This window comes from Triticum dicoccoides, chromosome 1A (assembly GCF_002162155.2).
Source record: "Triticum dicoccoides isolate Atlit2015 ecotype Zavitan chromosome 1A, WEW_v2.0, whole genome shotgun sequence".
Taxonomy (NCBI): domain Eukaryota; kingdom Viridiplantae; phylum Streptophyta; class Magnoliopsida; order Poales; family Poaceae; genus Triticum; species Triticum dicoccoides.
In genome coordinates, this window is record NC_041380.1 from 383782683 (window position 1) to 383833895 (window position 51213).

The 51213-nt window shown below is 45.8% G+C and overlaps 3 protein-coding genes across 5 annotated transcripts; 2 read left to right on the plus strand and 1 right to left on the minus strand.

Moving 5' to 3' along the window:
• Positions 1-23259: 23259 nt before the first annotated feature.
• LOC119292854 lies at positions 23260-24624 on the plus strand. The gene has a single exon (XM_037571561.1). It carries the CDS (start codon positions 23271-23273, stop codon positions 24465-24467), a length of 1197 nt encoding a protein of 398 aa, XP_037427458.1. The 5' UTR covers positions 23260-23270; the 3' UTR covers positions 24468-24624.
• A 1823-nt stretch (positions 24625-26447) lies between these two features.
• LOC119292957 (pectin acetylesterase 9) lies at positions 26448-29612 on the minus strand. Of its 3 annotated transcripts, XM_037571614.1 has the most exons (12): positions 29385-29612; positions 29037-29249; positions 28466-28545; positions 28257-28343; positions 27960-28084; positions 27813-27873; positions 27652-27708; positions 27476-27553; positions 27295-27400; positions 27051-27196; positions 26853-26963; positions 26448-26747 (listed from the first exon to the last, which is right to left on the minus strand). In XM_037571614.1, the coding sequence occupies exons 1-12, from the start codon at positions 29521-29523 to the stop codon at positions 26736-26738; spliced, it is 1215 nt and encodes a 404-aa protein (XP_037427511.1). In that variant the 5' UTR covers positions 29524-29612; the 3' UTR covers positions 26448-26735. The 3 variants fall into 3 exon arrangements, 2 of the variants coding, with proteins under 2 accessions (XP_037427511.1, XP_037427554.1); XM_037571657.1 differs by lacking the exons at positions 26448-26747; positions 26853-26963 and having other exon boundaries at positions 27056-27196; positions 27295-27362; XR_005142959.1 differs by lacking the exons at positions 26448-26747; positions 26853-26963; positions 27051-27196; positions 27295-27400; positions 27476-27553 and having other exon boundaries at positions 27962-28084.
• A 1729-nt stretch (positions 29613-31341) lies between these two features.
• Positions 31342-35461, plus strand: LOC119274943. Its single transcript, XM_037555706.1, has 3 exons — positions 31342-31449; positions 32066-33913; positions 34856-35461. Exons 2-3 carry the CDS (start codon positions 32075-32077, stop codon positions 35177-35179), a joined length of 2163 nt encoding a protein of 720 aa, XP_037411603.1. The 5' UTR covers positions 31342-31449; positions 32066-32074; the 3' UTR covers positions 35180-35461.
• Positions 35462-51213: the final 15752 nt, after the last annotated feature.

The window sequence follows — 51213 nt, forward strand, 5'->3', positions numbered from 1 at the left end:
GGATGGCGCAATCGGCTCCGAATTGAGGGTCGGAGCGGTTGCCGGTGCGATCTCCTGCACACTGTCCGATGGTAGAGCTAAATCATGCTCATCGTGACCGTGCGGCGTACTCGGCAGGGGCTCGAATCCGTCGAAGATCAAGTCTCCGCGGATGTCGAGCGTGTAATTTAAGCTTCCAAACCTGACCTGGTTGCTAGGGGCGTAACTCTCAATCTGCTCCAGATGGCCAAGCGAGTTGGCCCGCAGTGTGAAGCCGCCGAATACAAAGATCTGTCCGGGGAGAAAAGTCTCACCCTGGACTACATCGCTATCGATGATCGAAGGAGCCTGTCAGGACCCCGATTCCAAGTCACATCAATCTAGCCGGTAACACCTCATATCACTTTGCGGCCTCACGCACGGTATTCCCACGGGTGTCGCCTTACCATGGCCCGGGACCGTTTGCACCTTTTGGCTCACGTATATGATAGTGTCGCTAGCATCCATATGACAGAGAACCCATGCCGACATGGCTAGTCATGAATCCAAAGCGGCACTAACCTATGGGGACAGGCATACATGAATCACATCGAGCATGTTGGTCAGCAGCGTGTGGATCCGGGCTGTAGCACTGGGCTAATAGGACTCCGGGAACCCGGGCTGTAGCAGGCTAGGTAGGACTCCGGATGTCACCGCGTGACATTTCCCCGAAGGGACAGACACAAAAACGAAGTGAAACACATGCCGTCCAGTCAAGTGTCCTGAGAAGTAGTGCTGGGCTAACAGGACTCTGGTGAACCGGGCTGTAGCGGACTACTATGGCTCATGGAAGCACTAGACTACATTTCCCCATAAGAGAGGCTGCCAAGGATAAACAACTAGATTGTCGGATCCCACACATACCAAGCATTTCAATCATACACACAATATGCTCGATATGTGTAAATACAACATGGCATCACAACATAACTCTACAACTCAAGTATTTATTCATTAGGCTCCGAGGAGCGAGATATTACAAACATGGGTCTCATGACCCAACAATCATAGCATACAAATCAAAGCACATGCGGAAGCTTAACATGTCTGAGTACAGACATCTATAAATGAAAAGGCTAAGAAGCCTGACTATCTACTAGATCCTGCCGAGGGCACAAGATCGTAGCCGAGGTATCAAGCTAAACGTCGAAGTCCACATGGAACTACTAGCGAGACTGACGTCTCTCTGTAGAACATAAAATAGGCAAACGTGAGTACAAATGTACCCAGCAATACTTACATTAGAACTATCTACATATGCATCGGTATTAATAAAGGGGGTGGTGGAGTTTAACTGCAGCAAGCCAGCTTTGACTCAGTGGCTAACCTGAACTACGACCGCAAGCAACTCTTTTGAGGTGGCGCACACGAGTCCACATATTCACCATTCAATACACCACTATGGATTCGCTCTCGTTTCCCTATGAGAAGGCCATCCATAGCACTCACGCTTATCTTGCGCATTTTAGAGTATCCACTTTCACTTGTCTATGAATTGTATAGGCAACCAAGCAGTCCTTTACCATGGACACGGCTATTCGAATAGATGATGTTAACCCTATAGGGGTGTACTTCTTCACACACGCTCTCACCACTTACCGCTGTTTACACGACATGTACTCGGCAACCTTCAAGCAGAAGCCCAATGAGGTTGTCGGCCACGGCCTACCTAAACACTCAAGTCTCTAGTCCAGGTTTATCGCCTATCCAGGTTCCATCCGCAGGGAGTCCGGCCGAGGTTTCCACATACGGCCCCGAACAATGTGTACAGGGTTCTGAGACACCAAACGGGCGCCCGGCATGCCCGGCCACGGTGTATCTACCACATCATAGCCCACCCCTGGGGTCAGCGCTACACACGGCCGCCAACACATATCCTACAAACACCAGAAACTAGTTGCAACTCCTGGACAGAGGACTAGGGTGGTTAAGAAGCCGAGAGGGTCAATTAAGGATCCCAATGCATGGTAGTAACTGGTTCTTAAATCACACATACAGATCTCGATGCTTAAGGACGGTTCCAATGAAACAACCCACCATGTACTCCTACATGGCCTCTCATCGATACCTTTACCAAATCGTGTTCAACACACTTAGCTCACACACAGTAGGACATGTTCACAACTTTCCAATTCATCCCCGATGAATCAGACCTGACACAACTCTAAGCAATAGCAGGCATGACAAACAAGCATGAATGAGTAGGCACATCAGGGCTCAAACAACTCCTACTCATGCTAGTGGGTTTCATCTATTTACTATGGCAATGACAGGTCATGCAGAGGATAAGGGGTTCAACTACCGCAGCAAGTAACAGATGAATCATTGTTGTCCTAATGCAGTAAAAGAGAGCAGGAGCAAGAGAGTGGGATTGTATCAGAATGAACAAGGGGGGTTTTGCTTGCCTGGCACTTCTGAAGATAATATAGCTCTTCATCGGTGTCATCGAACTCATCGTCGAAACACGTCTATCAAGAGGGGACAATCACCGGCAAACAAGGAAGAACACAATCAATGCAATGCAACAATTATGATGCATGATAATGACATGGCAATATGCTATTGATTGAGCTAATGCAACTAGCATCCATATTAAATGAAATTGGTTTGAACCAAGGGTTCAAATTCAAACTCCATATGTGCTTATTTAATTGTCAATTATGCAAATTGCCATGTACATCAACCTTAGGTTTTTCAAACATGCATGCAAATGCCATAGACAGATTCCTTGAATTTTTCTGATAATTTTTCATCTATAATTTGTTTCATTTGGAGTTACGGTTGAATTACTATGAATTTTGGAAGTTTAGGGGATTTTCTGAAAATAAATAAATCATTTAGATCTATTTAAAATACAGAAAAGCAGTTACTACGTTAGCCTTGCATCATGCTGACGTCATCTGGTCAACAAACACGGTCCAGGTCAAACCTGACCAATGGGACCCACTGGTCAGTGACAGAGGCACTAATCCCATGTTAACTCGTGCTTTGACTCGACGCGGGGCCCACTATCAGTGTCACAGTTAGCCAACTAACTAAATTAGTGTTAGTTTAACTCCTAATCTAGGTTTGACCAGGGGGCGGGGCCCACATGGTCAAATGGGTCAAACCCACCGACGACATGACGCCGACGAGGCCCGAGACGGCGGCGCGGCTCGGAAACGCAGCACAGGCGACAAAATGAGCGGCAGTTTGGCTTGGCGTGAAGCCGGCGCTCGTCCGCATCCAACGGACCGGGCGGGAGGCCGTAGGGTGGCCGGAAGCAGCGCAGGCATTGAGGTTAGCGGCGGCCGGAGCTACGGGATCGACGGGTTCGGCACTATGGTGATCTATAGGAGGAGTTGGTGAGTTCTACAACTTCCTGGGAAGGCTCTAAGCACATTGGTGTGCTCGTACGTGAGCTGCAATCACTATGGCCACGACTGCGCCATTGCCGGAGGCTAGGAGCTCACGGCTTCGGTGGCTAGCACGCATATAGCACGCAAATGAACATGGGAGAAGGGAGGAAAGATGGCGGGGCTCACGGCGAGTCTTCTGGTGCAGCCGTTGAGCTCGGGGAGGCACGGACGGCGACGTAATGACGATGGCGATCCGACGGCCGTGCGCGGGGAAGATGGGTCAGTGGCGAGGCAACAGAGCATCCGGCGATGCATGGCTCGGCGAGGGGGTCGAGGACGAAGTGGCGGAGCTTCTGGGCGTGGAGAGAGGTTGAGGAGGAGGTGGTGGCTACAGTGAACGGCGTCGGTGGCGACGAGCTCCGCTCGGGCGGCGCGGAACAGAGAGCAGAGGAGGGGGAAAGAGTCCAGGGAAAGTGAGAGGGGTCAGGGGCGTGCGTGGCGTTGCGGGAGGCATCCAGGGCAACGAGGGGCAGCCAGGCAGGGTGGAGGTGGTGCGCGCGGGGCGAGCACACGCCCTCCTGCCTACTGGCAGGAGGTTGAAGACGGTGTGGCGGCTGGGGTGGGCCAGCTACAGTGCCGGGCCAGGTGGCTATACAGGAGGTAAGCCCAGGTGGGTTTTCTCTCTCTCTCTCTCTCTCCTTTCTAATTCTTTTCTATTTTTCTATTTCTTCTATAGTTTCAGGGCTTTATTAAAATACTTAGGCACACTCAAAAATCATGAAACTTATCATGGCTACTGTTTAGAATAAATCCAACAGTAAACATTTTAGTTTATGATTATTTGAGCATTTAAAATATTTTATAGCATTTAAATGCCCAAATGCAAATACTTTATGATTTAAATCAAAAATCCAGAATGGCCTAGAAACATGTTCATCATTTTTGGCATTGGCTTTCACCTTTAACTAAAATCATGAACTTTTCTAAAGGGCATTTGGGATCATTGAAAATATTTTTTATTGAACCTAGTTGAATTTCATTTGGTGCTAGGGTTTCAACAATCCCCATTTCAAGTTTCTTTCGAATTTAAACATGATGGCATGATGAACAAGCAAAGTCAAGCAAGGGCTGAACTGGGGTTGTGACAGAGCCATCAAGCCTAATGATGACGACACAGAGGAACTCTCAATGAAAGCACCAATATCGGTGGCAAAACTGGCGGATCTCGGGTAGGGGGTCCTGAACTGTGCGTCTAAGGCGGATGGTAACAGGAGACAGGGGACACGATGTTTTACCCAAGTTCGGGCCCTTTTGATGGAGGTAAAACCCTACGTCCTGCTTGATTGTTCTTGATGATATGAGTATTACAGGAGTTGATCTACCACGAGATCAAAGAGGCTAAACCCTAGAAGCTAGCCTATGGTATGATTGTATGTTGTCCTACGGACTAAAACCCTCCAGTTTATATAGACATCGGAGGGGGCTAGGGTTACACAGAGTCAGTTACAAGGAAGGAGATCTACATATCTGTATTGCCAAGCTTGCCTTCCACGCCAAGGAGAGTCCCATCTGGACACGGGACGAAGTCTTCAATCTTGTATTTTCATAGTCCAACAGTCCAGTCAAAGGATATAATCCGGCTGTCCGGATACCCCCTAATCCAGGACTCCCTCAGGTATGTACAATAATAAGTTTTATATACGTACTAGTTTATCAATAGTTGGCCCACCTTACATCCTCACAAAGTGTCTTGGCGGGTCTCCTGTTGCAGCTGGCTCTACTAACCAAGAGCCCGCTTCTCTTCTCTTTCCTCTAACTAATAAGCACATATATATTATTCTATTCCTTATAGCCAGACTACCCATAGTGGGAGTAACATGGGTAGTAACATCACACATATCTAGATAAAATAGATGATGTGGCAAGCAATAAATGAAGAAATGGAGGAAAGTGGATATGTACTACCTATGTTACTCCCACTGTGGGTATAGTCTTACTATAGTATGAGACTACCCACAATGGGAGTAACATAGGTAGTAACATCACACATATCTAGATAAAGTAGATGATGTGGCAAGCAATAAATGAAGAAAGAGAGGAAAGTAGTAACATAGCTAGTTACTAGTAGTATGAGTAACATCACATGCACATATCAAGGCAAGATGTGTCTATAGCCTAATAAATGAAGTATTCCATGTTACCACACACATATATGTTACTCCCCACTATAGAGCTAGTAACATAGACTAGTGTAACACATGGGCATGTTACTAGTCTATGTTACTACCCACTGTGGCTAGTCTGAGTAACATCACACATCTCAGGGCAAGATGAGTCTATAGCCTAATAAATGAAGTGTTGCATGTTACTACACATATGTTACTCCCCACTATAGAGGTAGTAACATAGACTAGTAACATTCTATATTACTACCCATTGTGGCTAGTCTTATATATGTCACTCTATTGTGTACTTACTTGCTCTAATAATGCATAGTATCATAGAGTAGCTAGTATCATATGTAGTACTTTATTTATATTGTCATGCATGACACATAGTAGCATAACATTTATTATGATACGGTTTCATGATATGATACTTAACCCTCTCGTTCTTCATTTAATTAATTCTATGACAACTCATCAGAATTGCCTAGTTGGTATGCATGATACTAGCTATGATACCCCCTTACTATTAGCGTAGCAAAGGTGTAAAGATCATTTGTGCGTCACTTTGTGAGTTTTCATCCGCTTGCTCGAGAAGCGGGGAGAAGTTTCAAACATTTCGGCCGCGAGGTGCGGCCACTGGCGTAGGCCTAGTTGGTATTTTAATTACAGAAAATTCAGATGGAGTTCGGACATCATCAAAATCGATGTGTGCCTGTGGCGTGCTCTCACGACCCCGTGGAAAAAAATTGGTAAAGTTTGGCACAAGTTTTGATGATCGATCCTTCCAAACCGGAGCATCTCACATGAAGGATCATGGTTTTCCAAAACGATACATGTCAATTAAAACTCCTGTGGCCGGTGACTTCATCGTTTGGCCTCATAAAAATTTCCACGGTACGCAATCACCATTATACCATGGGTTTGATTTTCTGGCGCATTTCAGGTATCGTTAGCTATATTTAAGACATTTTTTGATATTAACATGCATTTTGTGCATAAAGATAAAATTACAACCGGAACTGCATGTGCTGTCGAAAGGGATGAGGATCGCCGTTCGATCTGGGAGCATCCAACGGTGCAGACATACGATCTGTGGGGTTTGGGTTCTGGCCAATCAGAAAGCATGACTCAGATCGTGGGCGGGGTGGTGGCGGGGTTTGGTCGGCACACGACTTTCATCAACGAACTGTGTGCTATTCGCAAACCAGATTGCATATTTTTGTTCACACATACTGCAGTGAGATCGATTGAGTGTGCTACCTCTATGATATAATAATAATAATAATAATAATAATAATAATAATAATAATAATAATAATAACAAAAAATAGTTCATATTCATTGCCTGAGCTGACAGCATATCAAGGTCAACATATTAACGGTTCTTACATCAACAGAAAACTGGGCATAACTCACAAATTCAGTACACGCGGCAGTTCTAAATTGAACGAATTAAGTTGCAGGGTAGGCATAAAGACTAGTCTTACAGCTTAATTCCCATGTACATGGGGGAACTGGGATCATTAAGTTGACCCCGAATGAACTTGGGTTTTTGATGATTTTAAACTTCTTCTCTGTTGCACTGGTGCGTGATCCCTTGGCTGGCAACTCATCAAATTCATCGTACTCGTCCTAATCGGCCACATCGTCGACACTCAGTACCCTTCTCTTCCCATGCATCGCTAAATGGTCGTTCTTATGCAAGGGGTCTTCCACAAAGAAAATCTGGGTAGCATCACTGGCAAGAATGAATGGATCCGCGTGATATGCCAACGTTGTCCTGTTAACACAGGTCTTCCTGTACTCATCAATCCTTACTTAACCAAGAGGGATCCATCCACACCTGAATAATGCCACCTTAACTTTCACATAGTCAAGCTCCCAAATCTCTTTGATGGTTCCATAGTATACCCTTTTATCAGCTTCATTTACAGTCATGCATTCTATTCGAACAGAGCTGTTCTGATACGAGGTCTTCTTATCACGTTCCTGACTGTAGAATGTGTATCCATTTATGTCATATGCTTGGTACGTCAGCCATAGGTGATGGCTTTTGTGCCAACCACGTAGCAATGTCATCGCTGGATCCTTGTGCCAAACGATTCTTCTGCCATTCGGCGTAGTTCTTAGTGTGCTCCTTCATCTCCACCTCTGATGAAGGCACCATTGGTAAGAATCTTTGGCGTATCTCTGCCAAGTGTTCTTCGGCATAAGCTATGAGAATTGGGCTGTTAAACAGTGCCGTCAAATGGGCTTTCTCTGCCAATTCTCCGGGTGCAGCCATTTGCGTGCCAGCAAGGACTGGCTTACCTTTCAACCTTCCCTCGTGGCGAGAGAGGGGTAAACCTATAGGTCTTTGTTTCATGTATTCGGTGCAAAACTCAACCACCTCCTCTGCGGTATAACCTTGTAGGATGCTTGCCTCTGGATGGTTTCAGTTCCGACAAAAGCGCTTCGGGATTCCCATGAACCGCTCGAAGGGATACATGTTGCGAAGAAACACAGGACCACAATACTTTATCTCGTCGACAAGGTGCACAGTGAGATGGACCATGATATCAAAGAATGACGGTGGGAAAAACATCTCTAGGTTGGACAATATTCTTGCAATATCATCTTGCATATGATCCAACTCTTCAGGATCTACAACTTTCTGCCATAGTTGGTTGAAGAAATCACAGAGGTCAATGAGTGTGTTTCTTATATCTTTGTCCATCAGATTCCTGATGGCCACCGGGAGGATTTGTGTCAACATTACGTGGCAATCATGGACTTCATGTGTCCCAACTTCATTTTACCTGAGCTCACATCCACGAGACTTCTGATGTTTGCGGAGTAGGAAGAGGGTGTCTTAACTGACAACAAATAGGTGAAGAACCGTGTTGCTTCTTCTGTACCGAAATTGTAACTCTGGCGAACTTCGATGAATTTGTCATCATCTTCTGCTTCACTCTTGCGTTGTGATTGATCAGCAAGCATATCGAGCCATGGACCGTCACCATTCTTTCTTTTACCTTTAATTTTGAGCAGAGTACCAAGGATGCTTTCACATACGTTCTTCTCTATGTGCATGACATCGATGCAGTGACGTACACGTAGAATCTCCCAATAAGGTAATTTCCAGAACACCGATTTCTTCTTAAACACTTGATCCTTGGGTGTTAGTTTCACCGTCAAAGGGTGGTTCTTGCCAAGCACAACATTATTTTTTTAGCCATGTTGTGGACCACCACCCCTTCATAGGGTCTTGGGGCTGCAGCTGCCTCTGACATACCATCAAATTCAGCTTTCATCTTTCGGTATGGGTGATTTTTCCGTAAGAACCTATGATGACACAAATACACTGTATTGTGCGAGTTGGGAAGTCTTCTGCTAGCTGTCCTATCCATGCATGTGACACACCATACTTCTCCCCTTGTTTTCTGCCTCGATGTGTTGCCTAATGCCGGCATATCTTGAATGGTGTGCACCAGCATGGCATGTAGATCGAAAATCTCCTTTCTGTAAGCATCATAACATTTTACAGCAGGCGCATCTATCCACACTGTCAGCAGTTCTTCTACCAGTAGCTGAAAGTAAATGTCGATGTCATTTCCAGGTTGCTTCGGGCCTTGGATAATCATTGACATCATAATGTATTTTTTCTTCATACACAACCAAGGAGCTAGGTTATATATGCACAGAAGCACCGGCCATGTGCTGTGATTGGTGCTCATATCGCCAAAAGGATTCATCTAGTCAGTACACTCCCCGAGCCTTATACTTCTAGGATCCTTGGCAAAATTTTCAAACTTTTTGTGGATTAATTCCCACTGAGCCCCATCTTTCGGGTGCCTCATATACCTATCTGCATTCGCTCATCATGATGCCACCGCAACCTCTTTGCCTCTCTAGGGTTTGCAAACAAGCGCCTCAACCTTGGAATTAAAGGCAAGTACCAAACAACCTTGAATGGGACTCCTGTCTTGATCTCATTGTCCAATTTGTACTTGTCCTTTGCTCTCTTGCGCTTGTATCGTGCATGCTTGCACGTGGGACATGCACGAAAATCTTTGTACTCACCACGGTATAATATACAATCATTCACACAAGCTTGTATCTTCTGTACTTCAAGTTCCAATGGGCAAACAATTTTCTTCACTTCATTCGTGCTTCTGGGGAGCACATTATCATCTGGAAGAATTTCTTTCAAAAGACCTAACATCTCTGTGAAGCCCTTGTTTGATAGACCGTTTGTTGCTTTAAATCTGAGAAGCGCCAGGGTGGCACTCAACCTAGAATATTTCTTTTTGCAACCTGGATACAATTCTTTCTTGGAGTCTTCATCAATGGTTAGCAGATCCTTGTACCAATCATATGCTTGTCTGGGCCCTCGAAATCTGCAATCATAGCAGAAAAATCTGGCATATCAAGATCGTCGTCATCTACGTCGATGTCTTGGTTTTCCAGTGGGCGTTTCGGCTTTCTGGTGTTCCATTGGTAGCTTGGCGCCTTTGCCCCAATGTTAGATTCAACATCCATGTGAGACTGATCGGGGTTTGGCATCTCGCTGCCCTGGGTATCTTCATCCATGACCTCCTCTTCACCGTGTCTGGTCCAACGTGTATATCCATCCATGAGTCCCCTAGAGACTAAGTGCATCTGGACATCTGCAACTTCATGTGACTCTGTATTAGCACAATCAGTACATGGACACATGATGTAATCAGCATCACCAATTCTCCTCTTTATACTTTCAGCCAAATTCATGAACTCTATCACGCCACTGATAAAATCTGCTGTTTTTCGATTCTTCATCCATCGAGATCGTTCCATCTGCAGCACACGGATGGTAATTAAAAACAAAACAACAACATTAATACATGGATTAACGGTTGTCCAAAGATGCATGCATAAATCACAAGGTCTTGTTTTAATAATTATTGAGGGCACTCCATGTTGTTATCCAGACGTGCTATGACAAAAAAATAATGGCCAGTCAATATACATGTAGAGTACTAGTACAACACTGTTGGGGAATGTAGCAGAAATTCAAAATTTTCTACGCATCACCAAGATCAATCTCTGGAGTAATCTAGCAACGAGGGAAGGAGAGTGCATCTACATACCCTTGTAGATCGCTAAGCGGAAGCGTTCAAGTGAACGGGGTTGATGGAGTCGTACTCGTCGTGATCCAAATCACCGATGATCCTAGTGCCGAACGGACGGCACCTCCGTGTTCAACACACGTACAGCCCGGTGACGTCTCCTATGCCTTGATCCAGCAAGGGGAGAAGGAGAGGTTGGGGAAGACTCCATCCAGCAGCAGCACGACGGCGTGGTGGTGGTGGAGGAGCGCGGGACTCCAGCAGGGCTTCGCCAAGCACTATGAGAGACGAGGAGGTAGAGAGGTAGGGCTGCGCCAAGAGGGAGAGGATCTCATGTGTGTTGCAGCCCCCAATACCTCAAGTATATATAGGGGAAGGGGAGGGGCTGCGCCCCCACCTAGGGTTCCCTCCCTAGGGGTGGCGGCAGCCCCCAGATCCCATCTGTGTGGCGGCCACAAGGGGGAGAGGGGGAGGCGCACCTGGGGTGGGCCATAGGGCCCATCTGCCCTAGGGTTTGCCCCCTTCCCCTCTTGGAGGCACCTTGGGCCTTGGTCGGAGGCGCCCCAGCCCACCTACAGGCTGGTCCCTTCCCACTATTGGCCCATGTAGTCCTCCGGGGCTGGTGGCCCCACCTGGTGGACCCCCGGACCCCTCCGGTGGTCCCGGTACACTACCGGTGATGCCCGGAACACTTCCGGTGGCCAAAACCATACTTCCTATATATCAATCTTTACCTCCGGACCATTTCGGAACTCCTCGTGACGTCCGGGATCTCATCCGGGACTCCGAACAACATTCGGTAACCGCGTACATACTTTCCCTGTAACCCTAGCATCATCGAACCTTAAGTGTGTAGACCCTACGGGTTCGGGAACCATGCAGACATGACCGAGATAACTCTCCGATCAATAACAAACAGCGGGATCTGGATACCCATGTTGGCTCCCACATGTTCCACAATGATCTCATCGGATGAACCATGATGTCGAGGATTCGATCAATCCCGTATACAATTCCCTTTGTCTATCGGTATTGTACTTGCCCTAGATTCGATCGTCGGTATCCCGATACCTTGTTCAATCTCGTTACCGGCAAGTCTCTTTACTCGTTCCGTAAAACATCATCCCGTGATCAACTCCTTGATCACATTGTGCACATTATGATGATGTCCTACCGAGTGGGCCCAGAGATACCTCTCCGTCACATGGAGTGACAAATCCCAGTCTCGATTCGTGCCAACCCAACAGACACTTTCGGAGATACCCGTAGTGCACCTTTATAGCCACCCAGTTACGTTGTGACGTTTGGCACACCCAAAGTATTCCTACGGTATCCGGGAGTTGCACAATCTCATGGTCTAAGGAAATGATACTTGACATTAGAAAAGCTTTAGCATGCGAACTACACGATCTTGTGCTATGCTTAGGATTGGGTCTTGTCCATCACATCATTCTTATAATGATGTGACCCCGTTATCAATGACATCCAATGTCCATGGTCAGGAAACCGTAACCATCTATTGATCAACGAGCTAGTCAACTAGAGGCTTACTAGGGACATGGTGTTGTCTATGTATCCACACATGTATCTGAGTTTCCTATCAATACAATTCTAGCATGGATAATAAACGATTATCATGAACAAGGAAATATAATAATAACTAATTTATTATTGCCTCTAGGGCATATTTCCAATAGTCTCTCACTTGCACTAGAGTCAATAATCCAGTTCACATCGATATGTGATTAACACTCAAGGTCACATCCCCATGTGACTAACACCCAAAGAGTTCTGGGTTTGATCATGTTATGCTTGTGAGAGAGGTTATAGTCAACGGGTCTGAACCTTTCAGATCCGTGTGTGCTTTACAAATCTCTATGTCATCTCCTAGATGCAGCTACCACGTTCTATTTGGAGCTATTCCAAATAATTGTTCTACTATACGAATCCAGTTTACTACTCAGAATAATCTGGATTAGTGTCAAAGTTTGCATCGGCGTAACCCTTTACGACAAACTCTTTTACCACCTCCATAATCGAGAAAATTCCTTAGTCCACTAGTTACTAAGGATAACTTTGACCGCTGTCCTATGATCCATTCTTGGATCACTCTTGTACCCCTTGACTGACTCATGGCAAGGCACACTTCAGGTGCGGTACACAGCATAGCATACTGTAGAGCCTACGTCTAAAGCATAGGGGATGACCTTCGTCCTTTCTCTCTATTCTGCCGCGGTCAGGTTTTGAGTCTTACTCAATGTTCACACCTTATAACACAGCCAAGAACTCCTTCTTTGCCGATCCATTTTGAACTCCTTCAAAATCTTGTCACGGTATGTATTCATTTGAAAGTACTATTAAGCGTTTTGATCTATCCTTATAGATCTTAATGCTCAATACTCAAGTAGCCTAATCCAGGTTTTCAATTGAAAAACACTTTTCAAATAACTCTGCATGCTTTCCAGAAATTCTACATCATTTCCGATCAACAATATGTTAACAACATATACTCATCAGAAATTCTATAGTGCTCCCACTCACTTCTTTGGAAATACAAGTTTCTCATAAACTTTGTATAAACCCAAAATCTTTGATAATCATCAAAGCGTATATTCCAACTCCAAGATGCTTACTCCAGCCCTTAGAAGGATTGCTAGAGCTTTGCACACTTGTTAGCATCTTTCAGGATTGTTAAAACCTTCTGGTTGTATCACATACAACCTTTCCTCAAAAAAATCGTGAGGAAACAATGTTTTTGACATCCTATCTGCAAGATTTCATAAATAATGCAGTGACTGCTAATATAATTCCAACGGACTCTTAGCATCGCTACGAGTGAGAAAGTCTCACCGTAGTCAACTCCTTGAACTTGTCGGGAAACATCTTAACGACAAGTCGAGCTTTCTTAATGGTGACATTTACCATCATTGTCCGTCTTCCTTTTAAAATCCATCTGTACTCAACAGCCTTATGACCATCGAGCCGTTCTGCCAAAGTCTACACTTTGTTTTCATACATGGATCCTCTCTTGGATTTTATGGCCTCGAGCCATTTATCGGAATCCGGGCCCACCATCGCTTCTCCATAGCTCGTAGGTTCATTGTTGTCTAGCAACAAGACTTCCAAGACAGGATTACGTACCACTCTGAAGTAGTACGCATCCTTGTCATCCCACGAGGTTTGGTAGTGACTTGATCTGAAGTTTCATGATCACTATCATAAGCTTCCACTTCAATTGGTGTAGGTGCCACAGGAACAACTCCCTGTGCCCTGCCACGCACTAGTTGAAGAGACGGTTCAATAACCTCATCAAGTCTCCACCATCCTCCCACTCAATTCTTTCGAGAGAAACTTTTCCTCGAGAAAGGACCCAATTCTAGAAACAATCCCTTATTGCTTTCGGATCTGAGACAGGAGGTATACCCAACTGTTTTGGGTGTCCTATGAAGATGCATTTATCCGCTTTGGGTTCAAGCTTATCAGCCTGAAACTTTTTCACATAAGCGTCACAGCCCCAAACTTTTAAGAAATGACAGCTTAGGTTTCTCTAAACCATAATACATACGGTGTCATCTCATTGGAATTACGTGGTGCCCTATTTAAAGTGAATGTGGTTGTCTCTAATGCCTAACCCATAAACTATCGTGGTAATTCGATAAGAGACATCATGGTATGCATCATATCCAATAGGGTGCAGTTATGATGTTCGGACACACCATCACACTATGGTGTTCCAGGCTGTATTAGTTGTGAAACAATTTCCACAATGTCTTAATTCTGTGACAAACTCGTAATTCAGATATTCATCTCTATGATCATATCGTAGATCTTTTATCCTCTTGTCACGACGATCTTTCAACTTCACCCTGAAATTACTTGAACCTTTCAATAATTCAGACTCGTGATTCATCAAGTAAATATACTCAACATCTACTCAAATCATCTGTGAAGTAAGAACATAACGATATCCACTACATGCCTCAGCACTCATTGGACTGCACATATCAAAATGTATTACTTCCAACAAGTTGCTTTCTAGTTCCATTTTACTGAAAACGAGGCTTTTAGTCATCTTGCCCGTGTGGTATGGTTTGCATGTCTCAAGTGATTCAAAATCAAGTGAGTCCAAACGGTCCATTTGCATGGAGTTTCTTCATGCATATATACCAATAGACATGGTTCGCATGTCTCAAACTTTTCAAAACGAGTGAGCCCAAAGATCCATCAACATGGAGCTTCTTCATGCGTTTTATACCGATATGACTTATGTGGCAGTGCCACAAGTAGGTGGTACTATCATTACTATCTTATATCTTTTGGCATGAACATGTGTATCACTACGATCAAGATTCAATAAACCATTCATTTTAGGTGCAAGACCATTGAAGGTATTATTCAAATAAACAAAGTAACCATTATTCTCCTTAAATGAATAACCGTATTGCGATAGACATAATCCAATCATGTCTATGCTCAACGCAAACACCAATCTCAATGGTAGAGGGAGCGTGCGATGCTTGATCACACCAAGCTTGGAAAAACTTCCAACACATATTGCCAGCTCACCTTTAGCTAGTCTCTGTTTACTCCGCAGCCTTTTATTTCAAGTTTACTAACATTTAGCAACCGAACAGGTATCTAATACCATGGTGCTACTAGGAGTACTAGTAAAGTACACATTAACACAATGTATATCCAATATACTTCTATCGACCTTGCCAGCCTTCTCATCTACCAAGTATCTAGGGTAATTCTGCTCCAGTGGCTGTTCCCCTTATTACAGAAGCACTTAGTCTCGGGTTTGGGTTCAACCTTGGGTTTCTTCACTAGAGCAGCAGCTGATTTGCCGTTTCATGAAGTATCCCTTTTTGCCCTTGCCCTTCTTGAAACTAGTGGTTTCACCAACCATTAACAATTGATGCTCCTTCTTGATTTCTACTTTTGTGGTGTCAAACATCGCGAATATCTCAAGGATCATCATTTATGTCCCTGATATATTATAGTTCATCATGAAGCTCTAGCAGCTTGGTGGTAATGACTTCGGAGAAACATCACAATCTCATCTGGAAGATCAACTCCCACTCGATTCAAATGATTGTTGTACTCAGACAATCTGAGCACAAGCTCAACAATTGAGCTTTTCTCCCTTAGTTTGCGGGCTAAGAAAATCGTCGGAGGTCTTATACCTCTTGACGTGGGCACGAGCCTGAAATCCCAATTTCAGTCCTTGGAACATCTCATATGTTCTGTGATGTTTCAAAAACGTCTTTGGTGCCTCAATTCTAAACCATTTAGCATTACGCACTGAACTATCATGTAGTCATCAAAACGTGTATGTCAGATGTTCGCAACATCCACAGACGACGTTCGAGGTTCAGCACACTGAGCGGTGCATTAAGGACATAAGCCTTCTACTATCTGCATAATTGCTACTATCAACTTTCAACTATTTTTTCTCTAGGAACATATCTAAACAGTAGAACTGAAGCGCGAGCTACGACATAATTTGTGAAGACCTTTTGACTATGTTCATGATAATTAAGTTCATCTTATGAACTCCCACTCAGATAGACATCCCTCTAGTCATCTAAGTGATTACATGATCCGAGTCAACTAAGCCGTGTCCGATCATCACGTGAGACGTACTAGTCATCATCGGTGAACATCTTCATGTTGATCGTACCTACCATACGACTCATGCTCGACCTTTCAGTCTCTTGTGTTCCGAGGCCATGTCTGTACATGCTAGGCTCGTCAAGTTAACCTAAGTGTTTCGCATGTGTTCTGAGGCCATGTCTGTACATGCTAGGCTCGTCAACACCCGTTGTATTCGAACGTAAGAATCTATCACACCCGATCATCACGTGGTGCTTCAAAATGACGAACTTTCGCAACGGTGCACAGTTAGGGAGAACACTTTCTTGAAATTTTAATGAGGGATCATCTTATTTACTACCGTCGTTCTAAGCAAATAAGATGCAAAAACATGATAAACATCACATGCAACCAAATAGTGACATGATATGGCCAATATCATATTGCTCCTTTTGATCTCCATCTTCGGGGCTCCATGATCATCATCGTCACCGGCATGACACCATGATCTCCATCATCATGATCTCCATCATTGTGTCTCCATGAAGTTGTCTCGACAACTTATTACTTCTACTACTATGGCTACCGGTTAGCAATAAAGTAAAGTAATTACATGGCGTTGTTCAATGACACGCAGGTCATACAATAAATAAAGACAACTCCTATGGCTCCTGCCGGTTGTCATACTCATCGACATGCAAGTCGTGATTCCTATTACAAGAACATGATCAATCTCATACATCACATATCATTCATCACATTCTTCTTGGTCATATCACATCACATAGCATACCCTGCAAAAACAAGTTAGACGTCCTCTAATTGTTGTTTGCATGTTTTACGTGGCTGCTATGGGTTTCTAGCAAGAACGTTTCTTACCTACGCAAAAACCACAACATGATATGCCAATTGCTATTTACCCTTCATAAGGACCCTTTTCATCGAATCCGATCTGACTAAAGTGGGAGAGACAGACACCCACTAGCCACCTTATGCAACTGGTGCATGTCAGTCGGTGGAACCAGTCTCACGTAAGAGTACGTGTAAGGTCGGTCCAGGCCGCTTCATCCCATGATGCCACCGAATCAAGATAAGACTAGTAACGGCAAGTAAATTGACAAAATCAACGCCCACAACTGCTTTGTGTTCTACTCGTGCATAGAAACTACACATAGACCTAGCTCTGATACCACTCTTGGGGAACATAGCAGAAATTCAAAATTTTCTACGCATCACCAAGATCAATCTATGGAGTAATCTAGCAACGAGGGAAGGAGAGTCCATCTACATACCCTTGTAGATCGCTAAGCGGAAGCGTTCAAGTGAACAGGGTTGATGGAGTCGTACTCTTCGTGATCCAAATCACCGATGATCCTAGTGCCGAACGGACGGCACCTTCGTGTTCAACACACGTACAGCCCGGTGACGTCTCCTATGCCTTGATCTAGCAAGGGGAGAAGGAGAGGTTGGGGAAGACTCCATCCAGCAGCAGCACGACGGCGTGGTGGTGGTGGAGGAGCGCGGGACTCCAGCAGGGCTTCGCCAAGCACTACGAGAGACGAGGAGGTAGAGAGGTAGGGCTGCGCCAAGAGGGAGAGGATCTCATGTGTGTTGCAGCCCCCGATACCTCAAGTATATATAGGGGAAGGGGAGGGGTTGCGCCCCCACCTAGGGTTCCCTCCCTAGGGGTGGCGGCAGCCCCCCAGATCCCATCTGTGTGGCGGCCACAAGGGGGAGAGGGGGAGGCGCACCTGGGGTGGGCCTTAGGGCCCACCTGCCCTAGGGTTTGCCCCCTTCCCCTCTTGGAGGCGCCTTGGGCCTTGGTGGGAGGCGCCCCAGCCACCTAGGGGCTGGTCCCTTCCCACTATTGGCCCATATAGGCCTCCGGGGCTGGTGGCCCCACCTGGTGGACCCTCGGACCCCTCCGGTGGTCCCGGTACACTACCGGTGATGCCCGGAACACTTCCGGTGGCCAAAACCATACTTCCTATATATCAATCTTTACCTCCGGACCATTCCGGAACTCCTCGTGACGTCCGGGATCTCATCCGAGACTCCGAACAACATTCGGTAACCGCGTACATACTTTCCCTATAACCCTAGCGTCATCGAACCTTAAGTGCGTAGACCCTACGGGTTCGGGAACCATGCAGACATGACCGAGATAACTCTCCGGTCAATAACCAACAGCGGGATCTGGATACCCATGTTGGCTCCCACATGTTCCACGATGATCTCATCGGATGAACCACGATGTCGAGGATTCGATCAACCCCGTATACAATTCCCTTTGTCTAGCGGTATTGTACTTGCCCTAGATTCGATCGTCGGTATCCCGATACCTTGTTCAATCTCGTTACCGGCAAGTCTCTTTACTCGTTCCGTAACACATCATCCCATGATCAACTCCTTGATCACATTGTGCACATTATGATGATGTCCTACCGAGTGGGCCCAGAGATACCTCTCCGTCACACGGAGTGACAAATCCCAGTCTCGATTCGTGCCAACCCAACAGACACTTTCGGAGATACCCGTAGTGCACCTTTATAGCCACCTAGTTACGTTGTGACGTTTGGCACACCCAAAGTATTCCTACGATATCCGGGAGTTGCACAATCTCATGGTCTAAGGAAATGATACTTGACATTAGAAAAGCTTTAGCATGCGAACTACACGATCTTGTGCTATGCTTAGGATTGGGTCTTGTCCATCACATCATTCTTCTAATGATGTGACCCCGTTATCAATGACATCCAATGTCCATGGTCAGGAAACCGTAACCATCTATTGATCAACGAGCTAGTCAACTAGAGGCTTACTAGGGACATGGTGTTGTCTATGTATCCACACATGTATCTGAGTTTCCTATCAATACAATTCTAGCATGGATAATAAACGATTATCATGAACAAGGAAATATAATAATAACTAATTTATTATTGCCTCTAGGGCATATTTCCAACAAACACTACACTTAGGAATTGAATACCTAAATGTAGCCACTCACGAAAAGAATACCTTAATTACTAGCCGTGCAGCGACCTCCACCCAGCAGACAAACAAGCGCGGTACGGCGGCACGCCGAGACAACAGAGTCGAGGAGCAAACCTTAGTGCGGTTGCCGCCTGAAGTTTGACCTCCACTATCCCGCCATTGACCGAGATGGATGTGCTCGAATCACGCCACCGCTGACCTTGATGGTTGAGCTCCTCCTATCTCCCGCCGTAGAACGAGGATTGACCTCCTATGACGCCGCCACCGCCCACCGACCGAGGATTGACCTCTTCTCTGGTAGCCGTTGCCTAGGCCCCTGCCGCCATCTCTATATGCAGAGCGGCTGTTTTTTTATGGATATCCGTGGAGCGGCTGTTTACACGGTATCTCACCGTAACTAAATGGACAGGGTAGTACATCACATACGGTTATGTAACGGCAGCCGTGTCTAACCTACGTTGTCTTCTCACACGGTTTGGTGCGAAAAACGTGTGTGACGTTGTAATACCTAACACAAACAACATGTACAAACAGTGTGTCATATATATACAACATATATATAGTGCCATTAGTAGTTCCCGACCGTTAGCTTATCTCCACAGTTTCCCCATTTCCCCCCAAATCCCTACATAGCCTCCAAATTCCCTCGCGTGGCGCTGACATTGGGGGAATGCAGGCGAGTGGTGCTGATGGTTTTGGTGCGGCTACTCCTGCTCGTATCACCGCCACGACAGCGGTCACCGCGAGCACTTGCCTAAGGTCATCAGAAGGTAGGTGTACTATGGATCCGAATCGTCATGTCAAGTTCCAATCTAGCCCAATCTTTTCTACCATGTCCAAAGTATGGCTCCTTGCTGAATCTGTCCTGAATGACCCCCCCTAGGAAAGCGATCTACCGCCGGATCTGGAGCTTGACTCCAGACTCCCGCAACACGAGTTCGACTCCGAGTTTTGCGCCACCGAGAAGTACCAAAAGCTGAGTTGTGTGCACGGGTACACTCCCGCTCGACGTGTATGCACGGAGGGATTCGACATTGGCAGGCGGTTTCTCAGTTGCCCCTTAGATGTTAGTGCTAATTAAGTTTATCATTTTACTTCAGTTAATGCCACCGCTCATCCAAATTTGGCAGGGATATGAGGCTTGTGCCTTTGTTAACTGGCTGGATGAAGAATGGCATGGCAGGGATCGGAGTGTTATCACCAAGCTCGCAGAAGATAACGTAAAGCTGGAGAAGAAACTAAATGATCTGGAATGTACAATCAGTACGATGAAGCAACAGATGAAAGCAAGAGACAAGAAGGAACTAGCATGTGTAGTTGTGGTTGTCGCATTAGCCATGTTCTATGCGTTGTTTGCAATGATGATTACGGGTTTTGTTTGACATTATTGCTAAAGCACATCTAGATGTGCTCTAAGTAATGCACATCCAGGTCCTATATATGCCATTGATGTTACGCGAAGATTTGTGTAGATATTTTTCTTTGTCTTTTTTCTTTTCCTTTCTAGTTTGATTATTACTGGCTTTATCAATAAGAAGAGCTCATTGTATTGCTTGCCAAATGTCCTACTCCGTTCGTATCGGTACCGGTGCATAATCCCAAAACTCGTTCCTTGTTTTTGTCCCGAAAAAGGAAACCAGCCAAATAGCCAATAGGAGTCATGCGCAACACCGGGAATTTGGAGCGACTGGATACAAATAATTACGGTTGATTATATCAGCGGTTAGATAATACGTCAAACCCCGCTTCAATTGGGAGTTCCTCTTCTCTACATACCCCGCTTAAGTCTCCACCATCTTCATCGTCCCCGGTAGGCCGCGCTACACACTGGCACACACACTCTACAGCCATGTCGAGCGATAGCGAGGACGACAGTTCGGCCAGCAGTCTGGCGCCCGATGATAGGTCAACATCGGAATCATCCTGCTCGTCTTCCATGAGTCCGGCGTCGAGCCCAGACCTTGATTATATCCGATTCATGGAAGGGACGCCGCCTCCGGAGTCGTCTGACGACAACCAGACGGACGAGGAGTCGTCGGAGGACGACGATGATGATGAGGAGGAATGGTCGAACAAGGAGGAGGACGACGACGACAGCAACGACGATGACGACGGCGGCGGTGACGAAAAGCCAACGGTCAGCGGCAAGAAGCATCCTTTCCAAGACGATGTCGCGGGGCCATCCAACAAGAACAACAAGAAGAAGAAGGACTAAATTAAGCAGACTGTATATATCTCTGTTTATCCTGTCAATCTCATCGCAGACGGTTAGTAATATGTATTCGACAGAGATCTTCTACATTATCGCCAACAGGTTGGTTTGTTGAACTGTGTGCCCTGACGAGCACACAATTCACAAAAAAAAGATCGTATGGGTTGTCTATAATGATCGCACACAATTTCGATTACCGACCTGTTTGTCGGGTATCACACACATCTTTGTTACGCCGAATCGTTTGTGTTCACCTCACTCATCGCAAACGGTTCATCGGAGTGAAGTGTATGCCGTATATCGCACACACCTTGATCTGGCTGCCCGTTTCTGTTGTTCTGTCTCATTGCAAACAGTTCGTACAGATCAACCGTATGCCCCTCATCGCACACGCAACTATAATCTGAACCGTGTTTGATGTATCATTCATTGCAAACGTTTTGCAACATTTCTGATGGTTTTCGTACAGCACCGTTTGCGATTATTGCATCGCACACAGTTTCTCGAAGGGTCTCCGGTCGTAGTGTCGCGTTAGCAGCATCCTGCAATAGTGATGAGATGCTTGATCACCTTGGCGAGAGAGGCGTAGACCAATCTATCCACTTACGTGCTTGGATCATCTTCACAACTGGTAAGGAATCAAATTCAATTGTAATTGGGGAGTCACATCTCTGAAGAGCAAAAGATAACCCCCCATACAAGCACAACGTTCATCTTCAAGAGCCTTACGACACAAGAATAATTGTTTGTAAACTGAAGACACCATTCCTCCAGAGTTGTTCCTCATAACCATACCTGCTCCCGTAGTTCCTTCCGAGACAAAAGCTCCATTACATTCAACTTCAGGCAACCTTTCACTGGTAGGTACCATTTGGGACTATCATCATGTTTAATCACAAGAGGTTCCTTGTGTGCGGACGCAGGTGAGGATTCAGGGTGGTGATCAAAAAAGATTACCGCTCCTTTAATAGGATCGGTTGTAGAGTTTAACTTCACCGCAGTCAGTGACTCGAGGTAGCTAAATAAGAACGTTTGTGATATTTATAGTGGTGGCGCGGGTTTTTCATGCACCACTTCATTTCGATCATGCCTAAACAGTCACCAGCCTATCAATACGAACCAAAAGGTTCAAGGACCAAAGAAGCCATGCTCTAACTGTATGTTGGACATCAACAAAAGCACATGTAATCTCCATACTTCAGACATTTTCAACCACAAAGACACAACCATAGATCATCTACATAATGCATGAAAAGCATTCTCTGGTTCCAAATCATAAACTGGACATGTGCTTGAAACCTCCATCCCTCTCAAATGTTTGTTTTGCCATGTAGTTAACGAATATGTAGCAACTCTTCAAGCAAAATTTTGAATTGTTGGTGGGGCATAGCTCACCAAATCAGTATGATCATCGTTTATCGGGGTTATGTAACATTACCCCTGTTTCAATGAAAGGAGGACGCTCAGCCGTTGGATGACATCAGAGCTGACGGGTCGCGAGCAATGTTTTGGACGCAAATGAGAACCGAAAACGCTCATAATTGGTTTCCCCCTATGTTTTGCTACTACGAATTGCAGAGATTTAAATCAAATTATGGCATCAATCACTGGGAACCGAAAGCTGAAGCTGAAGACGCGGCAGGCGATAGGATGCATTAACTGGTAAATATTCTGGATCAATACTAGTAAGATTTTCTTTAAACAAGCCCAAATCTGACGAAATAAATCCGATGCATTTATGGGCATTGCGGCGCCAGATCATACATAAATCGTTGCGGCGCGTGCGCTTCCCGGAGACCAATCGATCGATCGATCGAGCCAACCAACCAGCCAACCGGCCCGCCTCTTGCGTTGCATGGGTCGCTCGCCTCGACGACGCCGGGCGATGGCGGCGGCGCCTCGCGATCCGGGGAAAAACCCTAGGGGGGTCCTCCCCGGCGACCGCATCTTCGCCTCGGTGGCCCCCTACATCACCTTCGCCGACCACCTCCGCCTCCGCCTCGTCTGCCGCGCGTGGCGCTTCTTCTCCCGCCGCCTCGGCCGCCGCCCGCCGCCCTTCCCGTGGCTCATGCTCCCGGAGCCGGCCTCCGCCTCGCAGTCCGCGCCCGCGCCGGCCAACGTGCGCCGCCAGTTCTACGACATCCCCGGGGGGCGGCCCTACGCGTACGATGTCCCGGGGGAGGGCTACCATCGCTGCGTCGCGTCCTCCGCCTGCGGGTGGCTCGTGTTCGTCTCCCTGGACGCGCCGCGCCGCCTCGTCCTCGCCAACCCGGTCGCCGGCGCGCGGCTGGTCCTGTCCTGGCCGTTCAAGGAGAAGAACGCCGAAGGGCGATTCCACGCCGCGCTCACGTCGTCGCCGGCTGACCGCCGGGCGTGCTTCCTCATCCTCGCCACGGACAGGCTCGTCGCCTACTGCCACCCCGGCCAGCAGGACCAGGGGTGGCTCACCCTGCACGCCCCGGGGTTCCGCTACGACCCGGCCGCCAGCGACATGGTCACCGTCGGCGCCATGGTGTACCTGGTCGACGGCAGGAGGAAGGTCTGGCGCGCGGACCTCGCGGACCCGGAGCCCAAGGTGGAGCGCCGGAACACGGCGTGCCAGCTCCCGTTCGGCGAGAGCAGAATGCGCCACTACCTCGTGGAGTCGCTCCGGCACGTCCACCTCGTGCTCGCGGACGAGCACAACGCGCGCGTCGCGCTCTTCAGGCTGGACTGGGACAAGAAGGTGTGGACGCAGGACCGCGTGCGCGGGGACCGTGTCCTGCTTTTGGGCCGCGGGTGCTCGGCCTCTGTGCCGGCGGCGTCGGGCCGGCCGCCTGGCATGCTGTTGTTCGCGCACCAGCCGTCGTTGAGTCTCGTTGACGTGGGCGGTTGTGGCGTTGGGCTCGCGTGGTTCTGGGCGGAATCGTGGGTGGATGAAGGCTCGGATGATAAGCTGGTGCTGAAGAAGAAGATGCACCACCGGCAAGGCGAGTTCACCGCTGGTGACTCGTTCTGGTTCTTCCCGGCCATCGATCCGGATGAAAGGGCTATGTTTGCATCGCAGGCCTAGCTAGTTGGAACATGAATTTCTTGCTTTTGGTAGGCTGGTTTGAACATCAATTACTGGACTAAGATATACTAGTGTAGAACCATGGGTTCTGTGAAAGCTGCATCTTATTTCTGTTCGTTTTGTCTGAAGAAAATAGTAGTCCTAAAAGTTGCAGATATCTGAAAGCTCTGGTTCTGCATCCTGTTCCTATATGATTCAAACGTGTTGCGATGCAACCAGCAATATATAAACGTAAGCAATCATTTATCGACAAATGTTGATTGCACCATACCGGGGTGCGATGCGTGGCCATATACACGAAACGGTGAATTTTTTCATAATTCATTTTCAGCTTTGATTCATAATATATCATTCTAATTTTAGAGGATTATATTTCTTTTTGAAGGAAATATTTTAGAGGATTATACCTTTTCCTTCAAAATAGAGGATTATATTTCCTAGGAAGTTTTCATGTGTAGCTTGCTTGGAGTGGAGAATTGTAAACCATAGACAGTTTTTTTTGTCTGTTTTTGCGGGTCAAACCATAGACAGTTTTCTTATACTCCACTTTACTTGCAATTTTAAAGGAAAAAAATTCCATTCAGCCCAAATCATGCAAAATTTCACAACAACAACAATGGCATGTGCCATGAAATCCAATTTCCTAGTCCTATCATTTTAAGAACCAAAGAGGTGCACTTACAATGTAATAACATAGGATCCTTAGTTTGATGGAGTCTTTCCTGTTTTGATTGGAATCGGCTTTGTTCTCATTTCCGAAACACCTAAATCCCCTATTTATATCATCGCAGAAGAATGGTAGGCCATATCCATTAACTGTTTTCTTTACTATAATTGCCATAATGGTATTTAAATTGACGGAATTTTAGAATCATTGGTAAAAATCTAAATAATCATGTGACATTTCTGCCTAAATACTCCCTACAATTATTTAAATTGATGCACTTTTAAATCAGCTGGAATGTTTGAAGTAGAGTGATTCCCCCTGATGGAGTGCATCAAACAGTTGGGTGTTTGGGTCGGTGATATTTTACTCCGTAACTAGATTAAACGGTGAAACATACTGTTAGTTCTTGATTGGATCGGCTGGTCTGTAGTCATAAAACTTGACATCAGGTGTATCCGCAATAGTACTAAAGATGAACTCGTATTTATGATTGAATTTGTAATAACTTGAACTGGGTTCTGTCAAAGATGAAAACAGATGACTCTGCCTTTGTTATATTCACATCCTGTACACTGACCTGACCAGAGTGGTGGGCATAACCTCTGGCCCTTTGGGCTCATTCATCAGACAGTGGTGATTGATAACCCACTGTCCGCTGATCCTCAAGACTAGATCCTTTTCCAGTGTCCCATGTGGCCAAGCAAACAACACATCTAGAACGGCACGAACCATTGGTAAAATTTGTCTAAAAAAGCATGTGATATATGTGTCTGAATACTATGTATATTTACTAAATAAGGAAAAGGGGGTGGGGGGCCAAGGCCCTCCCTTGCTCTAATGTTAGAATATGTTATGGAATTTGTTATTTTCTTGTTGATTTTCGGTTCTTCCACCAGCTATTCTTCTTGGGCTTTTTATTGCTCTTTTTTGTGTTCTCAGGTGTTGGTACAGGCCTATTTGTCCTCTGCATGCTTTGCTTTTCTTGGCAGCCCTTCTTGGGTATAGGCCGTATTGCAATCAACCAGGGTCCAGTTCAATCCATCAAGAATTTTAAAACCCGCTAAGTAGTTTTTGGCAGGTTTTGACATACATACATACATACATGCTCCTTCCGTTCGGAAATACTTGTCCTAGAAATGGTTGTATCTAGACTTATTTTAGTTATGGATTCATCCATTTTATCCATTTCTAGGACAAGTATTTTCGGACGGAGGGAGTGCATGTGAAATATTTACATTTCTCTCTCAAAAAAAGAGTTGAATCGCTGGCATACACGGGGAACAAATGCATACAGTTGTTGGTTTATGATTGGCTAAAAAAAGATGAATACCGATTGAAATTCAGTCAACTGTTAAATAGACAGTCCCAATATCAAAGAATGATTTTTAAAGAAAATGGACCAAAGAAAGCAAATGTAGAGACATGGAAATGATGGATTTGAACCCGAAACATGATACCTCCATGCTGGGCATCCAAGCTATTTCTTCTATATATTTGTAGTATATATGATGAACTTAGCAATACACTGTAAAATTTTGCCAATATTTCTTGTATTGAGTTGAAGAACACTATGAACCAACCTACACAACACATTGTATCCACTAGATGCCGACCTGCAAAATATCATGGGAAAATATGAACAGATATACCCTGCATAGATAGACCCCAAACTCAAACACCCACCCCTGCATGTGCACTTGCATTTCCCATTAACTTACCTGATTAGATGGTATAATGTTGTGACAAGTTGAGTCGCAGGGATATGCGCAGTCGATTTCTTGGGCAGCACCCCTTTCAAAGTACCAATCACCGACTAGCTCTGCAATTGTCTGAAACTCCAAAATGATTTTCATGAAAACACCATGCATCACTAAAAGGCCACAAGCATACAACTTAACCTCATCAATTATTAGTACCTCATTGTCCAGTGTTGGGGAATTCGGTGCAAACCATGTGTCCTGCAGCTCGCTCTGGCAATGTGCAAAGCAAGAATTGATGAACATGCCCATCTCCGGCTCACCTTCAAACGGTTTGAGTGCTGTTAACATTGCACTTCTTAGGCCTGCAGACAAATTCCTCAAGACAGTAACTCAATGAAGAACTTTACACCCGCTCGTTTGATACATGTAGCGAAGATTTGTATAAAGCACTGATTGTAACCTTGGAGAGTTGCAATTTGTGATGTGCTGCATGCACTGGGGTCCGCCTTACAGCGACTCCAGTGACCCCTAGGATCAGACGAAGGAGGCACAAAGATGTGATGGAACTGCCAAAAATTGATAATATTTTTACTAGTGGTCAGCTGGTGAAAAATATTGACTGGTACAACGTATTCCATTACCTGATATACATCGTACGCTGAATTTAAGATGAAATATGGGGTTTTAATGTTTTGAAGTGCATATTGAGGGAAAAAACACTGCACAGGAGGGGTGGAAAGTATGATCAGTAAAACTCAAGTGCCCATAATGTGGTTCAATGCTCTGAAAGGATAGTAGGAACGAAAAGAGATCTGACCAGATAAGGACTGAGTGTTGAATTTAGACAGTCTTTGTTCAAATTCTTCTCAGCTCCCTACATCAAAATTAAGAAAATAAAATCAAAACATACTTGAAAAAACTCTCAAATATCTTAAGCCAAATCAGTGTGTAAAGAGAAGGTTTACTGATGCAAATAACCTGCAGAGCAACTAGGCTGCTAAAGAAAGGTCTAATGCTGTTGTTGCCGGAAATGTCATCCCTGAAAAATGACATAAGTTTAACACATTTGACCAAAAGCTCAACCTTCCAAAAGTAAACTCATTGATCGATTAGTTCCAGCGTTACACATCAAGGAAAAACCCCGCGTCGCTCATGCATTTCACTGTGGCGACGCCCCCGAGAAGCTCCCCGAGGTCGTCGCAGTGGAAGAATGTAGCTAGGCCTCCTGCTGAGCATCCTGAGAGCAGCACCTGTTGGATTCAGATTTGCTCAAAACCATGATCGACTTAACAATTACACAACTACATGTCTTGTAGAGTGATTTGTGCTACTAACTGAAACTCCACCACTAAGTAAAAGCCTAGCATTAGTGAAAAACACGCAGAAAGTATATAGACTAGTGCTGATGAGATCTGCAGAAACCTTTTTGGCTTTGGCGAGGCCTTTGGTGAGGAGATCGGCGATGATAGCATCCCATATCCTCTGACCTCTCATGTAGATGACTGAAGACTGCATATGTCGGGGCGACAAACAGTACAAATAGTGAGCAAACGGAGTTCAGTTGAATGCGAGCAGCAACTCGTTTACATATGCAGTTCACAATATGATTTTAACTTTTTAAGAGTACGTACGCCATTTGTGAACTCCGAATCGCCCGCGAAGGATCCGCCGTCGCAGTACCGCAGCTTCACCCGATTCCAGTTGTAAAAATCTGCTCGAATTGTCAAAAAGAAAAATCTTTAGTAGTGACGAGAACTGATCTGAAACTCTGAATTCCTTTGACCAGAAGTTGTGGCAGTGGCCTGATGCAGATGTGGGGTTCATCATCACCCTTGTAGGACCATGAGCTTGAATTCGCCATGGGCCTGGATGTGTTAAAGCGAAACTGTTGGCGCTACCTACCGGATTATGGTGATTGTTGACTGGCCGCAACCTTTTTGCAAAAGCACAAGACAGTACCACCATCACCATGCATGAACGGAGACATGCATGTGCTCTGCTGTGCTGATCATCATCGACGACTTGGCGTAAAAGGTACGTACGTACGTACGAGGAAATCAAAGAATGCACGGGGAAAATGTCTCTCCAATTAATCAAACCCGTGTTCGTTGCTTGCAAAAAGTATTATGAAACAGCGCGTTTCTGCTGAAGAAACTGAAAGGGAGCTGTAACTGAAGAGAACCAGCAAGACGATTGCGGTACCTGGGTTCCTGGCCGGATCGTTGCTGAGCACGCCGGAGAAGACCTCGAGCTTGCTCATGAGCCGGGTGGAGCCTCGCCGCGTGCCGGCTCGTGCGGCGCAGGACGGCGCGTCGTTGCACCAGCCGCCGCCCTCGAACTGGAGCAGCCAGCCGCGGGCGCCCGCGCCGGAGCCGCGGTGGAGGTGGTACGCCGGCGGGCTCCCGTCGAGGCACACTGCAATCGAACGGCAGTTCACACGCGCACCATTAGTTGGCATCCCCGTATGCTTTTAGGCAGAGCAGGGCAATGTGCGGCCGGATGAACGCAGGGGAAAGAAAAGAGGATTGATTAAAGGCGTCGCGGACTTGCCTGCCCCCGTGGACGCGGCGCCCGGGACGAGAGTCATGCCCACCACCAGCCTCTTCTCATGGCCCGCCGCCGCCGCAGCCGCAGCAGCAGCAGCGACGACGACGGCAGCTGCCCACGTCCAGAGCCGCCGCCGGTCCATGTTGGTCGACCGCGGCACGGCACGCGCTGGGAAGAGATATCAAGGACGGGGGGAGAGGAGGCGCGGTAGGAGGAAGAAACTTGCGGGACCTGGACTGTCCGTGTCTGGCGCCTCCAGCCAGTCCAGGGATGTGCAAAATAATTCTATGAGACCAGGTCTCACGCGAGACCCATCCTGATGGATGACATGTGTCATTCACAAATCATAAAGCATCATTCACCCCCCATTTAAAATTAGGGGAGGAGAGATTAGATGCTTTATGATGGCTTCGTGTGCGCTGTGCATGTCACCGTGTCTGTATATGTAGAGGTTGGATGGCGAGATGGCAACGGCGACGGCCAGAATGCACCAGATGACGATGGGTGCGGATGATCTCATCGGCGTTCGTCGGGGTGGAATGGTTGATTTTCCTACCAATTATGTGCGTGCAATGTCCATTAATATTAGACAAGATATTAATTATATTTATTACTACCTCCGTTTCTAAATATAAATGTTTTTAGAGATTTTACTATGACTACATACAAAGCAAAATGAGTGAATCTACACTCGAAAATATGTCTATATACATCCGTATGTAGTTTGTAATGAAATCTCTAAAAAGAGTTATATTTAGGAACGAAGGGAGTATAATATTAGGCAAGATATAAACTACTCTCTCCATCCCAAAATAAACTCTTGTCTTAGATTTGTCTAGATACTAATCTAAGACAAAAAAAATTAGGATGAAGGAAGTAATATTTTTGAACTTCGGTGACTTTATTTAACTAATAGTCATATCCTTCACAATAAGCGGTATCAGGAAATCAATAGTAGTTAGGGTATAATTCTTTGGCTAATGTTGATGTTGGTATTAGATATGATGATAATTGCATGCGTTTCATCGCGATATAAATATTTTAGTACGTTATCCCGCAATTTATCTGCACATATTAATGTGATTGTGTAAATAAATGTTTGCCAAATTCTCTCCATGTTATACTTATCTAAATATATTTTATGATTTTTTTGCAATCATTTATTGGTTTCCAAAGAAAAGACAAGTTTATTTGGCAAGTCAGGTAAATATGTGACAATTACGATGATTTTTATGAAATGATGCTCAGAAAAAGGATGAAAGGTTGGACGAAACACTCCGTCTGGAAAAAAAGGAACGCTATTCTTTTTTTAAGTACTTATTATTAAAAAAATACAGAGAATATTAATCATTAAGGGTGCTAAATGTGTTTTGTGCAAAACAGGAGTAACGCTAAACACTGGAGCAACATAGACTATTGGATAGATACTATGAGATCTGTTTTTTTTAGATTTGGATGAGATTTGTTGAATCTCCGTAACTTGTTTTACTTATATTGGTATATAGTTTTTTGAGAAATTTTATATTGGTATTTATTTTAGCAACATTTATGTTTGTATACATTCTCTTCCTCTTAAAATAAGCGTCTCAACTTTATATCAAATTTAATATTAAAGTCGAAACACTTATTGTATACACTCTCTTCGTCTTACAAAGTTGTATTATTTTTTTCTTGAAAACAAGTTGCATTAAAGTTGAGACACTTATTTTGAGACGGAGGGAGTAGATAGAAGAGATGGTACATGGACCTTTTGCCGCCACAGAGACCTCGGGCTGGTCTGACACAGGCCTACAAGATGTGTGCCACCGGCCCAGCGGAGCAGCCCAGAACGCCGAAGCTCCGCCGCGGATCGCTCTTTACGCTCTAGTCCCCCTACCTCTATCTATTTCACAATCGTCCCTAGCGGCGAAGGCGCAAAATAAGATTTGGGAATCTCCGTTTCATTTTCGTGAGCCGCCAAGAATATTTCCCTCACTCACACGAGACAGATGCGCGAGGACTGACGGACCAGTAAAGTCCACTGCCTCTTCTGCCGCGCCGGTCTGCTCCCCGTCGGCTCCGCTCCAAGGTGAGTAATGGCATTTCTCGATCCCTTTCCGGTTGATTCATACGGCGGTCCTCTGCGACGCTTGCGGCCGCGGCGGCGGCTGGCTGTAGATTTGGGCTGCGGGACTTGGCCGCAAGGTTGGACTTTTTAGGAGGAACTAATGGCGAGCAGGTTTGCCGATGCGTTTCTTCAAGAAGTGCGGCTCGGATTTGGTGCAGATGGGAGGAGAGGGGTTCCTTTTCTGCTGACCTCGTCCTGGGATTCGATTCCCATCTGCGAGGGTTCATCCTTTCCTCGAATGGTTTAGCTGATTCAGTGATAATGTGCTGTGTGATCCGAGAGTAGATTTAGATTTGTTTTTTGTTATTTTAGTGTTGTGCTGTTCCTCTTGAAACCTAGGTATTGAAGTAGTATGTGAACGAATGGAAACTCTTCCTTCTTTTGGAAATGGATATGACCTATTTTTCTTGGACGGATTTGATGCATAGGATGGGCGTAGTTTTAAGCTTGTAAAATGGTTCCCTCTGCCAAACCTGATACAAACTATGGTTATGGTTTTTTTTTTTGGATAAAAGCTGATGCTACTGTCATCTTTTCTCTCTTCTGATGCGAGCACTGTATTATGGTTTTAATGCAGGTTTCCTACATGGGGAACCGTTCTCGGCCCAGTGTAGCTAAGGAAACCATGGAACCAATTGATGAGGAAACAGAGAGTCCTAGCAGGGCAGCACAACTGAATTGCCCGGATAGAAACTCAGGCGAAATGCACCTCAACCGGTTCCCAAATTTTCATTGCAAGAGTCTGCCTTCAAGACGCCGTGAGGAAAACCCAGAAGATAGCATCATTCATAGTCGTGGTTCTATGTACCAGAGCTCCAGTGATGTCAGCAGACTAAGGAAACTCCAAGAGGGGAGGAGGAAATTAGACTCTATACATGAAAGAGATGCGTTTATGTCATTTGGGACCGTCGATTCGTCCTCTCAGCCTAGCACAAGTGGAGCTTACTTGGTTCCGCAACGGAGCGGTTCATGCAAGTTGAGGTCTTCTATGAACATAACTCGTGGATTTAATCAAGATGCCAGGGAGCTTGTGGATATTTCATCGCGTGAGGTTCCCAGTGACAACTTGAGGCTTGGAAGGCCACGCAAGGACTGCAATTTGTTAAAGGATGATGTAAGAGACAGGTTCCCGGGGTTATCGCTCAAAGAAGACAATGCCACGTGTCCTGCCGCAAGTGCTGCTCCTCATTTGCTAGAAAGCAGCAGTAGCAAAGGTACAATGTCAAATTGCCAACCTCCTGTTGGCCTTCATCCTGATAGGAGTAACCATGGCACAATAGATTCAGTGAGTAATCTCCCCAAGTCCTTGTCAGCTAAGGTGGGCGTTTTTGATGCTACATGTCCATCAGAAAGTGTTCATGGTGTCGATGGCAACAAAAAAGCTCGATCTAGTGCGTTTAAGAAAATTTTGGATCCTTTCATGAAGTCCAAATCTCTGAGGAATCCCTCCCACATGGTAATGGAAGATGCAAAATGTGGTAATCCACCAGTTAGAGGAAAAGATAGTGCACTGCGCAAATCTTTGTTGAGTGGTATCTCAAGATCTGACCAAACTCCCACACCTAAATGCCAGATGAGTGGGGAAGCCCGGCCTATCACAGTTACTTCATCGCCGACTCATTTGCATGCTGTTCTTAAACTGGATCATGACAATGGCGCTTTTGGTTTTGAGTTCTGTACCAAGGGTCCAGAAGAATCCATTTACGCTAGCACTTGGAAATCCGGGAACGAACTGAATTGGATTTACACTTTCCATAGTGTTGGCAAGCGATCAAGTACCGTGGGAAGGACCTCCAAGGATAGGCATGGGTGGCTGCCTCCAATTGTTGGCCAGATGCATGTGTCTTCCTATCTGTACTCTGAAGTTGAAGAAGATGGTATTTTAAATAACTCAGCCACTAGCGAGTTTGTTTTGTATGACATTGCTCATGCACGACGGAGCTCTGCTGTTGATAGAGTTCAGCGTCCAGATTCCACTCAACCACCATTCTGCAATGTTGTTAAGAATTCAATCTCTAGGGAGTCTCTAGAGAGAAATAATCAGATGGAGCGGCAAAATACTGCAAGGAATAACTCAGATGCATCGGTATCTTGTCTTTGGTCCCAAGAAGATCTTCATCCTCATTTGGAGGTTGCAGCTGTTGTAGTCCAAGTGCCGTTTCATCAAACCCGGTCCCTCGAATTGAAAACTGGATCATCACCAGGTACAGTTAAAGTGGTTACAGCAGGCGGAGCACACGGGTTACCAAGGGATGATGAGACCAGTCCATCACCGTTACTTAACCGTCTAAAGAGTGGGGGAAGGTGTGACTGCGGTGGATGGGACATGTCTTGCCCAATCGTTGTCCTTGAAAATGCATATGATAGTTATTGGGTCGATTCTGTGATGAATGAAAGCAAGCATCCCATGGAGCTATTTGTTAAGGTATATTTTGTATGTTGAGACACATCTCGTGTTTGATTATTACCACCTGTCTGCATTTACTCACAGTGAGTAATAATTAAATTGGTTCAAAATATGATTCCCCCCAACTTCATTAGCAGATCAAAAGAAATTTTCCTATATGATAATTGAAATGCACTGTTGCTTGTTTCCCACTTAAAAGCTATATCCCCGTTTTAGTTATACTTGCGCTAATTAACAGTTGCACTAATTAAAACTTCTTTTTGACGAATGCACTAGTTAACATTATATTCAACTAAATGTAATATTTCATTTGTGTAATTCAGCTGTTGAAGCAAACAACAATGCATTTCAACTAAATGTAGGGCTCTTTTGATTTAAAGGATTTTCGTAGAAACTTTGGAGGATTAGAATCCTTATGAATTTTTCCTATATTAGTTATTTGATTCGTAGGATTGAATCCCACAGGAGTTTTTCCTAACGATTTCTTTGTACTACTTCCCATAGGATTTCTAGCATCCACTCAAACCTCTTCAAAAGAATCCTTTGTTTTTCCTATGATGCAATCAAACAAACAAAATCCTGTAGGCCCTAGTATTTCAATTCTATGTTTTTCCTATTCCCACGCTTTTAGAATCCTATGAATCAAAGAGGCGCTAGTATTTCAACCATTGTTTTTAAGGCATCCCGCCTTGGACGCTTAGGCGACGCTTAGGCGATAAGGCGCCCCCCCAGCGCCTTACAAATATGCCCGCCTTAGGCGCTTAGGCGTCCGCCTTAGGCGCTTAGGCGTCGCCTAGGCGATAAGGCGCCCCCCCAGCGCCTTAGGTCGCCTTACCGCCTTAAAAACTATGATTTCAACAACAATGCACTAGTTAAAACTTCTTTTTGACAGATGCACTAGTTAACATCATATTCAACTAAATGTAGTATTTCATTTGTGTACTCCAACTGTTGAAGCAGGGTAACCAGGAAGTTCTCCCTGCCCTTTCCATGAAAGTCGATGGGAAAGGAGAGTTCTCAGTGGATTTCCATGCACGATTGTCGGCGCTGCAGGCATTCTCAGTCTGCATATCTTTGCTTCACTGTTCTGAAGCTTCTCCAACCATTGGTATAGAGAAATTCAAGCACAAGCTGTATTCCAGTTCAATGAAAATGCTCCTCAAAGAAGAAGTGAAGCAGTTAATAGGATCAGTAACAGGAAAAGAGAAGAAGAAAGTGAAGAGGAGGAAAGGAAAAACTCCGGTGGTCAATGGCCCTCCGTTCTCACCCATGGGAAGAGTATAGCAGTATTTTTGCCATCATGTTCATCGTTCAACATTGGGGTTGATCATGCTCTTTTTGTTTTCTAAGATCAAAAAGGAATTTTTATCTTGTTTTTCCTTTTCACAGGAGGGCTAGTTGTCTTGTCCATAAGGATAGAAGCATCATGCAGCTGTTCATAAAGATGCAAGCATCATGTAGTTTTCTAGCAGTAGCCTTTTGTATTAGCAAGCTAGGATTAGGAAGGCCATAACAGCTGTTGCAATTCTCAAGAGAAGAAAGTTTTGTAGGACATACCTTCTTCCAGGCGTCAAGAAGATAGATGTACCGGATCTTGACCACTGCTCTTGTATACAACGTCGCTCTCCTTTTGGACTGCAGCCTCAAGGTCATATACACACATGCTAACATTAGTACAGGTAGAAGCAAATATTGTTCCTTCAGCATGTACCTGAATAATCCATTGCTTCCCTCCAGCAATTTTGAACTTGTGCATGCTTTTGAACTACATGGAATTGGCAACATATATCATGACCAAAACGCGCGTATGTAGTTTCAGTGTTCAGTTTCTGTATATTGGTTGGTGTCTTGGTGCATCTGCTGCAAGTTCAAGTTGTAGGTGCTTGCTGTTTTTTTCTTCCTTTTTACTGCACCATATAGGAAGGAGCTTGCACAAATGCAGAAGATTGACATTTGTTCAGTCAAATCTTGGGTGCTAGCCCGCCATCCTAGTAGGGTCATGCAGACAATCTGGACCCTGAGTAAATATGCTCAAAGTTGTCAAGATGTATAGCGTAGACATGTTGAATTTTGATCTCAGCCTGACTTTTCTTGTAAGCACGAGGAGGCTGAGCTGCCGAACTTGTGGCTTTGATGAGGTTGTATCTGCAAAATGTGGCTGTCATCTGCTCACCTGCACCTGCAGAGTGCAGGCAAAGATGGGTTATCAGCTGGCAGGAGCAGGGTTTGGACCCATCCCTAGGCCATTTTCTGTGTGTATTCTGTGAGTGTCATGTGACTCACAGATATCCACCGTGCTTGCTGTTGCCACATTTACTAATTACTACTCCCTCCGTCTGAAAATACTTGTCATTAAAATGGATAAAAGAAGATGTATTTTAATTCTAGATACATTTCTTTCTGTCTATTTTGATGACAAATATTTTTAGACGGAGGGAGTATTCACTTTGTTTTCATCTCATGTAGAGCTGGAATTACTCGCTCTAGCACAAAAAATAGTAGTCGAAAATCTAGAAGAGAAACTTATACTTTACTTTGAAAAAAACTTTTGGATCCCAGGCTCTAGTGGGCCGGATTTTTGAAGAACCAAATATTTCTAAATTTTCTTTTGACATGGATGTGTATATACTTTTTTTTGCGGGCTATATACTTATAATTTTTTTAATGGCTGGAAAAGGATTTTTTTAACAAGGGTCACCCCTCCGATTTCCATTAAGAGAAACCAACTGGTCTTAGTTATTACTGACGAAGCTATGTACCTAGAGTAGGGTCATACGCCTGACCTAGACACCCTCCCCTAGGACATCACCCTAAAGTCAGAATCATTCAAGGGATACATACCATCATCCACTCAACTAGAAACGTTCCACTCGGAAGACTCTATGTCACTTGACCATAGCAATGATCACTCGACAAACAGAAGATCGGAAGCCACTCTAAACAGCAACAGTCGGGCGTTTACTCTGTAGACTTAATGGTCATTTATGTCACTTTATTTTTTTTTGACTGGAGACTGCAGGGCTTACACCCCACAGCATTTTATTAAAAACAAGAACAACAAGTACATATAAAGGTTCCTAAAGAAAAGGAACAAAATAGAAGAAGGTAAAAGAAGATTATGTACAATCTAAACTACAAGAGAAGGAAAATGTAACTATACATGTCACCTCTCAAGGAGGAATGAAATTAATCCATTTAAGCAGTGCCTCCCTGTGTTTTGACTTGATTCTGTGAGCCAAAAGGGAAATGTCATGGACAAAACCATTTCTCCACTGTCTGAAGGTAGGTCTGATATACTTGAACGCTTTATCATTTCTGACTTTCCAAATATTCCACTAAGTGAGAAACACCACTTCAGAAAAGAAAGGCTTATTGAAATCCTTCCTAGCATGGCATGCAATCTGAACCATATCCTGATTGTTGGGCCATGAAATCTGCAGGTAATTCCAAACTCTCATGCTGAAGTTATACTGAAAAAACAGATGATTCCTGTCTTCAAGAGCTCCTATAGGGCAAAGCACACATTCAGGCCCATCATTGATCTTCCACTTCCTGCGCTGAATCATATCCTTGGTGTTTACTCTATCCATAATGACAAGCCAGGCAAACATTTTGATTGTCATAGTACAACATGACTTCCATATCCAACATAGCAAGGGGTTAGTTGGAATTGGCTCATGGACCAGATCATAATATTTCTTGGCTGTGTATCCAGACTTCTTTCCATGTTTCCAATACCAGCAATCCTTAGCATTATCATCCAAGGAGATATCAGACAATATTCCAGAAAGTTGGTTTAGCTCCCTGTAGGCCATTTCAGATAATGGCAGAGAGAACATGCTATGAAACTCACCAGAGGCCATTACTTCCAGAACAGAATAATTTTTTTGTATGCAAAATGAGAACAGCCTGGGGAATCTATCCTGTAGTGGAATGCAAGAATTATCCACTTCCCAGGAATCTGACCAGAATAGCAAGGAGTCACCTTTTCCCACGCATACTGAAGACACAGCCCTGAATGTATCCATTAGCTTACATATGTCCCTCCACCAAAAAGAGCCACACATAGCAGTGTCATGTGGGACTCTCTGATAATAATAACTGTCCCAGATCAAATGAACCCATGGAACATCAACTTTGCTATAGAATTTATTGAGGAACTTCATTAACAAAGCTTCATTCTACAGCCCCAGGTTCAGGATGCCAAGCCCACCCTTTAATTTAGGTCTACATACCAGAGGCCAGGCTGCTAAAGAGTTCCCCTTTTCCTGGCCATATTTTCTCCAAAGACACTGTCTTTGTATTCTTTCCAGTTGTTTCAAAATCCCTTGTGGAATAGATAAGATACAGAGGAAGAATATTGGCAATGAGGAAATAACAGAATTGACCAACTGCAGTCTGCTACCTTGTGGTAGAAACCAAGAGCTAGCAGTCAACCTTCTTTCCATGCAGTCCACAAGTGGCAAAAGGTCCACAATTTTGGGCCTAGTGGTTCCCACTGGCAACCCCAGGTATGTGAAAGGCATCATCCCCAGTTGACATCCAAATTGAGCGGCAAGAACATTGGCATAATTGGTATCCACATTAATTGGGTACATTGAAGATTTGTGGTAATTAATCTTCAAACCAGTTGCCAGAGAAAAGGAGTGTAGAGTAGCTTTTAGCATCTCTAACTGAGCAGACTCAGCAGCCACAAACAATAATGTATCGTCAGCATATTGTACCACTGGGTAGTCAGGATCATGAGTTACTAGGGGTAAGGAAAGGAGTCCCTTGCTGAGTTGATCATTAATCATAGTCTGCAGAAGGTCAGTAGCAAGCACAAAGAGCAAAGGTGAGATAGGATCACCCTGCTTTACCCCACATTTACACTTGAAATGACTACCTGGAACCCCATTAAGCAGGATTGATGAGGTTGCAGAGGACAACAATTGTTGTATCCAAGAAATCCATCTATTATCAAATCCCTTTGCCACCATTATTTTTATAATTGCCTCATGTTGTATGGAATCAAATGCTTTTTCAAAATCCAACTTAAGCAACATGATTGGCCTTTTTGATTGATTGCACTGATGAATGTACTCAAAAGTCCATGCAATACAATCCTGAATGGATCTAGACTTGATAAAACCATACTGATTCTTGTGAACACATTTAGTTATTTCTTCTTGAAATCTGTTTGCAGCAAGTTTAGTAAGGAACTTCAACCCCACACTTGTCAATGTTATTGGCCTAAAGTCACTGGCAGTCTCAGGTGACAGCTTTTTGGGGATCAGAGTGATATATGCCTCACTGAGATTCTCTAGTTTAACAGTTCCTGCATGAAACTCATTAACTAGGGAGATAAAGTCACCAGAAATGATTGGCCAACATTTTTTCATAAAAAGTCCATTAAAACCATCAGGCCCTGGAGCCTTGTCAATTGGCAACTCCTTGATAACCTGCTCAATCTCCTTGACCTCAAAAGGCTTGGTGAGAACATCCAGTCCCTGTACCCTAGGGATTAAAGAAAGAATGTCATTTCCCATGTAAATTGGTTTGACAGTACCCATTCTTCCTTTGAAAATCTCCAGAAATTCCTTGGCAATAGTGTTATGATCAGAAGACACTGATCCATCTGACAACTGCAGAGTGGCAATAGAATTTTTCCTATATCTTTCAGTTGCCATTGCCTGGAAGAATTTTGAGTTTTCCTCACCCACCTTAATATATCTAATAGTGCATCTCTTCTTCCAATATAAGAACTGCAGATGTAGCAGGTGATCATGATGTGATTTCACCAATTTTCTGAAATTGGATTCAGGCAAAAATAAAGGCCTGCAGTCTTCGAAATCATCCAGCCACAAAATCACCCAGTTACATTTCTCAATAAGACCTTTAATATGAGATAAACCCTTCTGCCATTTCTTGAGAGCAAATCTCAAAGATTTCAGTTTATCCATAATAACTGCTGATATGTGGGATTTCTGAGACTGCCTTTGCCAGACTTGTTGAACACACTCCATAAAACCAGGTTGATGGATCCAATAATTTTCAAATCTGAAAATATGAGCTTTCGGGATTCTGGTGCTTATGGAAACCACACAAGGGACATGATCCGATGCAGTTTTGGCTAGAGGGTTGACCTGCGTGTTTGGATATTGATCGATCCAACTGGCAGAGGTGAAAAACCAGTCCAACTGTTCAAGAAGTGGGAAATCCTGCATATTAGACCAGGTGAATCTTCTTCCTTTTAAAGGTAGCTCCAGCAGTCCCAAATGCCCAATGATCTCATTAAAAAGAAAAATATCATTGATATCATCCCCAGGAAGATTTCTATTATCCAGAGATCTTATGAAATTGAAATCTCCAAGCAGAAGCCAGCTTTTCTCAGGTTCCACATTTAAATTATAAAGCCAGCTTACAAATTCATCTCTTAAGGTACCTTGACAGGGTCCATAAACATTAACCAGGTACCAAAAATCACCATTATGCATGGACTTAAAACTAATGACAATCCCATAAGGTTTTACTTCCACTAAATCCCCTGAGAACACATCAGAGCGCCACACGACTAGAATGCCACCGGAAGCTCCCCTAGAAGGGGATTCAATAAACTGGTCAAAACCCGCAGGACAAATGCTTTTAATTAAAGCACGTGGGCACTCTGATAACTTTGTTTCTTGCAGACAAACAACTGCACAATGACTCTCAAGAACTTTCTGCCGGACCGCACGTTGTCTTGCGTCAGAATTCGGTCCGCGTACATTCCAACAAAGTACATTCCAGCTACGCATGGGCATTCAATTCATATGATAACACAGGATATCATATTAAAAACAGTGGGACACCTAGTGCCGCACAACCCATAACACACAATAGCAAAAGAGCCAAATCATAACCAGAGTGCCAAGTTTCAGGGATAACATAACAGTGAGCAAATTTGACAGGCTCGCTACACCTAGGAAACACATTAAACTTTAACATTAAATGTTGTTGGAGGGGGTATCATCCTTGGGATCAGCCATAAGCTTCTCCCTGGAGAGCAGGTTTGGGTCCATCTCCAGCTCAGCTCCAATTGCCTGCAGCACAGCGATCGGCGTCTGCGTGTGGACCTCCTCAGTCTTGTCATGACGAACATCGTCAGAGTTTTCCACTCCAGCAGCATGTATGGGCTGGGCCTTCTCTTCCATGGGCTTGGACCTTGGGCGTCGTTTAGCAGGCTGTAAGGGGTGCTGCTCAAAGACCATCGATTTAAAACCATCAAGTTTTGCCGCGCTCCTCGTACATCTTCTGACTGAGGTATCAACCAAGGGAGCAGAAATCTTGCGCCTGCCTCGCTGGGCTTTTTGTCGTGGCGTCGCTTCAGACGCAAAATCCACAGGCAAGGGCCCCTCTTCCTGACCAACAGGATCCACGGGCTCCAAAGACAGCTGATTATTACTGAATCCCACAGGCTCATCAATATCAGTAGGTTCATCGCTTGCAACTGAGCAACTAGGGGCTTCTAGAGAAGCAAACAACGAGCGAGCAACAGGGCGTCGATTGACGGACACAGAGCTTGACAAACAAGAGACCAGCGAAGACACTCTGTTGGTGTCATCAAAAGCAATCGACCACTTGCACTTGGAGAAAGTTACTGTCCCAACCTGCTTGAAGAAAAGTGGCCTTGGAACTTCTTTCACAGAAAATTCAGACATTAAATTCTCAAAAGACCGCTTCCAAAGCAGTTCAGGTGGAAGAGAGGGTCCAGCCACCACCCTAGCCATCCCAATGATGATCTGGTGATGTTGAATCACCGGAGGTTGATAGGGGACAATGGCCAAAGGGTTATGTTCCACAAAAGCAGGTTGTTCCTGAACTTCAGCAACCAAATCAACTATCTGCTGTTGTTGAGGCCCTTCATCATGCAGAAGCTGTTCCACAGATTCTGATTGTTCCGGTTGATCAATGACAATTGAGACTTGATCTTGTTCTGGGATTTCTGGCGGATGTGGGGGATTGATATTGTCATCGTCGCCCCACTGAGCATTACCCCAATCAGCATCCACTGGATTCTCTGGGGGAGGAGCAGGTGCAAGAGGCGCTTCGTTCCAGCCAATCATCGGATAAGGCGGCAGAATAAACGGGATGTTGTCAGGAATGAGATGACCAGGCATTGGATGAGGGTTACCATCCAGAGGCATCGGGTCTTCATCATTAGGCATCTGATCAGCAAAATCTGCCCCAAGAACATAACATGCAGCAGTCCAGGAAACTTGGGCACCGCCCCACTCAGCATAGTCCCCAAAAACCACATCTCGTGGTACTAACGGTGTATCAGGAAAGCTGGCTTCAACAACAGCATGTACCAGGTACGGGTCTTCACTATCCCAGGAGTGAAATTTTCCAAAAGTACCTACTGCCTGAGAAATATATTCAGTCGTACGATAATCCAGGGGAATCCCAACAAACATTAACCAACCCCTACGAAAACCAGTATTCCCTTTGAAGTTGTCACCCTCATCATGCTTCATAAATCTAACAAAACGATCATCACCCAGAGCAAACGGCGGGTGCTGAATCAGGGTGTATCTGATAGTGGGATCTCGAACTTGGAGCAAGCCAACCCCATGAAACCAAGGCTGAGCAGAACGAACAAGAATACCTCTGTTCTGAAGAAACTCCACCACTTCCTCTCTGATCGGCCCTAGAGGTCCATCCGGCGCTGGCATGACTTCAGCAACCATGTAATCTTCATGGCGACGGGGAGGGCGGGCCGCCGGCATGAAGAAAGTGCGAGGTAAACGCCGGTCACCACCATCAATGATGTGATGTCCCGGAGGCACTAGGCGATGTGGATCAAGCTCGAAGTTCGCCATGGGTGGCAACGGTGACGAACTTAGGGTTTCTTTGGAACGACCGGAGGTATCCTTGGTAGAAGGAATAGGGGAATGGAGCAATGCGGAGGGAGACGATATGACAGGACTAGATATCCCAATAACTCCGGCTCCCTTCCCCTGAACAGCTGATGTTTCTGAAATCCTCGTGTTTCATTGCAGAGTGCTCTGCCTCCAAACCAATCCATGCGAGCGTGCAAAATCATTACAGTCACGTCTAAAATGACCCACCCTGGAGCAAGCCGAACAGACCGCTCGCCTTCCACAAGTGACTGCCATGTGGCCCTTCTGACCGCAATCAGTACATGTTAGAACTTGGTCCACCATGTCATCGACCATAGCTTCAAAGAGTCGCGCTGCCTCTTGTGAAGAAGGAATTTGCATAGGTTCACTAGACGGGCTGAGGTGCGCAGGCGAATCCAAACCAACATCAGCAGATCCAGTAGCGGGGGTATCCTGTATTGGCCCAGTAAGTGAATCATCATGGGCCACCAAGCCCACACCCTGCGGGTTCCCAAACTGAGCGGGCCCAGGGGCAAAAGCCTTGTTTTGAATTAACGAAGTTCCCGCTTCCTGAAATTGCGTTGCGAGATTACCGGACCTCACGATTTGCGGATCCACTGAAACCGGTTCGTCCACCACCGGAAGCGCATCCGGCCGCCGAAGTAACTCCAGTGAACTATTAACCGTACCAAAAACTATGGGTGGCTGCGTCACTGTCCAATGCAAACCAGGAGCAGGAGGTTGCCGAATGACAACTCGCTCATGAGCAGGAAGATCATAACCCCCATCAACTATAGTATCAATGCAAGCCTGAGATGCAGGGTATCTATAGCCCTTGCAAGCCGAATACTTTTCAAAAGTGGCAAATGACAGTTTCTTATTTGCAGAAGATCTAGATTTGAAAGCAGACTTAACAGGGGGTTTATGCATAGCCAATAAACCAAGCGAAGATCTACGCTTAGTGGGGCTAATCAAAATCCATTCAGCATCACATTCTTTACGCCAGATCTTAAGTTCTCTGACCCAATTTGGTCCTCCATTCCCCCATAGATGAAAATAGCACTTGAACAGATCGCAAGCAAAAGAGCGAAGATCCATAATAATAAAGCCAACTTGCATGCATGAAACTTGGAAATAAAAAACTTTGTCCTTGACATGACTAACCCGAAGATCAATTGCAGAACCACCAAGCGCAGCTTCCAGCGCCGCTGCCACTGAATCCTCAGATAAACGGAAGGCATAACTACTGAAGGACACAATCAATTTGAAAGATCTCCCTCTTCCCAGTGGATGAATTGTGCGAGCAGTAGATCTGAAGACTTCCTCTGAGAAAACCCTACCCTTGGAGAAATCCAAGCCAAGGGTAGATCCACCAGTAGAACCCATTGGAGATGGGTATTGCCTTGATCTAGAGAAGACGCCGAAGAGAATGATCGGAACCGATCAGCCGATCAATGGAGAGAAATGGAGATCGCCGGAGAAGAGACTAGCGCCGAGGTGGGAGGTGGGAGCGCCATCACAGGTTGAGAGCGTTTCTTTATGTCACTTTATTACTAGCGTTACCAGAAACGCCCCATCTTTATGTATCTTAAATCCTTTGTAATTGAGGGCGGGAGGGGTCCGACGAACTCTATATAAGCCACCCCCATCCTCAGGGACAAGGGTTCGCACTCCCTGTAACATCACACACATATAATCCGGTCGACCGCCTCCGGGCACCGAGACGTAGGGCTATTACTTCCACCGTGAAGGGCCTGAGCTCGTAAATCTTGTCTGTACAACTTCACCATAGTTGGGATCTTGCCTCCTCATACCTACCACCCATTCTACTATCAGCCTTAGAACCACGACAGTTGGCGCCCACCGTGGGCAGGTGTCTTAGCGACTTTTTTGGTGAAGTTTCGATTTTTCCGATTCACATCATCATGGTTTCCGGTGGTGGATTGGCTGAGGGCTGCGAGATCCGTCTCGGCGCGCTCGTCTTCGTTGCCGACGACTCCACCTGGCTTCAGGAAGCTCCCCTTGACGTCGAGGCGCTCCCCGTCCGCGGGGTGACGCACTTTCACGCGTGCGCTCGCGGCGTCCTTCTCCGGCAGCCGTCGACCCAGTATCGGTCAGCTCCCGTGGTGTCCTCGCTCCCCGCTGTTCGCCGACGCAAGCGATCCGGTCGGTCGCGGATTCAGCGGTGGGTGAAACACGCGGTGGCTCGCCAGTCGGCCACCCCACAAGTCGCGGCAATCGAGCCCGACGAAACTCTCTACGGCCTGTTCGACTGGCTCCGTCGAGACCGCATCCGAATGCGACAGCAGCGATCCTGCAGTTGAAGTCTTGATGGTCGACGCACCACATAGTCCTCATGGCTTCCGCCACGACGACGGCGGTGATGGTGGCGGCGATCCATCACGCGCTCACGAGGAATACCGCCCCGAGCCTCTTTCTTCGCAGCAGGGAGGAGAGCTTCGCCGCCGCAACATGGATGTGCTTCACACGCCCATTGTTGGGGAAACCTCCGAGGCCCGGGCCTTGGAGGAGGCGCGCCTGGCCAACTTGGCTGAGCACACTCGACTGGAGAACCTTCAGCGTGCACTTGACGAGCATGCTCGGCAACGGATCCCTGAGTCCAGTCGACGACAACTTTTTCCACCTCAACCTCAGGGATACCGCACTCCGATTCAAAATCTCATAGCTGCAGTCCGTATAGTAGAATCAATCCAGCCTTCCCAGTCGGAGGCTGGAAGAGGTTTGATGCAGATCCAGGCCTTACTCCGAGCAGCAGGAGAGCACAACACAGCAGTGTCTCAGTCGCGAAATAGGATTCATAGCAGATCTGTGATGGCAGATACAGTTCAGTCGGCCCACAGCCCAAGATCACCCCCGCGGCGTGAGGGACGTGGGCACCGGCAGGATCAATACAGAAACCACGAGCAGTATGATCACCGACTCGGCCGTGATGACCGTCGTCAAGTGCCCACACCTCCTCCGAGATCATATGTGCCTCGGCAATATGATGACAAACGCCCTCACAGTGGCGAGCGAAGAATACCGGCCGACCCAAGGGAGCTAGGCTTTGATGCGAGATCTATTCTCGTTCAAGGTCTAGTTGACAGGAACAGGGCACACAGGGAGGGCCTTGGCAGAGATCACCCGACTGGCAGCAGAGTTCATGTTTCAGGTCCAGAGTGTTTCAGCAGAGCCATCAAAGATGCAGTGATTCCTCCCAACTTCAAGTTGGCGACTAGAGTCAGCAAGTTCACTGGTGAGTCCAAGCCTGACACTTGGCTTGAGGATTACCGAGTGGTTGTACAGATCGGTGGCGGCAATGATAAAGTGGCCATGGAACATCTTCCCCTGATGTTGGAAGGTTCTGCCAGAGCATGGTTAACTCAGCTAGTGCCAGGCAGTATATTCAGTTGGGAAGAACTTGCCCGAGTGTTTGTTAAAACTTTTGAGGGTACTTGCAAGCGGCCAGTGGGGTTAACGGAATTGCAGCATTGCGTGCAAAAACCGAATGAAACTCTGAGAGACTACATTCAGAGGTGGACCACTTTGCATCACAAAGTGGAAAATGTATCCCACCATCAAGCAGTTTGTGCCTTTAAGGAAGGTGTTAAAAATAGGGAGCTGGTTCTGAAATTCGGTCGGACAAGATATATGTCTCTGACTCGGATGATGGAAATAGCCACTCGGTATGCTAACGGAGAAGAAGAGGATCGACTCCGCAGTGGAAAGAGCAAACCAGTCGGTCAAGACACCAGTGGAGGCAATTCCAATCGGAAACAAAAGTGTAAAGCTGAGCCTGCAGGACCTGGTGAAACTGCGGCCGTGATTTAAGGAAAGTTTAAAGGGAAACCTAAGGGGCCCTGGACCCTCAAGAAAGTGAAAGATCAAGCCGGAAATGATGTGTTGGATTTGCCATGTCACATTCACACCAAGAAGGATGAAGAAGGCAATCTGATTTATCCTAAGCATACCACTCGACAGTGTCGGGTTCTGATCGAGCAATTCCGAAAGAAATAGCCTAATGAGAAGGAAAAGGATGAGGTCAAAGAGGAAGATGATGGTTTTCCCAATGTCAATTCCACCCTAATGATTTTTGCTGATGTTGAGAGAAAAAGTCAACTGAAAGTGATCAATAGAGAAGTGAATATGGTTGCTCCGACAACGACAACATACCTGAAGTGGTCACAAACAGCTATCACATTCGACCAGTCTGACCATCCTGCTCGCATAGCCACTCCGGGGAGGTAAGCGTTGGTGGTCGACCCAGTTGTTGGAGGTACTCGATTGACCAAAGTGTTGATGAATGGTGGTAGTGGTTTGAATATTCTTTACGCTGAAACCTTGAAAGGGATGGGCATTCCGATGTCCAAACTTAGTGAGAGCAACATGAGCTTTCACGGCGTCATCCCTGGCAAGAAGACTGAATCACTCGGCCAGATAACCTTGGACGTGGTCTTTGGTGATTCAAAGAATTATCGTAAGGAAAAGTTGACAATTGAAGTAGTGGATTTCCAGAGTGCTTATCATGCTATTCTGGGAAGGCCTGCATACGCGTGTTTTATGGCTCGACCATGTTATGTGTATCTCAAGTTGAAAATGCCTGGTCCCAGAGGAGTGATCACAGTCACTGGCAATCGGCAGAAGGCAGAGGAATGCTTCCAGAAGGGTTCTAAAATTGCCGATGCACAAATGGCAGCAGTTGAAATGCAAGAGTATCAGAAAAATGCAGATCCGAGTGATTTGTTGCGAGCCAAGAAGCCTGCCATAGATTCTGCATTTCAGTCGTGCGGAGAAATAAAACCAATTCATATTCACCCGACCGATCCTAATGCTGCTCCTACTCATATCTCAACATCACTCGAAAGCAAATAGGAAGAAGCGTTCATCCAGTTCCTCTGTGAGAACTGGGACATCTTTGCATGGAAACCTTCTGACATGCCGGGTGTACCCAGGGGACTGGCTGAGCACCGTTTTCGAGTCGACCCGAAAGTGAAGCCAGTCAAGGAACATCTTAGACGGTCTGCCGTACAGAAGAGAAAAGCAATTGGCGAGGAAGTGGCTCGACTCCTAGAAGCTGAGTTCATCCGAGAGATTTACCACTCCGAGTGGCTCGCCAATGTTGTCATGGTCCCTAAGAAGGACAATTCACTTCGTATGTGCATTGACTTCAAGGATATCAATCGGGCCTGCCCGAAAGATCATTTTCCTCTCCCCCATATCGACCAAATCGTCGACTCGACTGCGGGGTGTGAGAGTTTGTCTTTTCTAGACGCCTATTCCGGGTATTATCATATCCGACTATATGGACCCGATGAGATAAAAACAGCTTTCATCACTCCATTCGGGTGCTTTTGTTATGTCACCATGCCATTCGGTCTCAAGAACGTTGGTGCCACATTTATGAGGATGATTCAGAAGTGCCTGCTCACTCAAATCAGTAGGAATGTGGAAGCATATATGGATGACATTGTGGTCAAGTCGCGTAAAGGTTCCGACCTGCTGACTGACCTTGCTGAGACCTTTGCCAACCTAAGAAGGTATGATATCAAGCTTAATCCGTCGAAATGCACATTCAGAGTCCCAGGAGGAAAGTTACTCGGTTTCCTTGTTTCTGAACGAGGGATCGACGCCAACCCAGAGAAAGTTGGAGCCATACTCCGGATGAAATGCTTTGTGTGTGTGCATGACGTTCAGAAGCTTACTGATTGTTTGGCCGCCTTGAGTCGATTCATCTCTCACCTCGGTGAAAAGGCATTGCCTCTTTACCGACTGATGAAGAAATCTGATAAGTTCGAGTGGACTCCTGAAGCTGATGCAGCGTTTGCAGAACTCAAAACCCTGCTTTCCACCCAGCCGGTGCTTGCTGCCCCAATCAGCAAAGAGCCTTTACCGCTTTATATTGCATTCATTGGACAAGTTGTCAGTATAGTACTTACGGTCGAGCGGGAAGAAGAAGGAAAAATCTATAAAGTTCAGCGCCTAGTATACTATATTTCTGAAGTCTTGACTCCATCCAAGCAAAGATATCCACATTATCAGAAGCTTGTCTATGGAATTTACATGACCACGAAGAAGGTTGCACATTATTTCTCTGATCACTCCATTACAGTCGTCAATGACACTCCATTGTCGGAAATTCTGAACAACAGAGATGCAACTGGTCGAGTGGCAAAGTGGGCGATTGAACTCCTTCCCTTGGATATCAAGTTTGAGGCAAAGAAAGCTATCAAGTCCCAGGCAATAGCAGATTTCCTCGCCGAGTGGGTTGAGCAGCAACAACCGGTCAGATTCACTCGGAGCATTGGACCATGTTCTTTGATGGATCCAAGATGCTGAACGGTTCTGGTGCTGGGGTGGTATTGGTATCCCCTCGAGGAGACAGACTCAGCTATGTTCTTCAGATTCATTTCGATTCCTCCAACAACAAAGCTGAATATGAAGCACTTTTGTATGGGTTGGGTATGGCCATTTCACTCAGCGTCCGTCACCTGATGGTCTACGACGACTCGAATTTGGTGGTTAATCAAGTAATGAAGGAGTGGGACGTCAGAAGCCCAGCTATGACTAGCTATTGTAATGCAGTGAGAAAGTTAGAGAAGAAGTTTGAGGGGTTAGAGCTCCATCATATACCCCGACTGAAAAATCAAGCAGATGATGATTTGGCAAAGATAGGCTCCAAGTGTGAGCCTATTCCTAGTAATGTGTTCCTGGAGCATCTTCACACGCCGTTCGTCCAAGAGGATCCCTTCACGGAGGAGCCCCCACAACCTAAGAGCCCTACTGATTGGACAGTTTTGGTCATGGAAGTTTTGGTCATCATACCCGATTGGACAGTGCCGTACATCACGTATATTCTCAGGAAAGAGCTCCCAGAGGATGGAGAAGGGGCCCGTCAGATTGTCCGTCGATCTAAAGCTTTTACAGTAATGGGTGGACAACTTTACAGAGAAAGTGTTATCGGAGTTTCTCAGAAGTGCATAACACCAGAAGAAGGTCGAGTGATCCTCAACGACATCCACTCGGGGACTTGTGGTCACCATGCGTCCTCTCGGACCATTGTGGCCAAAGCATACCGAGCGGAATTTTATTGGCCATGAGCAAATGAAATGGCAAAAGACATAGTCGACAGATGTGAAGGTTGCCAGTTCTATTCCAACATGTCTCACAAGCATGCATCAGCCCTGAAGAGCATTCCACTCGTCTAGCCCTTTACTGTTTGGGGATTAGATATGGTTGGACCTCTGAGGACTGGCAGAAGTGGCTTCACCCATGTGCTCGTATCAGTCGACAAGTTCACCAAATGGATTGAAGCCAAGCCTATCAAAAACCTTGAAGCAAGTACTGCTGTCAGCTTCATCGGAGAGTTAACATTCAGATATGGTGTCCCGCACAACATCATCACAGATAATGGGTTGAACTTCGATTCCGATGAGTTCAGAGCCCTTTGCGCTTCCCAAGGCACTCGGTTTGACTATGCTTTAGTCGCCCATCCTCAGTCGAATGGACAAGCTGAAAGAGCAAACGGATTGATTCTCAAAGGACTGAAACCCCGATTGATGCATGACCTCAAGCATGCAGCAGGCGCCTGGGTCGATGAACTTCCATCAGTAGTTTGGGAATTGAGGACAACTCCTAATCGGTCGACTGGCCGAACTCCATTCTTTTTAGTCTATGGGGCTGAAGCTGTGCTTCCGAGTGACTTACTTCATAACGCACTGCTCAAAAGCCAAAGCAGAACAAGCCCGTCAGGAAGCTGTTGACCTTCTAGAAGAAGAAAGAGAGATGGCGCTGATCCGGTCGACCATCTATCAGCAAGACCTGCGTTGATTCCATGCCAGAAACGTGAGAGGTCGAGCATTTCAAGAGGGAGACCTGGTTCTTCGAGTGGATCAGCAGAAACCACACAAGCTCGCTCCTGCTTGGGAATGCCCCTTCATCATCACCAAAGTACTTCGCAACGGGGCTTATCGCCTCTACAATGTGGATCACAATAAAGACGAGCCACACGCTTGGAATGCGGAGCTGCTCCGCCCCTTTTATACTTAAGCATTTAGATTGTTGAGATGTAATAAGAAATACATTCTAGTTCGATTATCAAAGACACAGTTTCACAGATGATTGTTGTTCCTTTTTTAAGTGTTCTAAATCCCCTAGTGGGTGCCTTAGCTGCAAATCCGCTTCGCCTAAGTTCTAAAAAAGAAAATCCTACCGAGTGGTGAGCAAGTCTCTCACTCGGGGGCTTAGCTGCGAATCCGTTTCACCTAAGTTTAAAAAATCCTACCGAGTGGTGAGAAAGTCTCTCACTCGGGGGCTTAGCTGCAGTCCAGTACTCGCCTAAGTTTAAAAAATCCTACCGAGTGGTGAGAAAGTCTCTCACTCGGGGCTTAACTGCAGTCCAGTACTCGCCTAAGTTTAAAAAATCCTACCGAGTGGTGAGCAAGTCTCTCACTTGGGGGC

Excerpts from the sequence above, each read along its gene's own strand:
- LOC119292854 (XM_037571561.1), top strand. The coding sequence starts at position 23,271 with ATGGGTCGCTCGCCTCGACGACGCCGGGCGATGGCGGCGGCGCCTCGC.
- LOC119292957 (XM_037571614.1), bottom strand. The coding sequence starts at position 29,523 with ATGGACCGGCGGCGGCTCTGGACGTGGGCAGCTGCCGTCGTCGTCGCT. Across the intron at positions 27,874-27,959 it reads GCGGGGTTTTTCCTTGATGT|GGATGACATTTCCGGCAACA; the intron begins GTAACGCTGGAA and ends GTCATTTTTCAG. Across the intron at positions 27,554-27,651 it reads CAACACTCAGTCCTTATCTG|TGTTTTTTCCCTCAATATGC; the intron begins GTCAGATCTCTT and ends CCTCCTGTGCAG.
- LOC119274943 (XM_037555706.1), top strand. The coding sequence starts at position 32,075 with ATGGGGAACCGTTCTCGGCCCAGTGTAGCTAAGGAAACCATGGAACCA. Across the intron at positions 33,914-34,855 it reads CCATGGAGCTATTTGTTAAG|GGTAACCAGGAAGTTCTCCC; the intron begins GTATATTTTGTA and ends CTGTTGAAGCAG.